Raw genomic sequence first — 69,940 nt, 5'->3', positions numbered from 1 at the left:
TACATTTGTTAGTCCATATTTGGATAAATGCAATGACCCTGGTCTGTTGATTGTGTGGCTGAGCTGGGATGCATTGAGTTTGTCGGCCTAATGTTAGAGTTTTATTCATAATGTAATCATTTGCATTACTGCTGTATTCTCACAGGGTATGTATATCAAATCAACGTATGATGGTTTGCATGTAATCACCGGGACGACAGAAGGAGTAAGTACAAGCTACACTGTATTCACCTTTGTAGATCGTCACATCACTGTTCTTTTACTTACAGTGTAATTTATAAAGTCAGTTGTACTTATATCGCAGTAATCTGTGTCATGCCAATTAATAAATCTTCCTCTGTCTCTTCGTCAGTCCCTGGCTGACCGTTGTAAGAAAATCCACGCTGGAGATGAAGTCATTCAGGTCAATCACCAGACAGTGGTAAGACCATATATTTTTTCTTTCTTTTTTTCCTTTCAGGTGTATTTTATGTGTTTTTCATTTTTGCAGTCTGATATTGCATATTCATTTTTATATGTGTTTTCCATTTTCATTTGCATATTGTTTATGCAAATGTATTTAATTTCTACATGCTCGTTTTGCATGCGCAGAACTCCCTGGCACAGATTGTGTGTATGGTCTGAATGTATGCAGTCTACATCTGTAGTGCCGTACATCCACAGCGAGCCACTGCATCGCTGCTGTTATTGGCTATAAGGGTAGTTTTTGAAACTCTGCATGTTTCTATTAATTGTCCTTATTTTAATATAGGTGTTTGGTGACCCCTCGTTGTTCTCAGGCGTGCCCAGCTTCACCCTGAACACTAATTAGCGGCAATAATTGTTCTTTCATTGTTTTTACCCTGTAAGACATAACAGCTCAAAGTGCCACTTGCTGAGGTGTACATACAGAGGCGCGGTATAAATTCAGTGGAAATGAGAGGGAAAAACGTCCTGTGGGGCAGAATTCAAAAATAGCACCCTTTGTTTAAAATAATTGCTACTTGTGTGTGCAACAGCAAGACGTATGATAATTACACAGCTCAAGTCGGGATCATTTCAGTCAGTCAACCTCACCCACAGAATCCTGCCATTTTTATAGAGAATAAGTGGAAATTCGGAGTTGATTTGGGCGTCAAGACTCTTTCATTTCACTGGAGTGTATATAATTTAATGGCTGCCGAAAGTGGGAGCAGAGAGGCATCCGAAGACACAGTTTAAGGCAGACATTTTATCCTGTCCTCCTTGTCATTAATGATCAGGCCGAGCATGCACACTGAAATGCCTAAATGGAACATAGAGAGGGTTTATGATAGAAATTGCACCAGTGCTTTTATGGTTGGATTTGCAGCAGCTTCTCCGAGATGCTGCTTGTTAATCATCTCATATTCTGTTTCATCTAATGTCAGCAGGAGCATAAACCAGTACATTTCTTTCTGAAAATCAAGATAGAGAAACAGTAATAATTAAGAGGATTGTGTTGTGTTTTATTTACTGTAAAGTTTTGGGATGTAGCACAGAAGTGAGGCACAGGTGTTCTCAGACGGAGGCTGCGGTTGGAGCGGTAAATGAATGATGAGTGAGTTTGACAGCTTAAGTGGGCGATAGCAGTATGTAAACACAGTTGACACGTCTGCTGATCCAGAACTGCACTGTCACTCAGAATGACTGCCATAACCGTCTTAAATACTGTTAAAGCATTTAATTTAATGTGGCTTACAGTTTAGAGCAAATTGATGATGGCTGATTGATCATGAACATCACTTTGAGGAGCCAAGAAATCTTTGGTATCAAACTAGATGTGTCTGCGGTGGCGCTGGCGACAAACCAGAAAGCAATCAAGTTTTTTTCGGACAGTGCATTGAACTTTAAAGTTTAGAAAAAAACACTGAGTAAAGAACACAAGGCTTCAAATAGTTTCTATTTTATTTATAATCAGATTTATAATCAAGGCGGTAGCGCGCCACAAACCAAAGTTCACAGAATCTGAGCATGCTTTTCCATATGAAACAGACATCAGAAAATCTGCTGAGGCAAATGAGTTACATCAACCAGAGGCAGCGAAAGAAGAAAAAAAATATCCTCTGAGGGGAAAAAAAGCTGCTTTGAGATTATCTTTGAAAACGCATGTAGATTACACTAATAAAAGGCTCATTTGGAGCTTATTTGGCAATGTTGAGCACAGGATTTGGCAGTGTCAGAAATAAATAACTCCAGGCAGCAATGATTGGGTGAAGTTGTGGTGCAAGAATCACAAATAAATGCTTCAAACTCTTAAACAACAGATAAATCTGAACACTAAGGAGTTTTACCAGGGAGATGAAACAAACCACTGACTTCATGTTTTATAAGGGACTTTAAAGGAGGAAAAGTCTTCACTAAGGAACAGATAGCTGAAAAAAGGCTGAAACTCCAGGATTTACCAATCTTCTATCATAGAATAAAGCAAGCTTTGGACTCTAAAAGTGTCTGTTTCTGTCTGTGTTTCCCTTTAATGCAATTTCTGTATGAAAAATGTCTGCGTCGTGGCTGTCAAGGTGAAAAATGGCTTGAAAGGGAACAAGGTGATTGCCAGGTCAGACCCTGAAAAATGCCCGGTTTCACAGGCCGCCTAGAATACAAGTAGGAAGTGAAATTCAGTGCAGTCAGCCAAGCGGGAGAGGATTTTTCTCCCCAAACTGGACCTGGCATATTTGGTTCAGCAGCAGACAGTGTTTCTCTGGACGGGATGTTTTTTTTGTGCCAAATATCATAAAAACTGGGTTAAAGACTATGTACGACGAGGCTTGCAACTGTCCACATCATCAGGCCTAACCACAACATGATAGGAGGAGCGCAAGATGCCCCTTTAAATGCAACTTCACTTTTAACATCAACTGAACCCCAGGAACTGCTGTGCGACAGTTCTCAACCATCAGAACCCACATGTATTATTAAAATAACACTTACTACAAAACCTCGGGTAAAATGGCTGTCCTCCAAACTGAACCCCATAAAGTGAATTAGGCATAAGGAGAAATCATCCAAATCATGTGCGGAAGACATTCAAAGATTAAGAAGTGCTAGTGGCTAAGTGGATGTCCACATTGAGCTTATTATTCCTGCAGTCTGAGTCATAGAGATGCCTGTGTGCGTGTTGAGGAAACCCGCATCATGCTATTCTTGTTTGCTAGGTGGGCTGGCAGCTGAAGAACCTGGTGAACTTGTTGCGTGGGGACCCGGCTGGTGTCACCCTAACGCTGAAGAAACGCCCACAGAGCACGCTCACATCAACCCCTGCTCTGTTAAAAAACATGCGATGGAAACCATTAGCTCTGCAAGTATGAATGCTGCTTAAATTCCTCCACAGATATGTTACGGCTCATCCCTGTTTCTGTGTGAACATTGATGTTATTTATATCTGTTTATTTCTGTGCCCCTGACCTGGATCGTGCTGAAAATAAGACAGCGTGGATCCTGACTAAACGCCACAATCCCAGATCAGACCATGAACTGGCCAAAACATAAAATAACATTAGCGCAGTAAAACTCATAATGTGTCTGGTAAAACAGTATTTAGGGTTCTTAGAGCTGTTTTGGTTGAAGGCTCCAGCATCGTCTATTCAAACGTTGACATTTCAGCCTTAAGTGGCATCTGTTGTCCTACTTTAGCCAAGGCAATTACATTATTAGGATCGTGTGCCTGAGCCAGAATGGGTGGAAGTGAGAGGGACGTGTATTAAAGTAGTCCAGCCTTTCTTTGAGTCCCATTCCAGAGAAAATGTTTTCCCCCCCGAGGCCTTGAAGCGCGGTCCTGCTCAGCCTCCTCCCCCTTCACGTCCTCACATTTTTCTCCTCCACCTCCTGCTGGCATTTTTCAGGACAGAAAAGGTGCAAAGGGAATATAGAAACGTCAACATTTTCTGATCTGAAATTAAGAATGTCAAGGTGGTCTATTAGGATATTAACAAGGGCATTTTTCTGTCAGAGCCCTGCAGTGGCTCTGACTAACACAGTGGTCTTATGACGGAGCACACAGAGCCACCAACAATACAGCTTTCTAATACTGGTCAGCTTTGAGTCATGCGGCCTATTAGCATAGTTAGAGCAATGGCTAGTTAGTATTCTGTTGTTGAAAAAGCTTTTTGGAAGCCCATGTTTTATCAGCTCAAACCGGGCCTTATGAGATTGGATTACATCTCTCTGTCTATTCAAGTTTAGTTGATGACTTTGCAGCTCCCTCTGTTGACACAGTCAATGTGACAGGAGGATTATACTGTGGTTGAAAACATTTTAAATACAGTTATTATGAACAAAGAAGGGACAATTTTTCTTTAACACACTATGTAGGCTATGACCATATTTTCCTTGACCTCAATGAGAGGGACGACTAGACTGCACGCCAACCTGCCTTCTTCTGTGCACCAGTTAGAACTGGAGCATCGGAAACGTACAGCATGCTGTTCATTTCACGGTTGAGATGCTCAGCGGCACGGACGGAACGGAACAATCGCTCCCCGTCTGACTAAGCCGCTGTAAACTCCAAATTTTCATTCTGTCAATCACTGTTAACTGTTTGTCTTCCTCTTCCTCTCTGTCCGCCCGTCTCTCTCTCTCTCTCTCTCTCTCTCTGTCTTTCGCACATGCTCACACATACACATGCACTCACTCACTCACTCACAGCCCATCTTCCCTCAGAGCCCCAGCAGCAGCGTCGCTACGCCCACCAGCACTTTAAGCACTCCATCCAGGAGAAGTAGCTGTGCCCTGCAGGACCTCTTCATTCCCCCTCCTCCAGCAGAGCCCTACACCCCCAGGTGAACCCAAGTGCATAAGTACATAACACATAATAAACGTAACACACATAAAAGTTCATATGCTGTTTTACCAAATATTAAAAGAACCCTGTTAATTTTTTGACCACTAGTAGCACTATGGAGCAGCAATGCAACAACAAAGTAAACATTTGAGTAAACTATGTATAAAAATATAAAAAAAAAAAAATATATATATAAAGGGAATTCATGACGATAGAAATACATTCTTCCTGACCTCATGGATGCATACAAAGTATTGAGGCTAGAAACAATGTAAACAAAAGCTTCACACAGTACCTTAAATATTTTGTGATGAACCTCCATTTCTTAGATGAGCCCATAACTTTGGAGCAGCATTAAATATCTAAATGTTTGCAGGATATTTTGCCATGAAATTTAATAAAGAGTTAATCGCCCCCAGAGGATGAATTCCACTGACTTTGGTTTTTCATTTTAACTAAATAACTGCAAAACTAGTGACATTCCTGTTAGCATCAGCTGTGCTTAATGCAAAGTTAGAAATGTTAGCGACCCAGCATGCTAAACTAAGCTGATGAGCATGGTAAAAAAAAGATACAAGCTAGAAATCGTCATGTTAGCGTCATCGTTGTGCACATCTTAGCATCACTAAGCTCAAAGCAGCAAAGATGGGGTTGAGAACGGCTGTTGGCTCCTGTTTTGTTGTAACGTAGATTTTGATTTGGCATTAATGCAAAGCCTTGTGATTTTCTGAATTTTTTATTTATAGACCAAAACCAACAATGAATATGACAAGAGTTGCCTAAGTAGAAACCATCTTATTGTCATCATCCTCTGTGACAGAGAGTACCACTGCTGTCAAGAAAAAACTATTACAAACACACAAATGAGTCACGGCTTGCACCGGGAGACTATTCACAGCTGAATATACTCCTATTTGAGCAGTGTTTGTCAGAAACTGGAGCACGCAGGATTTGTAGGAAGCAGTTTATCCATTTTAAAAAATGCAGGTGAGTACAAATATTTTATAGGAACAAATGTGCTTGAGTCTGAGAGCCACTGGCAGACTGGAAAAATGAGAAGATATTGAGTGCTGAATGGAGACATGGTTGGTTATGCTGACGACAAGTATTCCCGTCTTCATGCGTGAAACTGGTTTTGGCTGTTTACATGCTGAAAAGGTTTTCATTTTCACGGCGGTTTAGTTAGTCCTTTGCCAACATTAATTTTACCTCCTGCTTTCTGTCACCAAAGAGATGATAAAGGAAATCTGCCGGATGAGGATCCTCAATCAGACGTCCATGTCGCAGAGGGTTCTGAGTCACCAAACTCCTACCTGGACCAGGAGTGTCGGCGGCAATTTCCTCTGGTGGAGGAGGATGCTATACTGTACTGTTATGAGTACGACCAGAACCAAGAGGCATCCTCGGTCCGCAGGGGGAGCACTCCCACCTATGGTAAGACCTTATCTAAAGACTTGCTCCCGTAACTGTAACAGCCAAGTATTGAAGGCCATGCAGATGTGACGTCTGTATGTTTTTGGTGACTTTGAGATATCTGCAGCATTCTGACTTGTGTGTGTGTGTGTGTGTGTGTGGGCAGCTGTATAATATTGACGTTCCCCGCGTATTCTTGCATTAGGCAGGCTTAGGCCCATCTCAATGCCAGTGGAATACAACTGGGTGGGAGACAACGAAGACATGGCCAAGCTGAAGAGAGAGAGCAGGAGAGGTGAGTGGGAAGCAGTGGGAAAGAGAAAAAAAAAGGGAAGCAGAGAGGGACAGAGGGAGCAGAGGTGAGTGGGTGGATATCTCATAATATCCTCACCCTCTCAGATCTCCAAGCCAAAAAGTGAAAGGATGAGCTGGCCTGTCAAAACTGATAACATGCTGGATATCAGTTCCTGCCTCTATCTCCTCCATATGTTCATAATCCATCACTGCTCCCTTTTTTCCCTTCATCCCTCTCTCCCTGCTTCTCTCTTTCTTGCACTCCGCTTTGCTCTGTGTTTGGATATAAAAAGTACGCCGTTGCTTTGGCAACTGTATAAATATACTTTCTTGAGATTTTCACTTTTTACTGGTGTCTGTTGAGCTAGGTGGTAAACGGAGTGGGAGGAGACGGAATTGCTTTATTTCAGTTTCAAAGAAGAACTTGAGTGATGTGTTTGTTTCCTCTGGGGAGGGTGGTGAAATGTTGCTCCTTTGGGCTTTTCAGAAAAAAGGCGATGGCTCTATATTTATCTACAGGAGACAGTATTTGGAAGTTTTGAGGGCTTACTGCCTGACAACACATTCCTCTGTAGATGATTTCTTATTGTAGTGGAAGTCTTTTGAAACCTCAGCCTCCATTGATGAGAAACCGGTCAGTAGATTACTTAGATCCATTTGAAATACACTTTCATACCAACTAATCTGGGTTTAAGGTTCTGCACAAAGAGTATAAACCCTACACATCCAGTTTGCCTTGTTATAACCTGTTGTTTGGGTAAATCAAGCGTGTATTTCATAGGTTTATGATCACGTGATTTGCTTCTTTTGTGTCCCTGCAGAAAATTCCCTGCTACGTTTTGCGAGTGAGGACAAAACCCCAGGGGAGGACTTCCTGCTGGGCCGCAGCCTGAGTCAGAACAGGAGGAAGACTGAACGCGGAGGCAGCCCCACCCACTACACACTTGTCCCTGCTCTCCAAATGGAAGTCTCCCTCTCTACGTCCAGCTCTGACTCTGCATCTCTATATCATGTCAGTCCCTTATTCCTGTGATAAGTTGCTGTTATAACTCTCCTTGAAGTAGGAGCACGTGGCGGCCTTCTTCTGCTCCCTCTCATCATTCTTTTTTATTTGCAGGTGTTTGAGCGATCCTCACTGCTGTCTAGGTCTAAGAAGAAGAGTAAAGGTATAGGAGCAATTATTTACTTGAGTCCTCTCGTGTACTCAAAGCATGAGCAGGTGTTTCTTGAGGTCTGTTTTTTGACCCCCTCCTCTTTTCTGCCCCCCTGCTGCCACCTGCAGCTGGAAGTCCAATGTCTTCAATCAGCAAGCGGCGGATTTCCTGCAGGGACTTGGGTCAGGGGGACTGTCAGGGCTGGCTGTGGAAAAAGAAGGATGCAAAAACCTATTTTTCACAAAAGTGGAAGAAGTACTGGTTCATCCTGAAAGACACGTGCCTGTACTGGTACATGAACGAAGAGGTGAATATGATTTCCATAGAAGAGAAATTGGCACCACTAAGGCTTAATTCACGATGGGGATCTTTGGTTTAACTCTGCGTTTTCTTCTGTCAGGATGAGAAGGCAGAGGGCTTCGTCAGCCTTCCAGAGTTCAAGATTGATCGTGCCACTGAATGCAGAAGGAAGTTGTGAGTACCAGTTATCACCAAGGATCAAGGTTCTTGGATGTATCAATTTCATATTAAACAAAACTAGACACAAACACATTTATAGGATACAATTCCTAGAACTATAAGAAGAGATTTCATGTTGAATATCATGATACATTCCTGTAAATGTATCATTAGTACAGGGGCAATCTTGTTCAAGTTTGTGAAAAATGGTTTATGTCTGTGTCGCTGAAGAGACTTTATTTACTTATTTAGACTGAACATGGAAGATGGATGTAGCTATGGTGAAAGCATTTTTTTCCTCAACACAATTGCAATGTGATTGGCTAAAAACGACTTCTTCTTCTTTAATAAATGGTCATGTTTTTATATAACACTTACTGATACCTATTGATACTCAAAGCAAGGCGCGATCCACCCCTCCCTCCTCCCCAGCTCCTCCTGTTCATCCAAATATTGGCACTAGCCAAATGCCAAACTCAATTCCAAAAACGAATGAATGAATTAAAACATCACCTTTATTCCCTTTGAGTAGGCATTTCACTGTGCTGTAAATCATGAATGTAGATTTCGATGCCTTTAGTGATGGAGAGAATTTTGTAGGAGGGGTGAGGATGAAATGTAGCTGATGAGTTTGGCACCGATCATGAGCACCAAATTAAAATTTAAACATAAGGAGAGCAGGCAAACGTGTCACAAGACAACTTGTGGCCGTGGAGTTTTATCTTTTAAGCAAAGAATGGCAGACACAAACCTTTTTACTCCACAGAGAAAAGAGTACATGTGCAACTACTTACCCTTGCTGTACTGGAGCAATTCCAAAGTGGAATTAAAGTCAGTAGATATGAGCCTTTAGGGAAGAAACTAAATAGTCCTTCAGTAAGTAGTTTAATGCTTAAATTAACTCTTCACCTGTTCCCCTAAAGCATATATTTAAAGGAAACCTAAAGGTATTCTTGCAAGTCTAGACTCTGTGCTGCTGTTTACAGTGAGAGCACTTTTGAAGGTTGGTTGTTCATTATTGGGTTAAATGACAGGCAGCTACTATGAGTGTGCAGAGTTTCCTAATCATGGCTCATCTTTGTATATCTGTCTGAATCATGCCACTCATCTTCTGGGTGGAAGGTTGTGACTGCATGCACATCATTCAGTGAAACTCAGTCATATAGAGCGAGTTGATCTCATGATGCAAAGTCCTGCTCTGTTTGTCTCAGTGTGGCCTAGCTAGTTTTAATCATGCATCCATTTTTCTTGACAGTGTATTCATATAGTTCTTACATATGGCTAAACTGGTTCCCTTTCAGTGCTTTCAAGGCTTGCCATCCGAAGATAAAGACCTTCTACTTTGCTGCAGAAAATGTAGATGACATGTCCCGGTGAGTTAATGAGATTTTGATAGCCACGTTTCATACACCCCCAGTCCTGCATTTAAACCCACCACTGCTGTCCGGAAATTGAATCCCCCAACTGGACTGCCCACTCTCTTTGAAAAAAAAAAAAAGAGTTGTTTTATAAGGTGACACACACTAGCACAAGATGTTTTATTGAATGTCGTGCCGCTGTGCGTCATAACCGTTATTCTCCCCCACAGGTGGCTGAGTCGTCTCAGTATGGCAGTGGCAGGCTACTCCGAGCAGGAAAAAATGCGCCAGGACCAAGGTGAGATTAGTCACAGTCTCAGTTCGTCGTGCTGCAAAAAAAAAAAACTGTTTCTGGTCAACCATTTTATATATATGTGTATATATATTTTTATATATATATAAATCTGTGGACATTAAGCAACGGGACATGGCGCTGTTACTTTTAGGTTAAGGAATCGTATAGAATTCATTTCAAATTGAATTCAGCACTTTGACACTCAACGAACAGCAACTTATTAAACCTGAAGCTAAGAGAAGAATACTAGGCAATTACAGTAACAATAAAATAAACAGAAATTTGAATGGCTTGAAAATCATGAAATAAATTAGTAAAACAATACCCGATGTAGAATCTTTAATAACTAAACCTTATTTCTAGATCAGTTGCAGAGGTGTTCTTCTGCTTCACATGAGATTATCTCTGTGTCGTGCTTTATATAAATACTTATATTAGGAGTTGACTGGCATGCTTGTTATTTTCATATTTGTGTGTTCTTTTACGTCTTAAAAATGGACAGGAGGTACAGCAGCTATCTCTTGTGCTATTTAGAGGAGCCTACATAGAAAGCTTACTAAGGTGGGCGTGTGAGAGCAGATTTCTCACAGATTTTAAGAAGAGGGGACCTCTTCCTTTATAGACAAGTTTCTAAATTAGATCCATAACACCTCCGGAGGACTTAACAGGAAGCTCTCACGTCTTAGATTCATCCTTCTTCACAGTCACTCTGAACAGCAGACTTGGACTTCTACATCTCACCTACGCTGCACAGACACTGCTGTTACAGTTCCTCTGTTAGTGCACCTGTTCAGAAATTGATCTTTCTGACCCGATGCTGCAGTTCAGATAGGAAACTGTGTATGATGTGTGCGAGATTTAAACATGTACCTAGTCTCACTATAAAAAAGTTCTCATTACCACTGTTTAATTTGGCTCTGCTTAACGTATTAACACAGCATTCGCTTTGTGCAGATTACTGGAGTGAGAGTGATCATGAGGACATGGAGATGCCTTCAATGACCAAACAGGATAGTCCGCCACCACCGTATGACACATATCCCAGAGCATCCTCAGTGAGTCTGTTAACCTGTAGTTAAAGAATACAACAGATGTCACCTTATTTGGAACGCCTCTCTTTTTTACTTAGAGCCATCTGTTTGATTTAGGTAAGTCCCTACCTGGAACCGAAACGTGGCCATCTCTCCTCATCCGACACATTCCAGTCACGTTCGTCTCATGAGGAATTCCACTCTGAGCCGCAGGAAAGCAGCAGCAACAACGGCGTCTCCCCCGGGCAGAAGACGAGCAGCCACCGAAACTCATGGCAGGACCAGATGGAGAGCAACACAAGGATGCACTACCTCCAGACGTTTCCCGTGGAGGAATCCCTGCTACGCGAGGATAGAGACCAGCTGGCGATGGAGTACCGCAGGCAGTCCACCCTGCCGGCGCAGCGCAGCCTGCTGCAAGAACAGTACAGAGCGCTGCCTCTGCCCCTCAGGGCCAGTATCGATTCAGATGCAGGGGGGAAACCACGCAGCTTCACACTTCCCAGAGACAGTGGGCTCCACGCTATCCTGGCTGCCACCGCTGCCGCATCTGATCAGAGAGAACCGCAGCACTACCAGCTGGACCGGGCCAGAGACTCAGGTAAAACACGCTAGAGTTAGAGAATATTTGAGAAATAGATGCCACTCATTCACGGGCTCCACAATATACTTCTTATCTGTTTGAAATTATTGTGATTAATTATTGAAATCTTTCAGGTTTTCTATATTATAATGGACCTTTTTATGACTACACTGATCAATCCTGAAAATATCCAACAATTTCCAAATACTTATAAATTATGATTTGGTATAAAATTTATTCCCATCCCTGTAAAATATGATATATATGAACCAACTGCAAAGGACATACTTCCCCCAAACCTGAGTCACACTGCTGTTTTGAGACTATGCCCTGAAGTAAAAATAGATGGCTAGAAGAAACCGTTGATGGTAAAGTGATGGATGAATGATTAAAATGTCCAGATTCTGTCACTCTAACTGGCAGCCTATAAGTCTAAAATGTCTCTCAGTAGGCAGTTCAAGGATCATTGTATCTTTTATGCTTTTATTTAATCAAATATAATAATAGTACAAGTAGAAGGGCAATTCAGATGTACACATTTGGAAAATAACAGGCAGTTCTTGAAAGCACTGTTTGAGGCAATCTGGCGGGGGTGAAAAAAAAAGGTCAAAGCAGACCATTAGAGAAGATGACACTAAACAGTATCACAAAATCCATCCTGAATCATCCTGATGTACGGACCTCTCCTGCACAGGGTTAGATGCCGATCGGGGTATTCATCTCCACAGGGTTGAGCGAGCGCGCCTATTTGTCGTCCCTTATTTTATTTAAGCCGCTAACAGGCAGTCAGAGCCAGCAAATGTCAGAGGTTGAACACTCGCATTTATTGCTTTATTGGATTGGATTTGAAGCCAGCCCATTTGCCGTCCTTTATAGACCTCCGGGGCAGTTGTCTAAGTGAGATAAAATTTAGTGTCTTATTTGACACTGATTTATCTCGTCAGCCCCCTCCTCCCCCCCGACGCCCCCACACGTACAGACTTACACACATTCTTTTTTTCTCTTTTTTTCACTCTGTCTTGCCCGATCGAGACTGTCATCGTGCCTCTCGGCTGTGTTTGGATGGGGAAGCAAGGAGGAATCTATTCAGCCCATGTTAACGTTGACTTCTGAGCGGGATAAAGAAAGGCGCCCAGGGGCCCTTCCTTCTTGTCCTCATTTATCTCTCCACCACTTCCTGCGCAGATGAGGGAGAGACACAAAACAGGCGGCAAACAAAGCATGATAAATTTCAAAGCACAGCCTCAAAGCTTCAGAATTCCCCACCCGACCTCCAAAGCACAAAGCAGAGAGACAACTAACAGAATCAGCGTTTTGGTGTAGTGTTAGTGTCATGCCAGCAGAGAGCAGCGCAGGCAAACAGGAGACAAGAAGGAGTCCTAGTGGTTTATCAGAATGATGTATGAGCTGTTCAGTGCTGCAGGCCTGGGGACAAATGTACTGCTCACTCTGAAGAAAATACCATAATGAAGAGACACATTGCAGAATGATGTATTAAAATCATCTCAAATGTTCATCATGTGAGTCTCTGAACAAGACAATTTATTGCCTGAGTAAACGGGGGGAATTGCTTAGGTGTAGTGCAATCTGTCTCATATTTCTACACACGTGAAAGGAATATGCTCTCTGCATTTAACCTATTCAAGTGAGTGCAAGGTCCCTGCGAGCATTTTGGGAGGTTTTTGGTGTTTGTGAATAAGCCTAGTGACCTCATGGCTAAGCTACTTCACTAACCACCACAGTTCAAAGATGAATCGAACCCAGGTCAGCGTTTGGGAAGCAGCCATGCTAACCACTATAGCACCAAAGCCCTTTTCAGTGGAAAAGTATAGTACGCAGATGTTTCTTCAAATCACTGAAACCACCTAAGGATGAATTTAGTTTACTTTGTTGTGCTCACAGCATGAAATGTTCAAGATAGTCCATAGATCACCTGGAGTACTGTCACCAGACACTTGTTAGCTTCAGCTCTCTGCCATCTCACGCTGGGATTGTATGGACATGTGGGCAGACTGTAGCTTCATATGGTGGTGAGAAATTCACAGCTAAAACTGTTTGGTCTGTGATATGTGGGTTCAAGTTAAAAGGGTGAGCATTCATAAGATTGTGCTGTATACTTATGTTCTGCTGTGAAAAACAGAGAAATCTCATCCTACAGTTTAGTTTAATGTTAAATCTTTGCTGCTCTTCCTTCTTAACAGGTCACGGACGTGAGTGCCGGATGCAGGCGGACTCTCTGGTGGATTTGTACCGGGCTCTGGAGCAGACCAGCTTGTCCACCTCTGCCGACCACAGATCAGCTGGCCGCTTGGAGTACAAGCGCTCATTTGTCCGCAGAGTTAACGACCCCTTGCTAAATGACAAGCTTCACCGTCTGCGGATCCTCCACAGCTCGCTGAAGGTATAATAATGCATCTCAACCTTTATTTTAAAGCACGTGAGGTATTTACTGATTGCTAATAATGCTTTTGTTTTCTTGCAGAATGTCCCTCTTCAAGACACAAATCGGTCGTTGGGTTTCTTAGGGTAGCCTGTAGGACTGAGTGTGTCGTATCTCCCTGTGCCTCACACTGCCAGCACCCCACTGCTGGAGATAAAAGGCATCAAATATCATATTTTACCTGCTCGGGCTTTCCATCCCCTCTCCTTTTACCGCTCCCTAATCTTCTCTCACCCTGCAGAAGCACAAAGACTTGGTGTCCCTCATTGCCTCATCTCTCTCTGTTTTCCAATGAGGGCTGTGTCAGAAGGCAAAAAAAAAAAAAAAAAAAAGATGCGTGGTTTGACTAAACAGCTAATAGACTCACAGGGTTTAATAGCAATTAAGCACTTTGTGTCCATGTCAAAGATTCGTCACAGAGATTTTTAAATCATCGAACGCATGCATGGCCACCTCCTGTCGCTTCTGTCGAATCGTTTTGAACATTATGCTGGAGTTGTGTGCAGCCGCTCATGTTTTGGATGTGCACAACATCTCATTATGCATGTATGTTTGATTCCTGGGAGTATTTGTTCTATGACTGTACAGGTTGTTAAGCGTATATATATATAGTATATATATAGACATACATTATATATTTAATATTGCATCACGACAACAGTGACTACACAATGTTTTGGGGTACTTATACAATTGTAAATCCAGTGCTGTGCCTCAGTGATAGTGAATGTACGCTGTACTTTTCCAAGCGAGACAAGAGAAGCTATAGAAAGCAAGCTATTCCTCCAAACAGAGGCACAAAAATACAATGGTTGGCAATAATGAACTAGTGTAGTAAATTACAAAGGAATGATCAGAATAGTTGTCTATTTTTGTATGCATGCTGTCTACCTGATTGTTTGTAAAACAGTTTTGTATTTCTAAGTGAGTTTGTTCTGGAGAATACTGGTGTCACCCCTTCATCCACCCTCCGCTCCCAACTCCACATGCACACACGCGCAACCACCAATACAGTGTATTTTTAATTCTTCTTCAACAATCCGTTTTTTTTTTTTTTAAGTGTTCATTATAAAAAGAGGAATAACTGTATTTATTAAGTGTTTAATGTACCAGCATGCTTTGTAAGACTAAAACACATTACCCTGCCATTTGAAACTGACTCACATTGCACATCTGTGCCATATTGTAGCGATATTACTTTTTTTTTTTTTTATTAAATAAAGTATGGATGGGCACAGGTATGAGACGCTGTTTTTTTTTTTCACGTTCAAAATAATACACAGGTATACCACAGGTGTCAAACATACGGCCCGTGGGCCAAAAGCGGCCCGCCAGAGGGTCTAATCTGGCCCGTGGAATGAATTTGCAAAGTGCAAAAATTACATCGAAGACATTAACTGCAATTTTTCCAATAAAAGTAGCTGCTGTTCCAAGGGTTCACACAGATTTAATAAGAGTTGTGGACATAACGCAACACTGAGACCTAGAACTATACAGAAATTGCACTTCTTTTTCTTATGAAATGTCCGGTTCATTAAATGTAAACATTTTCATAGTGAACTTCTTTGCAGTAAAACAAAGGGAAACATTTGGAGTTGTCGTTATTTATAGGTTAATAGGCTATTGTGTTCCTGGTCTGGTCCCCTTGAGATCAAACTGGGCTGTATGTGGCCCCAGAGCTTAAATGAGTTAGACACCCCTGGTGTATATGAAGCGCCCTATTTGCTAAATCTTGTAATTCACAAACAATAACAAAGGAAGATGACCCACAGATAAATAGTGCATTCTCGTGATTGTTTTACGATGCTGCAGCTTCCGTTTATAGATCACAGGTATCATATCCTATAATCTGTGTAGCAAGTGCTTTTCATTATTAAATTTCAAAAGGGGCGTCTTTAATGTTTTGGCTGAGCTTTCATCTTTATGCAGAGTTTTGTACAGCAGAATACAGAGAGTGAGGAACACAGTCATACCACCACAGTCAGTCATGCCTCTCTGTCACGCTCTACTACCACCTTGCCTTATAATGAAATACTCTGCATAATAAATAACGCGACTTGCAAAGATTTAGTTTCTTTCTGTTAACACACACGATTAGCACATACATATTTGCGTTTCACCGAAGATTATTTGTTCAAATTTCAGCAACCTATTGCTTGCATCATACAGTCTGACTATGCAACACATCATTGGCAAACACTAATCTTTTCCATGACATGTTTGACAAGTAATGCACGAATAAAGATGTTCATATCATGAGTTATGTACTTTTAAGTCCAATGAACGATAATAAGGAAAATCTCAAGCAGCAACGAGAATATTTAGTCTTTATTAAGTGTCACAAATAATGCAAAATAAAAGGACTCCTGCAGGCTAGAGTCTGCACAATCACATTACATGTACAGCCTTCGGTCATAGCAAAAAAACAAACAAATGAAAAATAAGACCTTGGGTGAAGATTAATTCATGTTCTCAGCACTCGAAGTACTAAATGAGCAGAAGGAGTATGCATTAATCCTGCCAATAGTCAGGGAGGATAAAATACACTTAACCAAAACACTGCACAATAAATATGTTGATTAGGATATAAACTGTAATTAAAGACAAACATTCAGTTATTATTATCATGCAATAATTTTGGTGATTTAAATGAGTAAAAACTCAGGCAGGCAGTAGAGTAGAACAGTGATCATGCAGGACACACTTTTAACGCACACAAACATCATGCCTCTTTGATACATTAACAATATTCGGTTGCATTTTTCTGCAGAGAAGCTTCAGTAGCCGTGCCCTTATGAGCTGAATGCTCAAGCCATAGATAGCTGGATTAAGGAGAGGGGGAAATATCAAAAAGTACAATGATAAAATCAGCTTGGTGTGGTAAGACATGTGACTGCTGTTGAATCGACCTTGTACTGTTTCAAAAACGCACCCAAAAGTGTAGTTAATAACTGCCAACAAGTGGGGGGTGCATGTCCGAAAAGCTTTGAATTTAGAATTACGGAATGACAACACACATATCTTCAGGATGTGCGCATATGAATAAAAGATCATGATGAGCTGTGGAAGTGCAAAAGCAACTACAGAGAGAAGACCGACTACGTTAACGACAAATGTGTTTGTGCATGCCAGTTTGACCAGTAGGTAGTTAACACAGTACACCTTTTCTAGGACTCTGTCACACAATGGCAGCTGAAGAGTTAAAATGAAAACACTGAGAAACGTCAGCATAGGGTACAGCCACGTGAAAACAATTAGTTTAACACCTCTCTGAGACATGATTGCATGATAAGACAGCGGATAACAAATGGCCACATACCTGTCATAGCTCATCACTGCTAGAATTGTGAATTCAGCTATGGCATATGTGTGTATGGCATAGGTCTGTATCAGACAAAACGACAGAGATATCTCATATGTGTGTGACAGCATGTTGACCAGTAAAGCTGGCAGTAATGCAGTGCTGCCCAACAACTCATTCACAGCCAGGTTACACACCAACAAATACATGGGCTCGTGCAGAGTTTTTTCACAGTAAATCACTCCGATCAACACAATGTTTTCAGCAATGATGGTTATGTATATGATGAGGAAAATGCAGAAGTACACCGGCTTCTGGTCTTCCATTCCATGGTATTCAGACAGATAAACAGATGACAATTTAGAGAAATTTTTCATGCTGTTACAAAATTTTCTAAACAGACGACGTGAAATAGTCTTTACCTGCGTGTGCAGCCCCCCTCCCGCCTTCACTTAACAGAGCTGAGTGGCTTTAATACTTTCCATTTCTTGTGCTGTGAAATGAGGTCATGTGGTCTTACAGTGCAACCAATGATTTAACAAGGCTCACATGTCAAGTCCTCCAATCTTCTCGTTGTTATTTGACACTTGAAAAGGTAGATTTAGTTTTATTAAGTCACCTGTTGCATCAGGTTGTCATTTTAGGCTGAGAATTTAATCTTTTCCATGTTATAAGCTCCAAATATCTGAATACTGAAGTTTAACAGTGTGGGTTAAATATTCTCATTCAGTTAAAGGATATGGTGTCATGATTTGGGGTTTTAATTGTAGTTGTTTCCTTTTTTTATTTCGAAATATCTTTCATCATGTAGGCTATCTGGTGTTTTTTTTTTTTTTTTAACTTCCTGCCTTTATTTTTGTCACCAGGTTTCTGTGTCACCTATAATCAATGCATTAATTGTTGAAGAAATTCTTTTTTCAGTAGTTAAATTTTTCAAATTCAAGTTACTCAACAAGACACCATACATAATATATAACAAAAAGCTAAAATCAACAATAAAAACAATAGTGAACTAAAAAACCAAAAATCTATACACAATATTTACAAGAATTATAAGATAACTGAATATTAAAAATTTAATTGCAATGAAATGTAATGAATTTACAACCAATAACCAAACAACCATGTACAAATGTGCAAGAAAAACAAAAGTCCAGACTGTCATCTGTCACGCACAGATAAGGAGTTGTACAGACTGATGGCTTGAGGCAGGAAAGATTTCCTGTAGCGTTCTTTGAGACAATGAAGTTGTCTGAGCCTTCTGGAGGAGGTGCTCCCTTGTCTGTCTATTGTGTGGTGGAGAGGGTGGTCAGGGTTATCCATGATTGATAACACTTTGTTCAGAGTCTTCCTCTCCACCACTGATTTAATGTTTTGTATATAGTATATATATATAGACATACATTATATATTTAATATTGCATCATGACAACAGTGACTACACAATGTTTTGGGGTACTTATACAATTGTAAATCCAGTGCTGTGCCTCAGTTATAGTGAATGTACGCTGTACTTTTCCAAGCAAGACGAGAGAAGCTATAGAAAGCAAGCTATTCCTCCAAACAGAGGCACAAAAATACAATGGTTGGCAATAATGAACTAGTGTAGTAAATTACAAAGGAATGATCAGAATAGTTGTCTATTTTCGTATGCATGCTGTCTAGTTTTGTATTTCTACGTGAGTTTGTTCTGGAGAATACTGGTGTCACCCCTTCATCCACCCACCGCTCCCAACTCCACATACACACACCCGCAACCACCAATACAGTGTATTTTTAATTCTTCTTCAACAAACGTTTTTTTTTTTTTAAGTGTTCATTATAAAAAGAGGAACAACTGTATTTATTAAGTGTTTAATGTACCAGCATCCTTTGTAAGACTAAAACACATTATCCTGCCATTTGAAACAGACTCACATTGCACATCTGTGCCATATTGTAGCGATATTACTTTTTTTTTTAATTAAATAAAGTATGGATGGGCACAGGTATGAGACACTGTTTTTTTTCCCTCACAACACACATTTTAGAATTTTCTCACTGCTCCTACAATATTAATAACTAGAAAATTCCCACAGGAAATTTTGAGAGTGACTCGAAGGCTGCTGCCGGGGTTATTAAAAAAAGAAAAGGAAAAAGATGTTAGCATTACCATTACTAATGTTGGCATTACCATTTGCCACGCTAACGCGCGGCGCTGACGCACTAAACTAGGCTAAGGCTAGAGATTAGTACAGTCACGCACACACACAATAGAAAACATTCAGCTCAGATGTACACACAGAGCAAGCAGAGTGACAGTCACCTCAAAAAATGTCTTGCTTTACCTCTCTGTTACTGCCTGTCTGTCTTTTACCCTCTCTCTGTCTCTTTCTTTGTTATTTACTTAAATAAACTGAAATTAACTGCCAAGGACTACAAAAATGGCTGCAGCTGTGGCCCTGGCCTGAGGCCTTTGCTGCTGCCATGGTGACTTTGCTGGTTGCCATGACTACTCACAGACACAGGAGAGGAGAAGGAAGAAATTTTGATTTTTTGCCCTCTGACAGTCCTCGCATTTGGGCTCACTGAGGCAAAACCAAAGCTCACATCAGAAAAAAAAAACAGACAGTGATTGGCAGGAGAAGTTCCCGAACACACTGATGTAATTTTGGTGTCTCTGGAGTAAATATTGTGGAAACTGTGGCAAGTATAAGAAGAGGGTGGATTCAGCTTTCCTCGAAAATCAGCTTCAAATTTTGAATGGGAGTTCATGGGCAGTTGGAGCGGGACACTCCTCACTCTGGGGCACGCCATTCAAATTCAGAAAATGTCTCGTCTCAGGCGAGCACATTGTATGAATCAGGACAAGTTCCTCTACAAAAGTGGAAAAAATCTAATGTCTACGATGTAAGATGTGCCCAGGAGCAGTGTGGAAAGAGAAAAATCTCAGTGAATTTCAGACAGCCTCTCTCACTCTAGCCTGTGAGGTCCCCCACTCTAGGCCGAACATTCCACGCAATACACACCCATTATAAACTCAGAAATTTCACATGATTGATCATGATGATTGACGAGTGATTGATCGAAAAGTATAAAAGATATCAAAAATCTGAATGGTATTTTTATAGAGGACAAATTTACCTACATTTTAAAGTTTAAATGAAGTCTCCAGGTGAAATTTTGCGGGAGGAGTTAGCTTTTGAAAAAACCCCTCAAAAGTGTCAGTTTTTCCTTTTTTTTTCCGTTTTTTCGCAGTTTCCCATTCATTTCAATGGGACGATTTTCGCAGTTTTTCGCGAATAAATTCGCGAAAAATTCGTGGATTCCTTATAAAAGTAATAGCACACCGATCCCGATAAAGGCGCACGTTTTGATGTAATTTTTGTCGGTGTCGCCCCAAAATTGCGGGGCGAGTTTGAAATCGAAAAAAGGTACGGAAGATGAATAATAATATAGAAGAAACACGCAGAAGAACAATAGTGTCTCGTGCGTAGCCTCCAGTCACTAATAATATAGAAGAAACACGCAGAAGAACAATAGTGTCTCGTGCGTAGCCTCGAGTCACTAATAATAATGTGCATATATAATACACAGGCCATTCAGTGTATACCAGGTGTCAAACATACGGCCCACGGGCCAAAAGCGGCCGGCCAGAGGGTCTAATCTGGCCCGTGGAATGAATCTGCAAAGTGCAAAAATTACATCAAAGACATTGACTGCAATTTTTCCAATAAAAGTAGCTGCTGTTCCAAGGGTTCACACAGATTTAATAAAGGTTGTGGACATAACGCAACACTGAGACCTAGAACTATACAGAAATTGCACTTCTTTTTCTTAGAGATAGAGAGGAACACAGTCATACCACCACAGTCAGTCATGCCTCTCTGTTACGCTCTACTACCACCTTGCCTTATAATGAAATATGTTGCATAATAAATAATGCGACTTGTTATTATCATTATGCAATCATTTTGATGATTTAAATGAGTAAAAACTCAGGCAGGCAGTAGAGTAGAACAGTGATCATGCAGGACACACTTTTAACGCACACAAACGTCATGCCTCTTTGATACATTAACAATATTCGGTTGCATTTTTCTCCAGAGAAGCTTCAGTAGCCGTGCCCTTATGAGCTGAATGCTCAAGCCATAGATAGCTGGATTAAGGAGAGGGGGAAATATCAAAAAGTACAATGATAAAATCAGCTTGGTGTGGTAAGACATGTGACTGCTGTCGAATCGACCTTGTACTATTTCAAAAACGCACCCAAAAGTGTAGTTAATAACTGCCAACAAGTGGGGGGTGCATGTCCGAAAAGCTTTGAATTTAGAATTACGGAATGACAACACACATATCTTCAGGATGTGCGCATATGAATAAAAGATCATGATGAGTTGTGGAAGTACAAAAGCAACTACAGAGAGAAGACCGACTACGTTAACGACAAATGTGTTTGTGCATGCCAGTTTGACTAGTAAGTAGTTAGCACAGTACAGCTTTTCTAGGACTCTGTCACACAATGGCAGCTGAAGAGTTAAAATGAAAACACTGAGAAACGCCAGCATAGGGTACAGCCACATGAAAACAATTAGTTTAACACCTCTCTGAGACATGATTGCATGATAAGACAGCGGATAACAAATGGCCACATACCTGTCATAGCTCATCACTGCTAGAATTGTGAATTCAGCTGTGGCATATGTGTGTATGGCATAGGTCTGTATCAGACAAAACGACAGAGATATCTCATATGTGTGTGACAGCATGTTGACCAGTAAAGCTGGCAGTAATGCAGTGCTGCCACACAACTCATTCACAGCCAGGTTACACACCAACAAATACATGGGCTCGTGCAGAGTTTTTTCACAGTAAATCACTCCGATCAACACAATGTTTTCAGCAACGATGATTATGTATATGATGAGGAAAATGCAGAAGTACACCGGCTTCTGGTCTTCCATTCCATGGTATTCAGACAGATAAACAGATGACACTTTGGAGAAATTTTTCATGCTGCTACAAAATTTTCTAAACAGACGACGTGAAATAGTCTTTACCTGCGTGTGCAACCCCCCTCCCGCCTTCACTTAACAGAGCTGAGTGGCTTTAATACTTTCCATTTCTTGTGCTGTGAAATGAGGTCATGTGGTCTTACAGTGCAACCAATGATTTAACAAGGCTCAGGGTTTTAATTGTAGTTGTTTCCTTTTTTTATTTTGAAATCTCTTTCATCATGTGTCTGTGTTTTTTTTTTAACTTCCTGCCTTTATTTTTGCCACCAGTTTTTTGTGTCACCTATAATGAATGTGTTGATTGTTGAAGAACTTATGTTTTCAGTCGTTAGATTTTCAAATTGAAGTTACTCAACAATCTCCAGATTTAGATTATCACTTATCCCCAGCCAAAGGAGCCTCTATCAGCTCAGTCTGCAAGGTGTCCAGCAGCCCTCTGAATGTTCTGCGTCCCGAGTATTGCAAATTACATGCTGCACATTTTCTACAGTAACTAATAGAACCGCGGGTGGCACAGTGGCGAGGTGGTTAGCCCATATGCCTTACAGCGAGTGAATCCAGGTTCGAATCCATGGGCCGACTGGGCCTTTCTGTGTGGAGTCCAAGACATGCTGGTTATGTTCATTGGTGATTCTAAATTGGCTGTAGGTGTGAGTGTGAATGGTTGTCTGTCTCTCTGTGTTAGCCCTGTGATAGACTGGTGAGCTGTCCAGGGTGTACCCCGCCTGTATGCCGCCTCTTGCCCAATGACAGCTGGGATAGGCTCCAGCAGACCCCGCGACCCTTCAGTGGAATAAGCGGTTACAGAAGATGAATGAATGAGTGAATAATAGAACAGCATGTATTTTATCTTTGTTACCCAATTTCACTTTCTGTTTAAACTCCACTCCACCACTCTGAATGGGCACGTGGGCATTTGTCAGCAACAAATGTCACCAATATGGCGCGACAAATCAAATGTGAAACTGGGGTGATAATATATTCCAACGTTCTGTTTTTTACTGAACACCTGGAAGTCTTCACTAATTACTAACTTTCTGCCTTTGTTAAAGGTGTAAACTTTTCCAATACATCATTTTAATGGCTTGACTTTAATTGGCTGACACGGGATGAAATGAGTGTGGGCATGATTCTCCTGAACATTTTGTTTCCCACAGCATATTACTGAAGGCATCCACATCCTCAGAAGAAAGTTCTCACAATGCATTCTAAAGTTTAATATGTGAACATTTAACGTATTTATACAGATAGATGCAAATCAAAGTCGACGTTTAGCTGATAGTAAAAACCAAAAAGGCACAAAAATACAATGGTTGGCAATAATGAACTAGTGTAGTAAATTACAAAGGAATGATCAGAATAGTTGTGTATTTTTGTATCCATGCTGTCTACCTGATTGTTTGTAAAACAGTTTTGTATTTCTAAGTGAGTTTGTTCTGGAGAATACTGGTGTCACCCCTTCATCCACCCACCGCTCAACCACCAATACAGTGTATTTTTAATTTTTCTTCAACAAACTTTTTTGTTTTTTGTTTTTTTTTAAGTGTTCATTATAAAAAGAGGAATAACTGTATTTATTAAGTGTTTAATGTACCAGCATGCTTTGTAAGACTAAAACACATTACCCTGCACGTCTGTGCCATATTGTAGCAATATTACTTTTTTTTATTAAATAAAATATGGATGAGCACAGGTATGAGACACTGCTTTTTTTCCCCTCACATCACACATTTTAGAATTTTCTCACTGCTCCTACACTATTAATAATAATAATGTGCAAATATAATACACAGGCCATTCAGTGTATACCACAGGTGTCAAACATATGGCCCGTGGGCTAAAAGCAGCCCGCTAGAGGGTCTAATCTGGCCCGTGGAACGAATTTGCAAAGTGCAAAAATTACATCAAAGACATTTACTACAATTTTGCCAATAAAAGTAGCTGCTGTTCCAAGGGTTTACACAGATTTAATAAGAGTTGTGGACATAACGCAACACTGAGACCTAGAACTATACAGAAATTGCACTTCTTTTTCTTATGAAATGTCCGGTTGTTCATTACAAGTTTTGTAATTAGAGCGGTTCATTAAATGTAAACATTTTCATAATGGATGGGCACAGGTATGAGACACTGTTTTTTTTTCTCACAACACACATTTTAGAATTTTCTCACTGCTCCTACACTATTAATAATGAGCAAAAATAATACACAGGCCATTCAGTGTATACGAAGCATCCTATTTGGTAAATCTTGTAATTCACAAACAATAACAAAGGAAAAGGATCCACAGATAAATAGGGCATTCTTGTGATTGTTTTACGATGCTGCAGCTTCCCTTCATAGATCACAGGTATCATATCCTATAATCTGTGTAGCAAGGGCTTTTTATTATTAAATTTCAAAAGGGGCGTCTTTAATGTTTTGGCTGAGCTTTCATCTTTATGCAGAGTCTTGCACAGCAGAATACACAGAGAGAGAGGAACACAGTCATACCACCACAGTCAGTCATGCCTCTCTGTTACGCTCTACTACCACCTTGCCTTATAATGAAATATGTTGCATAATAAATAATGCGACTTGTTATTATCATTATGCAATCATTTTGATGATTTAAATGAGTAAAAACTCAGGCAGGCAGTAGAGTAGAACAGTGAACATGCAGGACACACTTTTAACACACAATAACATCATGCCTCTTTGAAACATTAACAGTATTCGGTTGCATTTTTCTGCAGAGAAACTTCAGTAGCCGTGCCCTTATGAGCTGAATGCTCAAGCCATAGATAGCTGGATTAAGGAGAGGGGGAAATATCAAAAAGTACAATGACAAAATCAGCTTGGTGTGGTAAGACATGTGACTGCTGTCGAATCGACCTTGTACTATTTCAAAAACGCACCCAAAAGTGTAGTTAATAACTGCCAACAAGTGGGGGGTGCATGTCCGAAAAGCTTTGAATTTAGAATTACGGAAAGACAACACACATATCTTCAGGATGTGCGCATATGAATAAAAGATCATGATGAGTTGTGGAAGTACAAAAGCAACTACAGAGAGAAGACCGACTACGTTAACGACAAATGTGTTTGTGCATGCCAGTTTGACCAGTAGGTAGTTAACACAGTACACCTTTTCTAGGACTCTGTCACACAATGGCAGCTGAAGAGTTAAAATGAAAACACTGAGAAACGTCAGCATAGGGTACAGCCACATGAAAACAATTAGTTTAACACCTCTCTGAGACATGATTGCATGATAAGACAGCGGATAACAAATGGCCACATACCTGTCATAGCTCATCACTGCTAGAATTGTGAATTCAGCTATGGCATATGTGTGTATGGCATAGGTCTGTATCAGACAAAACGACAGAGATATCTCATATGTGTGTGACAGCATGTTGACCAGTAAAGCTGGCAGTAATGCAGTGCTGCCACACAACTCATTCACAGCCAGGTTACACACCAACAAATACATGGGCTCGTGCAGAGTTTTTTCACAGTAAATCACTCCGATCAACACAATGTTTTCAGCAATGATGGTTATGTATATGATGAGGAAAATGCAGAAGTACACCGGCTTCTGGTCTTCCATTCCATGGTATTCAGACAGATAAACAGATGACACTTTGGAGAAATTTTTCATGCTGTTACAAAATTTTCTAAACAGACAACATGAAATGGTTTTTACCTGTGTGTGCAGCCCCCCTCCCGCCTTCACTTAACAGAGCTGAGTGGCTTTAATACTTTCCATTTCTTGTGCTGTGAAATGAGGTCATGTGGTCTTACAGTGCAACCAATGATTTAACAAGGCTCAGGGTTTTAATTGTAGTTGTTTCCTTTTTTTTTTTTTTGAAATATCTTTCATCATGTATCTGTGTTTTTTTAACTTCCTGCCTTTTTTTTTTTTTTGCCACCAGTTTTCTGTGTCACCTATAATAAACCTGTTAACCCTCCTGCTGTCTTCGCGTTTACTGCACACCTTTTGTCCTCCCGGGTCAATTTGACTGCTTATAAAACATGATGTATAATTTTTTAAAATATTTTTTCACCTTTTTGTTGAGCTTGTTTCCAACACATTAACATTAATTTCATATTTAGTTTTGTAATTTATGGTATGATACACCTAATTTACAAAAAAGTACAAATCGTTTTTGAGTAAAAAATAAAAAAAACAGAAATTCTGAATTATTTTCACTATGCTTATGATCAGAGGCATATGTGTTGATCCATTATGACAGGCTGGTATATGTCAATGTTCAGGCAGGATATTGTTTTGAAACCTTTTTGATTTTTTTAATGGCAGCAAATAGTCACACCTGTTGTCCTCCCGGGTCAATTTGCCCCGGGCTGTTTCAATTGGTTTCAGTGTAAATGTGTAAAATGATCACACCATTCCGTGTTACATATTTTTGGCCTACTTCATGACAAGTCATTACCACACATTTTAAACTTCTTTTAGACCTGTATTTATGAAAATAAACCTAATTTACACGATATTATTAGTTATTTGAAATAACTACTGATTGGTATATGTCAAGCAGTAGTCAGGGTACCCCAAGGTCAAAACTGACTGATGCACTTGTTTTCATAAATAAGAGAACAAAGAAATATGAGTGGATGGGTGGGTGTGTGTGGGTGGTTGTACGTGTGTGTGTGTGTTCACAGCGAGAAGGTCCCGGGTTCGAATCCACTGGCCGACTGGGCCTTTCTGTGTGGAGTTTGCATGTTCTCCCTGTGTCTGCGTGGGTTCTCTCCGGGTACTCCGGCTTCCTCCCACTGTCCAAAGACATGCTGATTAGGTTCATTGGGGATTCTAAATTGGCCGTAGGTGTGCATGTGAGTGTGAATGGTTGTCTGTCTCTCTGTGTTAGCCCTGAGATAGACTGGAGACCTGTCCAGGCTGTATCCCGCCTTTCGCCCGATGACAGCTGGGATAGGCTCCAGCAGACCCCTCGGCCCTTAACAGGAATAAGCGGTTACAGAAGATGAATGAATGAATGAATGAATAATAGAACAGCATGTATTTTATCTTTGTTACCCAATTTAACTCTCTGTTTAAACTCCACTCCACCACTCTGAATGGACATGTGGGCATTTGTCCACAACAAATTTCACCAATATGGCGTGACAAATCAGATGTGAAACTGGGCTGTGATGTGAAACGTTGGTATGTGTGATTCCAAAGTTATTTTTTTCTGAACACCTGGAAGTCTTCACTAATTACTAACTTTGCCTGACACAGAATGAAATGAGTGTGTGGCATGATCCTCCTGAACATTTTGTTTCCCACAGCATTTTACTGAAGGCATCCACATCCTCAGAAGAAAGTTCTCACAATGCATCCTAAAGTTTAATATGTGAAGTTAAACATTTAACGTATTTATACAGATAGATGCAAATCAAAATCGACGTTTAGCTGATAAAAATCAAACAAAAATCACCCTGTCTTACTGATAAATATGAATATATTCATATTTTGTAATCCCGTACACTTAGCCTCACATATTGTACTGTATATACGTCCTTGTTTCCATAAATACATAAAAATAACACAACAAAAATTTAGATTCAGCAATAGCACTGCATATTCATGTGCATTTTGTTTTCCATTTCCAAACTTGAATCGTAGCATTGCAACACAGGACCCGCAAGTCACAATTATTGTCAGCATGGCTGAACATAAAGACGACAGGAAAAACAAGCAGCAAAGGTTGAAGAAACTCCGCTTGCTTTGTGAGAGCAACGCCTTAAAAAAGCAACAGAAATAAAAAGATAATAAGCATTTAGCTTAATACTATCCTACATGATTAGAGTACAATCACTAAATCTCTAGTAAACATTGTCACTTCAATTCATAATAGTACCTAAGCTGTAGCTGCAACCTTTGCTAACTTTGTTGGTAGGATCTTGTATCTAATAATCATCTTTACAATGCAAACTCTTACAATCTGAGTGCCAAGTCCATACAGCATTGGGTTTGCAAGTGACGGTATAATGATAAAGTATAAAGACAGGAAGATCCGAGCGCCCCGCGGCACATGACTCATATTAAATCTAATTTGGATAATTTCATACAAGGCACCAACAGCGTAGTTCACCAGTGATAACAAATGAGGGAAGCATGTTTTAAGAGCATTAGTTTGAGATTGTCTTGGTAATTTCCTACATACCCTTGCAATCTGCGCATAAGAGAAAATGATCAACGACATCTGGGGGACAATTAAAGGTAAAATAAATACAAGTCCCACAATACTTATGTAGGGTGCGCTTGTACATGAATTTTTGACCAGCTCCATGTTCACGCAGTACAGCTTTGGTATGACTTTTCCACAGAAGCGCAGCTGTAAGGTTAGTGAGAACAAACATGTAAATACGATCAGCGGGTACAGAATTGCCAGTGCAATAAGCTTGATAATCTTTGAAGTGGTCATGATGTTGTGGTAATGAAGTGGGAAACAGATGGCAACATATCTGTCATATCCCATAAGTGCTAAAATACAAAACTCCAAACTCCCATACGTGTGGAGGAAAAAGACTTGTGCAATACACCACTTCACGGTTACTTTGTGTGTCTCGGATATGAGCACAGCCATAACTGCAGGTAACAAAACACTACTGCCGTATATCTCATTGACGGATAACATGCACGTGAAGATATTCATAGCTTGATGCAACTCCTTGTTGTGGTAAACAACAGAAATGAGCAGTGAATTCAAAATGATAGTTACGAGATACAGCAGGAGGAATGCACTAAATATCTCATATTTGTTGTTTTCCATAGCAGAGTATGCAGTCATTTTGAAAGTCACAGCTGTCACGTTGTCCATGTTTCAGGTTAATTCTGTAAATGGAGAAAAAAAAAGAAGAAAAGAAGAAAAAAGAAAGCATTTGAATTCTGAAACTGTTTCCTTTTACAAAAGATGAATGAACATCATACTAAGACATACTTTAGGAATATTGTCAGTAAAACTACGAACAAACGATGGTTTTCCAGCAATATGAAATGAAAAATTTTAAAGGATTAACAGTTATGTAACTTGAACATAGTTGCATTGTATTGAATACAACCTAGAATTTAAACCACCCATTATAGTCTAAGATTACTGATAAATCTGCAGAAATATACATTTAGAACCTCTTACTGAATATACAATACCTGATTGTCTTCCCCAGCAGAAGAGTATACGGCTTAACCTTGGCCAGCCTTTTAATGGAGCTCAGATTCTCTTGTTCCCATAGTTACCAAAGCACCTTCATCCCAAACTCCTTTTCTTCTTTTCCTCCCATGCTTGTATTGATTTAAAGAAGAGTTTTTACACATCTTTTCACATATGAGATATATGACTCATGCATACATTTATAACTGCAGTTCAGAGTGTGCATTTCCAACCAGCTTTTATTTCGCAGTATTCGGTAACGAATGGATCATATTAATTCTGACACGACCGTTAAAAAAGAATGGATTGTGCAGCTTTCAGGAGTCTAAGGTCTTATCTGTCTTGTTCAAATGTCCACTATAAATCTTTTGGAACTCTGTGTAGCCTTAGTTTGTGAATGCGTGTGTGTCATTCTTTATCCCACTGTGGGGTAAATTAAAGGATTATCTTATCTTATTAGTGGCATATTGCTTATACTGTATGTGTGTGTAGTGTTGTTTTTATTGAAGTTGTGGAGGCCTGTTTTTCATGCAATGCTAACGTTGTGGGGCCATTTTGTTGACTTGAATCTGTAACACCCAGCAGGAGAATTACAGAAATGCTCTAAGTCCTCAGCATTCAAAACGAGCAGAACCAGAGCCAGCACAAGGCTCAAAGGTGGCTGTTGCAGCAGCAATACTCAGAGTTTAGTGTAACGGTGTGAAAAACTGCTGAATGCATGGCGGATGGTGTTAAAAGTGATGCGAGATGCGTTCCCAGAACTCATACACAGCTGAGCTGCCTGTCCATCTTTTAGATAAGGCCTCCCATATATAGATGCCAGATCAGTGTAGTTGTATGAACTAACACACATCATGATGTGTTTATAGGAATAGAAACTAGAAAAAATGACTTCTAGACATTTTCGTCTGGCTCTCTGGAGCAGAAAGTGTGATAAAATAAAGTGCTGAGAAGGGTGATTGTGCATTTCATTTTGTCAATCGTAACAGGACATTTTGATTTTAATTAAAGGCTACAGTTTTAAACTTGTGTGATGATTAAAGTCAGTAGTTTTTTATTTAAATATATTTGGATGTCAGGGTACAGTTTGCGGTTATCAGCAAGAAGCGCTACTGATCACATGTAATGTAAAAATGTGATGCCATGAACTTGTAAACACATTAGAGGTCATTAGTCCACTTTGTCATGCCATTTCTCTAGAAAGCAATTAGACACTGGTGTTTTGCCACTGGTGGGGCCTCTTTGGACAGCACCTGGAGGATAGAGAGGAGAGCTGAGTGGAAAACAGTAATGACTTCCCTTTGGAAAACACTGATGCAACACTGATCAAACTGTGTCTAAAGTGTTAAGACCTTTGATGTAATGCAAAATTCAGTTAGGGTACTTCTAGTTATACCATTTCATGAGGTTTATACCACTTTCCCAAGTCATAGTCACACTCTGTGTGGAGTTTGCATGTTCTCCCCATGTTTGCGTGGGTTTACTCCAGTTTCCATCACCATCATCATCATAAAAAAAAAAAAAACATGTGTGTTAGGCCCACATGGGTGCCCGCAGTGGTGGCTCGGTCGCAATGGCTCAGCGCTAACCCTCCATCTGACCATGCAATTTCGTTGTAGAATGCATAATCTACCAGTCAAACCTTCTGTAAAGATATGATCTTATTATTCTTTCTGGGTAAAGTTCAGTTTGCTGGCATGCAAAAAAAGAAAGAAAGAAGGACTTTTAATCCCAATGTTGTTTACGAGTTGCTCCCTTCTACAAATGTGCTCTCCTCTACAGAAATAGATGCGTTAGTGGCAGCTTATGACAGAAAGCCTTCTCATACATTTAACATGGAAAAAGAGTGGGCTTTGTGCTTTTTCAGCCTCAATTTCAGAAATCAGTGAGGGTTGACATCGTGCATGTGTTTTAAATCAGACGAAAAAGGCGGATTCTTGGGAATGTTTGTGTCTCGTCTCATGACAGCTCCTGGTCACAAGTTGGGCACAGTAATGTAGTTTTCTTAAATGTGATTAGGAGAAGCATGTTCTCTTATGGATGCTTATAAAGCTAGTGACTGGTATGCTGCTCCATATTATCTTCACTCCTCCCCTCTGACAAAAATTCTAAGAGACCCAGACCCAGCCCTCATTTTGGAGCAACTCTTGCCAGACGCAAACATGTTCTGCTATCGTCTGGCTGTTTTGGCACTCTTGGTTGTCTTACTGGTGAATGGTAAGTCTCGTCGGGGTCTCTTGCAGCATCTATCTGCCCATTTGTAAACTTACACACAAACTATATTCAATCTTAAATTTAAAAGATCTTCTTTAACACAGCTTTCCTTGTGTGATTACAGTTGTTGAAAATGAGGCTGCATCATTTCCTTGGTCTTGTCCCAGTCTAAGTGGAGTATGTAGAAAGGTTTGCCTCCCAACAGAACTCTTCTTTGGACCTCTGGGCTGTGGGAAAGGCTTCTTGTAAGTGTTAATGGTCACGTGCAGTATGTCAATACACTGTGTTTACATAGTTGTTGATGAAATGTAGTAACATATCGTGTATTTTTTTAAGGTGCTGCGTGTCTCATTTTCTTTGAGGGATTCTTGTCTGGTCTGTCACTGCAAGTCAGAAGTCGTTCAGTCATGCAGACAGACAGTCAGCAGAAGATGAGACGAACAGGAAACACTGTCGTCCACGATGCTTTCTAACTCTCATGTAACATGGTGGACTGTGAAATCTTGAATTAAATTTTTTGCCAATTTTAACACAGCTTTAATGGTTTGAGTAAAATATTACAAAAATTTCTTCGCTTGTTTGCATTTATTTACATAATTATGGTTTGCTCAACAGAATACAATTTCAGATTTGGATCTGAAACCAAATATCTTCTACAACTTGACATCCTTCAGTGTATCATGCATTTTGTGCGACATTCATCCGTGCTGTTTCTCTACGAGTCTGTATTTAGTTTTCATTCTTTTTGCTTCTTGTCCATGAACACTATCATGGTCTATATGGACTAGTGTAAACTAAAGGGACCGTTTAAGATGCACAAGCATCATAGGACAGACTATCAATATAAAATATGATAAAATATCACATTACTTATTCAGAGTCAAGTGAAAAAAGAAATACCTCAACTTGTATGGTTGTTCTAATTCATTCATTCGTCTTCTGTAACCGCTTGTCCTGTGAAGGGTCGCAGGGGGGTTGGAGCCTATTCCAGCTGTCATAGGGCGAGAGGCGCTTTGTTCTAATTCAATAAACAGAATGTTTTAACTAGAAGAGGAACACAATCCCATTGCATACTAGTATGTGTGATGAAAAATACATTGACAGCTACAGCAGAGCAGTGTGCCTTATAGACCCTGTGCAGAGTCCATGTCCATGTGTGGAAAGTCTAGGCTTTAGTTCTAATATGTTTGTGAAACCTTTGTTGCATGTCTTGATGATGCATGTAACAGCAGATTAATTTCTTGATTACATGAAGCTCTCGATCAGACTTTAAAAAAAACAATACTGCTTCTCCATATAGCCTCCATTTATCGGTGTCATACACGCTACATTGTTGTGACTTCATTTGCAAGAGGGCCGTTAAGTGCTGCAGACAAAATCTACAGGAAGGAAGAAAAGTGGACATGACATTTCTATCAGTATAGTTTGAATATATTATAATTGAACTTAAACATATGTTTGTAATACACATATTTAAGTATTTTTGAGTTTAATCTTTCTTTATAGATTTTTTTTAGACATTGTGGAACGTGTTTCTCTGTTAACTGTTTGCATTATTTCATAAATCCAACTTGTTACATGTCTTTCATTATGTTAAACACAGTCATTCTGGCAACATCTGCTAACACAAATATGAGATGATGCAATTGGAAAGTGGCGTCATTTAGCAAAACACTTCAATTATCTGTCTCTAATCACCTGTGGGTCCGGTCTGTACAGACAGCTCTGGGAGCCAGAGACATTGGCAAGTGTGGACTGACTCTCAGATGATGTAATTATGACTCCCAAAGGAAAGCAGCTTTGTGCAAGGGAAGTTTAGAAGTATGGGAATGGTATGTTTTTCTTGATCACATTATTATCCTTCAGACTTTAAAAATACACAGTAAGGCAGTATTAAAACTCAGATGTCACTCACATGTATAGTCCTTGATCTTCTGATAAAGCATGCAAGAAAAAAAAGATGCTGTGCCAACACATGTATAAGGGTATCTTGATGTTTGAGCAATTTAGAAACACTCATTCATTCATTTTCCATCCATTTCCCCATTCAGGGATATTGAGGGGTTTCACGTTATGTAAGAGTAGGCAGAGAGAAGCAAGGCACTTTAGAGAGGTTGTGACCAAATGTTTTGTCTGCCTCAATTCCCCAAAGTTTAGGGCCCAGCTGCAAGAGCTGGAATAGTATATTTGGTTGCTCGCTAAGACTTTGGTTCAAAAACTACACAGCCAGGACAAAAAAAATAAATAATCGCCACCAAAATAAAGGTCACACACTCTAATATTTTGTTGGACCGCCTTTAGCTTTGATTATAGCACAAGTTTGTTTCAGTAAACTTCTGCAATGTCACCAGATTTATTTCCATCCAGTGTTGCATTCATTTTTCACCAAGATCTTGTATTGATGATGGGAGAGTCTGACCACTGAACAAAGCCTTCTCCAGCACATCCCAAAGATTCTCAGTGGGGTTAAGGTCTGGACTCTGTGGTGGCCAATCCATGTGTGATGATGTCTCATGCTCCCTGAACCACTCTTTCACTATATGAGCCCCATGAATCCTGGCATTGTCATCTTGGAATATGCCTGTGAACATCAGGGAAGAAAAAATCCACTGTTGGAATAACCTGGTCATTCAGTATATTCAGGTAGTCAGCTGACCTCATTCTTTGGGCACATAATGTTGCTGAACCTAGACCTGACCAACTGCAGCAACCCCAGATCATAGCACTGCCCCCACAGGCTTGTACAGTAGACACTAGGCATGATGGGTGCATCACTTCATCTGCCTCTCTTCTTACCCTGATGCCCCCATCACTCTGGGACAGGGTAAATCTGGACTCATCAGACCACATGACCTTCTTCCATTGCTCCAGAGTCCAATCTTTATGCTCCCTAGCAAACTGAAGCCTTTTTTTCCAGTTAGCCTCACTGATTAGTGGTTTTCTTAAGGCTACACAGCTGTTCAGTCCCAATCCCTTGAGTTCCCATCACATTGTACGTGTGAAAATGCTCCTACTTTCACCATTAAACATAGCCCTGAGTTCTACTGTTGTTTTTCTTCGATTTGATTTCACCAAACGTTTAAGTGATCACCAATCTCGATCAATCAGGATTTTTTTTCCGACCACATTTCTTCCTCAAAGATGATGGTTCCCCACTATCCTTCCAGTGTTTAATAATGTGTTGGACAGTTCTCAACCCAATTTTAGTAGTTTCTTTAATCTCCTTAGATGTTTTCTCTGCTTGATGCATGCCAATGATTTGACCCTTCTCAAACAGACTAACATCTTTTCCACGACCACAGGATGTGTCTTTAGACGTGGTTGTTTAAGAAATGAGAAGCTACTCATTGCATCAGTTGGGGTTAAATAACTTGTTGTCAGCTGAAAGATAATCGCCCATGTAATTATCCAATAGGAGGCTCGTACCTACTTGCTTAGTTAAATCCGGATCTGTTTTGTCCAGGCAGTGTATTATCTAAACTGACCTCACATTTCATGCTGTTGATTTCCACTTGTAAGCATGTGATTTCAAATACTAAATAAGAGACTACCATAAAATGTAGTATATTAATGTTTCCTGGATAAGGACTGATCTGATGCACACATTCGTGCCTACAAGTGGCTTCAATAGCCTTTTCTGGCTTCTCTTTAAATATAAACCTTACATTATTAGCCCCACTAAAGATTAACGTGAAAAAGAGAAAACATGATATTGTTGTGTGTTCAAATCCACCGGCCGACTGGGCCTTTCTGTGTGGAGTTTACATGTTAGGTTAGGTTAATTGGTGATTTTAAATTAGCCGTAGGTGTGAGTGTGAGTGTGAATGGTTGTCTGTCTCTCTGTGTTAGCCCTGTGACAGACTGGAGACCAGTCCAGGGTGTACTCCTCCTCTCACCCAATGACAGCTGGGATAGGCTCCAGCCTCCTCGTGACCTTCCAGAGACCAAGTGGTTACAGGAAATGAATGAATGAATGAATGAATGACATTGTTGTCTGAACCCGTCCCATAGTGCCACATTATGGTATGTTATGGTCATTGCAATCTCATGATTTATTTTAAAAAAAAGTTTGTCATGTTTTCTTGCACATCAAGAGCACATCGGGTAGCAATAACCTAATAACTGGTTCATTCTCCCTGAAAATCCTCTTTGATGCAGTCAGTAAGAATGTGCAGGGAATCATAAAAGCATTGGGATACAGGTTCATTTTATAGAGCTGTAGCCACAGCTGCATGCATCACTAATGCCGTGCATGAGATTTAAGTTTTGACATTAGCAGCTACCTGACTCCAATTACAAGATACAGAGATTAGCGTGCGATGACGTCACAGGAAATAATGCAATCGAGTCAGTGTCCTCAACTTCCATTTGCTTTGGTCAAAAACATCATTGCTCCTCTGTTCATCATCTTACAAGGTAGCACGCTGAAAAATTGAAGGAAACTGAAAAATCATACAGCTGCTGACTAATTTACAAGACTGTTGTAGATTTTTATCTAAATGCTTTTCCATTGTTTCGTGAATCTTTTAACAGGCTGAGAGAGGAATGGTTTCATATTCTGATGACTCCTGACACCACATGACCATTATTTAACTGTGATTATGGAACATGGTGTACTAGTCACAATTTGCATATGTATATTTGTTGATGTGTGTGCTTGAACATTTGTATGAGAGTCTGCCCACTGAAGAATCTTTTCTTTGAATGCCTGGTGATCATCTACCCCATCTAATTACATATCTGAGTATATTTTATTTATTTATTTGTACTGCATATACAGTTGAAACCAGATGTTTACATAAACTGTGTTAAAAGACACATAAACATTTTTTCCATCCATGTGTTTGGCCATAATGACCATCGTTACATTTGAAGGAAAAAAGGGAAGCTTGTAAGCCTGAGAACACCATCCCGGCTGTGAAGTATGGGGGTGGTAGCATCATGTTGTGGGGCTGTTTTGCCGCAGGAGGAACTGGTGCACCTCATAAAATAGACGGCATCATGAGGAAAGAACATTATATGGAAATATTGAAGCAACATCTCAAGACATGAGCCAGGAAGTTAAAGCTTGGGCACAAATGGGTCTTCCAAATGGACAATGACCCTGACTCAGTTACACAAGTTCTGTCAGGAGGAATGGACCAGAATTCCAGCAGACTATTGCGAGCAGCTTGTGGAAGGATACCCAAAGCATTTTGACCCAAGTCATACAGTTTAAAGACAATGCTACCAAATACTAAGGAAATGTATGTAAACTTCTGACTTTGGAGAAAGTAATAAAAAATTCTCCAAGAAATTCTCTCTCTCATTATTGTGGCATTTAGCAAATAGAAATAATAGGTAATCCTAACTGACCTAGAACAGGAGAGGTTTAGTCTGATTTAATTTCAGACAGTGAGGAAAAAAGGTTTATGTGTCTTTTAACACAGTGTATGTAAACATCTGGTTTCAACTGTATATATATATTTTATTATTCAGGCAATCAGAAAGACCAAGTCATAGCAACAGACTGACAATAGTGAAAACTGTGTTTGTGACATTAGAAAGATCCTGCCACCTGAGGGCAGCACTGAAGAAGCTGTCTGCAGTCTGTCTTTTTGCACAGTGTTGCCCTCTGATGGTTGCTCTGCAGTCTTTCTAAAACCGGTTACATTTCAAGTTCATTTCCTCATACCCACATGATTTCATGACAGATGAGAGGGGGGAAACGGGTTTACAAGAGTAAGTTGGAGAACCAGTTCCAGCAGTACAACATCAGCAGAGTCTGGAAGGGCCTTAAAACTATCTCTGGCCATAATAGAAACAACAAGTAACCAGAGGGAAATCAGAAAAGGGTGAATGTTCTGAATATTTTCTTTAGCAGATCTGAACAGTCGTCTTCCCCTCCCATCACTCCCTCAACCTCCAGAACAAAAACCAGCTGCAGAGCACATACACGACCAACAGTCACTCAGGTCAGCAGCTAAGATGACCAAAGAACCCTCCACTCAGTATTTGAATGGCTCGCCTCTGGACATCATGTCATGTTTTCATTCCTCCATAGACGGTTTGGAAAGTTTCAACATTTATAGCAGCATTTGTGTATATATTGTGTATTATTCTATTTTTTGTTTCTTTAAAAGTGTCTTATTTTCCACATCATGCTGCTCACATAGTGCCTTAAACTGTCCAAACGAAGTTTTCTGAATCTGAATCCCCACAGTGTCTCTTTTGCTGCAACCACCACCCTTGACACCTACTGTGACCTGCTCCACCCCCTCCTCCAGCCCTCCTCAAACAACACACAGCGCATAACCACCCTGCACCTCCACTGCTCCCCCGTCCACATCCTCAGACCCACCATTAACCCCCCACCGGTGACCACCAGCCCTCAACTCCCCGGCACCAAGCTGTGCCTCCCTAAACATCAGGTGACGAGAGAGCTTGGAAGGATTAAGGCCGGGAAAGCTGCGGGTCCAGATGGTGTCAGTGCCGGGCTCCTGAAGTCGTGTGCTCCCATCAACTGGCTGGGATCTTAGGCCATATCTTCAACTTTAGCCTGAGGTTGTGGAAGGTGACATGGCTGTCCAAAATATCCTGTGCGGTACCTGTACCTAAAATCCCACATCCCAGAGATCTGAACAGCTACAGACCAGTGGCACTGACGTCTCACCCTATGAAGACACTGGAGACTGAACCTTACCCATTTGCGCCCTCTGGTGAGCACATCGACAGACCCACTTTAGTTGGCCTACCAGCCCAGCATCAGAGTGGATGGCACCATTACCTACCTCCTGGAAAGAGTTCTCTCTCACCTGGAGAAGACTGGGAGCAATGTGAGAATCGCATTCTTTGATTTCTCCAGTGTTTTCTACACCGTTCACCCTGTCATACTGAGGGACAAGCTGGTGCACGCAGGAGTGAACCACTACCTCACATCCTGGATAGATACTGGACTACCTGACCAATAGATCATAGTATGTGAGGACTATGATCTGGTCGTCTGCAGTACTGGAGCCCCTCGGGGAACGGTCCCTTCCTTTTCTCCCTCTACACTGCTGACTTGAGGCACCTCTCAAGCAGCTGTCATATGCAGAAATTCTTAGATGACTCTGCAGTCGTCGACCTCATCCAGGATGGGGAAGATGGAAAATATAGGACTCATCTGAGACTTTGTAGTTTGGTGCCAAGAAAACTGTCTCCAGCTGAATGTGGGTAAAACCAAGGAGCTGGTTGTGAATTTTCACAGAGACAAACACACACCACACTCGCCGGTGAACATGCTGGGAAATGGACATAGAGATAATGGACTCTTGTAAGTATCTGGGTGTTCACCTGAAAAAAGAATAAAAAAAAAAAGACTGTAGCTACTGACCGTGCTAGGGCAATTTATAAGCAAGGCCAGAGCAGACTCTACTTGCTAAGAACACTTCCTTCTGAGTGCAGGGATCACTGAGGTCCTTTTATGACTGTGGTGACATCAGGGAGCTGCAGGGAGCAGCAGCATCTCAGTGGCAGAAAAAAATTAGACTAAATAGACTGGTGAAAAAGGCCAGTTCTGTTCTGGGCTGCCCACTTGGGCCTTATGGAGGTGGTGGGTGATCAGAGGATGGATACAAAACTGTCATCCTTGATCGAAAACCGACCCCACCACGTTTGTGGTGCCACAACAGCATTGGGCGGCGCCTTCCAGCAGCCGGCCTGCTCCCACAGATCATACTACTATTGTATTTAATTTGCTTTTATTTAGGCTATTTAATGTTTACTTTTCATTCTCTTGTGTGCTTGTGTTCCCTCTGGCCGCTGGTGGCGCTGTGGATCAGTGTGTGTTTGAGAAGTCACCCATCAGTGCGAAGAAGAAGCGGGGAGCAAGAAGCAATAACAAACAATCCTAGCTGAAGCAAGCTAATGTAACTTGGGGAAACTTATTTCATGGGGCGTCGTGTTTCTCTAACGCGGACACCTTATTGATTTATATTTCGCTAACTGTGTCTAAAAAGATGTACCCGGATTACAAAAAAGACGTACAGTAATCTGTCACGGGGAGTAAGCGTTACCTAACGTCTGCTAACACTAGCCAAACGTCAGCTAAATTAATCCTTCCCGTCGTTGTTGTTTTCCTGTTGAATGAGTAACTGTCCAGGAAACAAAACAAGACGTTGTAGTAATAAAACAATTCGTACATACGAGACATCGGGGTGGGACTACTGGAATAATTTAGATTGCAATCGTCACGGTGCTATACTAGCAGGACACGGAGGTATGTATCACAATAACACTACCTCGGTGACTTTGAAAACATTGTGTACCTATATTTAAACAAAGTTACGTCCAGATGCTGACCGCAGTCCAACAAGCTACTTTAACCTGAAATGACAAATCGTCTGCTAACGTCCATATAAAGTTGTTTTTCAGGGCGTGCTGAGGAAGCATTAGCTACATAGTTAACGTGTTTAGCATTGCGACAGAAGCAACTCCAAACCGCAGATTATTCCTGTACTCACTTCCTGGATTTAGCTACTAGAGTAAAATGTGTATTTTTTGCAAGTTTTATGTTTGTCAAACGGTATATTGTGTTAGTAGCTAACTAGCGGGGCCTCATAATGCAGTTTATAATGTGAATGTATTTTAAATCTGCATTGTTTATATGGATAAATAAATTATAAACATATATGAGAAATCAAAGGAAGTGGCCACTTAGTTTTGCACATTTAGCCATGTGGATGGTTTCTGAATCTGGTCCATTCAAACTCATGACTTTACACAGGATTAGAGTAGTCGCTGAAATGTATACACTGACTACTGACTGATTTTGTCCGTAAAAATACCCGATAAGGTTAGCTGCTGTAGCACAACTTGACAGTAACTTGCTAAATTACTGCTCTGGATTACAGTTACATTGTATGTGTAAAGTGTTTACACTACTATTGGAGCAAGGGGCACAACATTTTTATCATAGCTAACCTGTGCTGACTAGAGGTAAATATAGTCAATAGCCAATACAGTGCACTTAGTTTCTTATGCATTCTTGTCCTTTTATATGTAAAAAGAGAAGTTGTGAGAAGTAATTTGCATTCTTGCAAAGTAATAGACTCACAACACTTCCCCAAAAGTACCTATGCTTAGTTATGCTTTACTTGAATCTAATCTAATCTAATCCATGCCAATATAGTTTGTGTTTGTTTATGCATGCCGATGAGCCTCTTCACAGTCCCTTGTTTGCATATCTATGTGCATATTTACACAGGATTATCCCATGAATTGGCATTGTGCATTAGTATGTTAATGCCGACTGCAATTAAACTACAAGAACAGCTTCAGCCTGAAAACTGATTCACCTTCTGATAAATATTGACAGCCTGCTCTCTTCCACCTATTTTTCAGATTAGTGGAACTGTAAGCAGCCGAGGATGGTGCTCCTTAATGTGTGGTGTGTGGGAACTCGATTGAGTGTCCTTATACTGGTTTTCTGCAGCATACTGGTTTCCTCACCCACACACGCCTATATATATGCTGTAAGTAATCTTGGTGCTTTAGATCTATAAATATTATTCATCAGATTTCCCTGAAACCTACCTCTGTTGTTCTATTGTTTTGGCAGCATTATAGCAACATGACCTCCATGACGTTTGAAGACCTGCCTGCCGTGTTTGGATCTCCACTCCCTAAGGATGGATTAATGGTGAGTGTATTGGTGAGTTCATTTAGAAAATCAAAGGTTAAATTGCTTATAATGACGTTTGTTACTATGTATGACAGGGAGTTTTGGTCATGTCCCGTCCTCTTAATGGCTGTGCAGCCATAGAACCTCCTCCTCCATTGCCACCATCTTTTGATGCCAACACCACCAAATTTGTCGTTCTCATCAGACGCTATGATTGCAATTTCGACATTAAGGTCAGTAGTGTTCGATGTTGAATCATTTTAGGTGTCTGTGAAGGAAACTGGTCTAATGTGCCGAACTGGTTTCAGGTTTGGCATGCACAGCAAGCTGGATACAGTGCCGCAATCATTCACAACATGTATTCAGACATCATTCTCAATATGAACTACAGCAATGGTAATTACTTAACATATGTTACAGCTTCAAGCGTAATATTTTGGCACACACAAAGATGATAAAGATTCAAATCTGGGTTTGTTTTTTTCCTTTTCTAGCCACTCTTGCAGACCAGATTGAGATCCCCTCTGTATTTACCAGTTTCTATGCATCCGAAATTCTCAAGAAATTCATCATTCCAGAACCAGGGTAAGGGGGAAATTTTTATTTTTTTTAAACTAAACGATAGATAAATCAGTCAGTATTAGATTTGCTCAAACCAGTTCATACTAATATTTTTATCTGATGTATTATTTGTTTTCCTGGTCTGCAGGGCTTTTGTGATCCTCAATCCGGAGTTTGCATTGCCGCTATCGTACTACCTTATTCCCTTCACCGGAGTTGTTGGCATGATTATTCTTGTGATGTGTATCATTATGGTGAGTGAAGTGCTTTATTTTTTCACTTTTATTTACTTATTTAGTTTAGGACCTGGAGAACCTATTTTAGAAATAATTATCTTAGCATAAATGGTGGAGTCCTACATGATTACAGAGAACAAACCCATCAGTTGGTTGAATGTCAGTTTTTGTTTGATAAAAGTCTTGCCATCAGTGTTTTTGCCTTTTGGACTGTTCAGGGTGTACGATGCGTGCAGTACAGAAAAAGACTGAGGAAGAATCGTTTGTCCAAGGAACAACTGAAGCGCATTCCAATACACAAGTTCAGAAAAGGTAACAAGTTTGTATTGTAAGAATGCATCACTGTTAATTAGGGGTTATACTGACTAGTAGATTTTACTGCTGTGACATGACGCTTTAAGCAGGAAGTCGACTTGTCACCAATCACATGACAATAACAACACAGATGCCTCCTAGAGGACAGATGAAGAGTCCAGTGGGCCATTGCAGCAAACTAGCAGCGTTCTATTAATTGTGTGGAAATACTTCACTAAAGATGATGCCCATACTACCTGTGAATTTGAGATTGAGTTGTTCCTAAAGCGTTTTTGTGCGCGTGCCTGTGTCAGTCTGCATCCTGCTGGGGATGGCTCCAGCTATCAAGGAGTGTCATTGCTATGGGGTGGGGGTGCCTGGTCTGGTCTAGGTGGGCGCTACATGTCTAAGTAACATCCACACGAATGCCAGGTCCAGAATTTTCCCAGCTGAATATTGTACTGTCACAAGATGGTCGATGTTATTCACTTCTCCTGTCAGTGGCTTTAATGTTATGGCTGTTAACAAGAAAGTGTCTTTAAATCCATTGAATTCTACATCTTTCACATTTAGTTCACAAATCCGAATGATTTAAGTTACTAACTTTAATTCTGTATTTTAGGGGATGACTACGATGTGTGTGCTATCTGCCTGGATGAGTATGAAGAAGGAGACAAGCTGCGCGTTTTACCTTGTTCACATGGTAAATGTTTTTATTTATATGCTATAATGTGCACATCCTCAAACACGGCAATGGAATGTCATCGTTACTGGAACTAAAAAGATAATTTGAGTATCTGATGCATATGATTTGCCACTTGACCAAAACACCTATTACAGTGCTCTACAGTAGGATCTGTGTTAGCTTTTGAACACATGTTTATTCACTCATGTATTACAATCGGTAAAAGACTTTAGTTATCCTTCTTCTTCCTTTGCAGCCTACCACTGCAAGTGTGTAGACCCGTGGCTCACGCAGACCAAGAAGACGTGTCCTGTATGCAAGCAGCGCGTCACTCGGAACAACCAAGAGCCCTCTGAGTCTGAGTCCGAGGAGGAAAGTGGAGGCCGTGGAGAGGAAGAAGGAACAGAGGGTGATTCGGAGCGCACTCCTCTTCTTCGGCCTTCCAACCCAGGGTCGCCTTCAGGGAACCCAGGGGCCTATTCAGCCACCACCATCACCACTGCCCAGTGCCTCGCCTCCCCTGCCCACTGCGACTCACCCATTGTGGCCTATGAAGGTTACTACTCCCCACAGGTGGACACAGACTCAGAAAGTGATGACACAGGAGAAGACCGGCACCACACTGACGACGACACTGCTCAGCTCATTGGTAGGGATCGGGTTGGAGATCTGATATAGCTGCGATGAGATTACCTAGTTTTACCTAACAAGGATCTTTCTATCATCAGGCGTGCTGTTGTTGCAGGTTACTTTAAAATAGTTTGCAGATTTGTGGTTAGCTAGACTTTTAGAATACCTTCCCCATTTGTTGATTGTAAGAGAATCTTTTACCCATGAACCAGAGGAAGTCTACTTGTCAGTGTCAAAGCACATGTAGCACTTGCATTGATGGTTTTTATCAAAATCCAAATTCTGTTTTCACTCGTACTCTTGTGGGCAACCGCACTTTTTTTGACGCATGTTGTAATTTAGAACTTCATCACATCACGTGACCTAACCACTAATGCTGCACAAAATGAATGGGCCACTTAAGACTTTTTAAGCAAGAGTATAACTCCTAAATTGAACGTGTATAGCCAAATTTATCACGCTCAAAGTAGATCTTCAAGGTCCTCCAAGTAAGGTTAGTGCAGTTTGAAGGCTCTGTGTTTTTGTCTTAATAATTGTCTTTTTATATGTGGGTCCTTTTCCCGACCTTAGTCATCTCCTCACAAGGATGTATAAGTGGAAGGAAAACATCTTTGTTTTATTTTTTTTTTTTAAAACTATCTTTTACTTAACTTTTCACACATTTTAAATTACATTTGAGTTTTTTGAGTTTTTTCCATCTCAAATTTAACAGTAAGTAACGCTATGGTGGAATATTGCAAAGATCTCACATGATTCTGCTGCTTTAACATTGTTATATTGTTAATGCTGAGTGTACAGCTACAGAAAAAAAGATTTTTAGCTTTATCAAGTTTGTCAAGCTGAACAAACTCAGGTTTATAGCCCAAAAAAATAAAAAAATAAAATAATTAAAGGTTAGTTGTAAGCAGATAATACAGTGAGAAAACAATGGCTTTTGGTCTTGTAAATTGTTTTAGCTTTTAGTTTTTCTTGGAATCTATAAAATGTAGACAGAAATATTTAAATGATTTTTCCATTTTTATATATAAAAGAATGATATGAAGATAAATTGTGGAGCCCTGGTGGTGTTTTTAGGACAAGGCATTGCCTTACATTGGCCTTGAGTACATGTGTTTGTTAAATGTCTGGAAACTGAAGGGACAAGACTGACACTCCTGTTTTACCCATCCTGTCAAGCTGTACCGTCTACCTAACGGTTCGGCAGCTTTTATCTTGGATTTCTGGAAACTTACTTCACCTTTGTCTATGCTTTGAGCAAGAAGCAGAAAGCCAGTCATTCTGCTGGTTTTATGCTAGTAACGAAACAAATAGCCCGCATAGTCATGCTTGATTTGCACATGAAAATTGACAAGCTCAGCAGCGGTCGCACAAGTTACTGTTTGCTTCTCTACTTTATAAGATTGATGCTGTTTAAAGAGCAGTGCTAATAGAAAACTCAAACGGTGTGTTGGCCAAAATGTTTCAGTGCTCCAAAGCAAATGCACAATTTTAAGGACACTAACTTCACAGGGTGGGGGATTAAGTACTGTTAGAAAGGTGTTTCCTCTCTGGTAATGTTAAAATTCTGTTACTAAGGATTAGTTTTTGGAAATTTGCATTGCTACAGGCTAAAAAATAAGGAGGGCTGTGAAATCACAACATTCCACCTTTACATTTTCTTGCTGATTGACAAAGACTCCACACTGTTACGATTTGATCGGGGCTTGTGTTTATTGTAAAATAAGAACAGATGTTTTCCTATTTACGGCACGCTTCATTTATCTTTTTGTACTGTACCCGGTTTGGGAAAATATCATTCCCAAATTTTAAATTTTTCCTCCTTCTTTTAGAATGTGCCTAGATTGTCACACTTAAATAATAAATGTACAGTGTCAAGTGTAATTTTCATGTATATATATCAGGATTGAGAATCTTTAGGATGTCCAAACATGGTCTGTGGAAAGCTGCGTTTGTTACGGGCTTTGTGGAAAATGAAGTGATATTGAAATGGGACTGAGCTGCCATTTATTTAGATGAGAAAATTACATGATCATTCTTAATAATAAAGCCACTATGGAAAATATTGTTATTGAATGTGTATGTTTTTAGCATATGTGTTTTTTAAGTGACATTAGCTGAGGCCAGTATTATAATGATATAGAATAAATCACGTACTAGTCAAAAATGATATATTGTATTTCAAACTATTTAAGGGCTTTCAGAATCACATTAAGAACATTTGCTGGAGTGTACACTCACCTATCAGTTCATTACATACATTCTAATATAACAGTCCTGCACTAAATCCTCCTTTATGACTGTTCTAATGTTCACTTTATGCCGAACCAGTGTAAGAAATTCAACTGGATGATCATTTTGGAGGATGTAGTTTGTGGTGCTGTAAAAACTGTATAGAACTGAAAAACACAAAAAGCATTTCTGCTGTTAGTCTAGCCCTATTTAGTTTTCACCCTCGGCTGGCTCAACTGCGCTGAGCCATGACAGGTGTCAACAAATGAAAAGTTCCTGTGAAAAGGCTTCTCAACTAATAAAATGTTAAATAAGATATGGTCTTTAATCCTATTGGCATAAACTAATTAGAGCCAGGAAAGCCTGCTGAATTCACAGTCTTTTATGTTCCATCACTTTCAACAATGAATGCTGGCACACTTGCAGCACACTGTGTATGCACATACTCTGACAACCTGTAAGACTGCAGTTTGTTAACTTTTCCTTGTGCAGATTGATGATAATATAATTATTCTTGTTCACATCCTTTGAAATGGGGGTTGTATAAGCTCACCATGGCATAGTTTAGAAATGACTTAATGAAGTATATTTAAATATAGTTGTACAATGGTCCGCATATTACTAATAAGCAGTCAACTGCCTTTGGGTGTAAAAGTTATTCATTAAGACTTCCTGGATTATATGAATGAATTTATTTCATTCCTTTTAATTTCACAGTTTTGTGTGCCTTTAATAATGTTACCTGCTGGGTTGAAGAAAAGACCATTATGTTTGAGCTGAATAAACCAGATACAGGGTGTACATAGGTAAGCCATTGGCTGGATTGTGGCGTGTGTGTGTGTGTGAATGAAGGCAGCTGTGTTTCTTTATGTTGAACTGAGAAATAAATAATGGCACAGTGGCATTAATTTCACATTTCAGTGTTTCACACTAAAGCAAAAGAACGTATAAATGGCCTTTATAGGAAACCTTGGAAGCTTGTGACTGGTGTGCTGCATTTGGAAAACATCGCAGATTTGCAGATTTTGCTGGAGTCCGACCAGCTCTAAGGAAAAGATGCCATCACACTCCTCTATGCTGAGATCTTCGTCCTTGCTGTTCTTCATTCTAACTTTACTTGTGCTGGAGTCCAGAGAGATCCCTCAAGACCATGAGGTAAAGAGCAAAATTATATTTACGTGTGTGTTTTTGTTGTGTCTGTTTATTTTATCATGATTGAAATTTCACATTAATTGCTTTCACATTAATTTTACATTAATTAAATTTAACAATGGGGTTACATTATATTTTGCCTTTTTTTTGTTGTAAGTTTCATGTTAATGCCATCTTTCATTTTTTAAGTCGATGTGAAAACAAACACAAAATGGATCATTTAAAATGCAAAATAGCGAAATTCATTCAAACTGATAATTAAATCAGAGTATAACAAATTTGTAAACAGCTTTCTGAATGTCAAATGAAAATGTTTTTAGATAGATTAGTAGTACACAATGATAACACGCAGTTCAAGGATAATGAGCACTGGAATAAGATAAGATAATGGGGACATTTGCAGTGTTGCAGCAGCACACAGTCCAAAGGACAGTGTACACAAGAGATAAAAATGTAAAACAAAATAGAAAATCAAATACAACAGTAGTTCCACTATGTGGTCTACTGGGAGCAGGCTTGGTTGTACAGGATCACACCTGCAGGAAGGAAGCTAACCGGTAACGCTCTTTCACACTGCACGGGCGAAGCAGTCGGCTGCTGAAGGTGCTGCTGCTATAGTGCCATGGAGGGGATGGGATTGGTTTTCCATCAGGGATGACCGCTTTGCATCCATCCCCCGATCACCCACCACCTCCACAGACTCAAGAGGCCAGCCCAGAACAGAGCCGGCCTTCTTCACCAGTCTGTTCAGTCTCTTTTTCTCTGCATCTGAGATGCTGCTCCTCTAGAAATATAAAGAATTCAGTTAATTCCTTATATTTAATTATTATTTATATTTAATTATTAGAATTCTTTATATTTTTGACACTTCTATAGCAGCCAAAAGTTTATTTTGAGAGCACAAATATTCAAGCCATTTAATGTATCACTGTCAGTGGATATCATTACAATAGCACGTGCAGTTACCATTTTCTTTTTTGTCAGTTATTGTAACACACTGGTCTTTGCTGTTTCTGAGCTTAATAATACACTATAACAATATTGTGCAATGTAAAGATGAGATGACACTGTACTCCATGGTTGGTTCCCATTTTCATAGGGTTTTTTGGATAGTCCTTATGGGCCCATCATCTCCACTCCACTGGAAGCCAATGCTGGAGCCGGAGAAGACTTTGCGTTCAGATCCAGAGAGGGCCATGCCTTTCCACAAGTGGAGTCGGCGTTTATCATGGAGGATGAAGCACAGGCTACTCAAGTGTGGCCACGCGTTATCCTGGATTACATGAGGCACCAGTTAAGGTTCAGAGGAAGGACAAAGAAAAGCAAAAAGAAAGGATATATTCGTCAATTTACTGTAAAGTAAGAAGTAGAATAAAGCAAGATATCAGTCTATTAAAGTATAGTTTGAATGCCAAAGCCTTTCACTGTGAGTTCTTTTTTACACATGTTCTATATGCTGTTAAAATGTGGCCATGAAGATATTTAAAAACAAAATGAAATAACATCAAACCTGTATAAAACACATTTTAGACAGAAACACTCTATAGAGTGGATAAAAACATTTAAATGCCCACAGTGTAAAAATAATTTTATTTAAAAAAGCTAAATAAGAAGTCGGAAAAGTGTTATTCTTATTATTAAAATAAAAGGCCCCTTTTAATATTCATTAACCCTTTTATTTATGGGTAAATGTGTAATTATTTTCCCTCCATGTTGCAGGTTAGGCTTGTGAATTCCACATGCGGTTGAATTAGCTTTTAGTGTTCATTATTTACTGATCCTATTATTTAAAGCCCTAACGGGGGGAATGAAAAAGAGCTTTAAGATTGAGATTGTGAGTTACACTCCAGACCAGTTGGTGGCGGTAGCGTCCCATTCCGTCGATGGTAGCTGTACAACCTCAAGAAGAAGACACGGCGACGAGGAAGGGAAGAAGAGGCACACGGCGAACACGAACATTGTTCGTGGAAGTAATTTTAAAGGTATCACATCGTCTGTATTTTAAAAAGTGTTGCCAGCCGAAGTTAAACTGGCAAGTGAGCATGTATTCTGTTATTCAGAAAGAGACTTATCTGTAGCATTGAAGCCGACTGCAGAGTTAATTTTTAGCTAGCTCGCACAGCTAACATATTAGCTAGCCGCCGTGATTAGCTATCCCGCACACAATAACGGACTACGTTTGTTTTGGCTGAGAACTTACTGTTTTTGTGTAATATGGCTATTAAAGCGTCGACGCAGATATTAACTGTTGTTGTGCAAAGAAAATATCTGCCCTACGTTAATTTACAGGCGTTGTATCTCTCAGGCCAGTGTATCTGCAGGATATTTCCCTTATGTTTTTACTGTTTTAGTTTGTGTTTTAATTCCTCCCACCACAGTCGCTTAAAGTGCTAAAAATTCTTTTTGTTTGTACCACTCGTTTGTTTTAAAGTACTGTTGCAGTCTCATTGTTTGCATATGCAAATCCTACGGCATTGATAGCAGCAGATTCTGCCTTAGTCACAGTGACTAAGCTTACTATCAGGCCGTCATCGATCCATCCACAACATTTCAACCTTATTTTTCTCCATAGAGACATGGGAGACAGTGATGATGAGTATGATCGCAGAAGAAGAGACAAATTCAGGCGGGAGAGAAGTGACTATGACCGTTCAAGGGAGAGAGAGGACAGGCGCAGAGATGACTGGAATGACCGGTAAGAAAGCATGATATGGAAAACCGCCAATTTTTAAAACGGTTTCGTTTAACCCCAAACAGCATCCTCATCTCCTGGGGTAAAAAAATAGCGTAATCCAGCTGAGTGGTGTTTATTGAAGTGCTTGATTTCACTTTCTGTGTACATTTAATTTTCATGTTTGTTAAATTTGTTTCCTGTTTATTGTTTGCTCTTGTTTCTCTGAAATCAATATTCCCAGGGAGTGGGACAGGGGCAGGGAACGACGCAGTCGAGGAGAGTACCGGGATTATGACAGAGGTCGTAGGGAGAGATTTACCCCACCCAGACACGACATGAGTCCCCAGCAGAAACGCATGAGAAGAGACTGGTGAGATTAGCAGGAACAGTGTTCTACAATCTTTGCAACTGCCATTTCCTTTTACTTAAGCTCTTTTATCTCCCCCTGTAAGGGATGACCATGGTGGGGACCCATACCGGGGTGTGGGGTATGACCTGGGTTATGGTGGTGGAGGAGGGCCCAGCTATGGCCCACCACAACACTGGGGCCATCCTGATCTGCACCTCATGCAGCCTCATCATGGCATACCCATTCAAGCAAGGTGAGAGATGGAGTCAGTTAAATGTTGTTTTTCACCTCTTATTACTAACAATGTATATCTGTTTTCTTGCTTATGTAATATATTTTCATCAAAAACACAACGTTAAAAAGAAAGCTGTCATTTGACTTTCCACCTGACCGTTGGAATGTAGTTGCATGAGAAGATGTGTGCTTTACAGATGTTCACATAAACAATAGTGAAAGAAAAAAACGAGGCAGAATATACACAAAGCAAAGTCACATGTTGTTCATTGTTGTGTCTGACTATCTGGTGACATCCAGCATTTATGATTACACATCCAAACTTGTCTCTCTTCCGCTAGGCTTGGTAACATCCATGACATGGACTTGGGTCCTCCTCCTCCAATAATGAAGACCTTTAAGGAGTTTCTGCTGTCCTTAGACGATTCTGTGGATGAAACCGAAGCAGTCAAACGCTACAATGAGTACAAGATTGACTTCCGCCGACAACAGATGCAGGACTTCTTCTTGGCACATAAAGATGAAGAGTGGTACGATCTCAGTTGACTTTACTACATAATCCCTAATTATGATTATTATTAGGTAATCTTTATAGTCAGTCTGTGATTTTTCATCATCAGATGTTCACATTTCCTCTTGTTTGGCTTATTGACTTCATTATTTTAGATATAACTTCTTTTTTTTAGAGAGAATGTAATAGTTTGGGCCTGGTCCTATTGTGGGTTTATTTATTATTTATACAGTGTAGCGTACTGTTTACAGTAAGAAAATCAACCCAAATCTGAGCCTTAGTCCTCATGCCATTATTAGTTTGATGATACATCTCTTATTTGAGAAAATTCCATTAAGTAGCACTTTAAGTCAACCAAGGAGTATTTTTACAGTCGAGTAACTTTTGCATTACACTGTGCCATAAATCATTGATTATTTAGTCTAGTATTAGTGTATGAATTCTGTTCACAATCATTCAACTGAATGCTAGAGTGAACTTTTGTTCAGTTAAATGTAGCTTGGAACAAAAAGCCATCCTCTTTCTTTGGAATAATTTTCCTATGGATTGATTTACCGTTGTATATTGTCTGTTAATGCTTATTACACTTATTTCACAGGTTTCGTGCAAATTGTTCTGTTTTGACATAACCCGCTTTTCTTCCCTTCATTTCTACTACTACGTTGGCAACGATTTTTTCCAAGATGAGAAAAAGTGGAACTCATCCGCAAGAATCGGTCTTAGACAGAAAGGGTATGCACTGCGCACAATGCAGTTGCTCTTAGACACACAGTACCAGGGATTTTAGATAGATAGCCAAGTAGTTTTCCGCACATGGAGATTTTTTTTTCTTGTTTTATGGTTTTTCTACGCGCTTTTGTTTTTATATTTGGATCAAATCGAATCCCAAAACCGAATTTGTGTGTATTCAGACACACCATTGGGGTGAAGTGGAGCGCACTTTCACAGAAGAGACCCCCCTCTCTGTATTTATTTGTTATTAAACTGGCAGAACAAAAGGTAACTGTAGTCCACTCAATGATAAACATTTTTAATGTGACATTTTGAATATGTTAAATGCTTAAATATATCTCTCTGTTATGTTTTTTCCTTATTTGTGGTGAGTTAATCCCAAACTTTTTAATTTGGAATAATTAGCTATCAAACATGCATACACTGAAACACCTAACATATGAACAAGGAAAACAAATTATAAGATTGTAATTTGGTTTCTTTATAATTTTCCCAATAAATCATTCAGCAATCTGGACTTCAAACCCACATTATTTGTTTAATATCTGGTTACAAGAAATTGTAATAATACAAATCAGTTTAATGATTTCACAGGTATTTTATATGGATATATAATATGTATTTGTTCTCTAACTTTTGCAACCCGTTCATCCCAACCCCCGTCATTCCCTCCCCACTCTTTTGCGGACGCTAACTCCGGACACAGGTTTAGGTCCAGGTACCACCCAGATGAGGCCAGTCGACTTAAGGCAGAGGCCCAGAGTGCCCTGCTCAACCGTCTGAACGTCTTTATGTTCCTGATGGAGAATGCCTGGTTTGATAATGTCTCCCTGGACATTGAACAGACTCCAGCCATCATCAAGGTTCTGGACGCAGGTGAGGTCTCAAAGACAATATTAAGAATGGGCTGCGTGTGTCGTGTTGAGCTACTATTTTTATAGAAAAATAGAAAAATGTGAACAAAATACTCAATACTTAATTAAAGAAAAGACACCATTATTTGTTGCCTGAACCGTGCACCCTCTTGTTTCCCTTCAGCTGTGATAAAAATGGAGGGTGGGACAGATCATGATCTTCGCATCCTGGACATGCCATCTGAAGAAGAAGAAGAGAGGGAGAAGTCGGCATCTGTTCCAGGTGGCGCTGAGCCTCCCAAGAGAGAGGATCTCAAATCACTGGGCAGTGACCGCAAACCCTCAGCAGAACAAGACAAAAATGAAAAGGTGTGTGTTTTTCCTCTGTTACTCAGACAGTAGAGGTTGTATAGTGCTGTGTGCTGATTACAGTGAACTGTGGCACAGGAGGAGAGCGACTCTGCCAGCACTGAAAGGGCTGCCACAGCAGAAGGGGAGGATGTGAAAGAGGAGGCTGAGAAAGAAGCTGCCAAGGTAGACACGCCTGAACCTAAGAAGGTTAGTGTTTAAATTATTGAAATGACTTGCTGACAAGAGACAGAAATAAACCAACGAGCCTTGATTGTTGTCATTTTTATTTGCTAGCCAAGAAGAAAGAGGAAGCGCAGTGGAGACAGCGATGACGAAGCCAGCGCCTCAGAGAGTGAGTCTGACTCTGACTCAGACTCCAACTCCAACTGTTCTGACAAACCTGTGAAGAAGGAGGAGGTGGAAGACAAGGATGAGGAGGAAGAGGAGGGCGAAGGTGAGAATTCAAATTCCAGATTTTATTTTCAGAATAAATATAATAGTTTATATGCTTTTGTAATTTTTGACTCACGTCGTCTTTTTCTCATTGAATGGCTCAGAGGAGAAACCAAAGGAGAACTCTGAGGAGGACAAGAAAGAAGAGAAGAAGCCTAAAGATGACTCTCCCAGACCACGGCCTCTCCACAAGACTTGCTCTTTGTTTATGAGAAACATAGCGCCCACCATTTCCAGGGCTGAGATTATTGCTGTGAGTTGAACACACTAGGTAGTGTTAAGGGTTCCAGAGCTTAGTGCACTCAAGTGCTTGTGTCCTGAACATCAATATCTGTTTGTTGCTCTCAGCTGTGTCGACGATACCCGGGGTTTCTGCGAGTTTGCTTGTCTGACCCACATCCTGAGCGCAGGTTGGTAACAAAACAAAAAAAAACAAAAAACTACCAACTAAATCCTTCTAATTTCTAGTCTAATAATTCATTAATTTAGTCAAATACTGTCTGAATCAAGAAACTAGACACATACATCCTGTGCTATGTCAGGTTTTTCAGACGTTGCTGGGTGACGTTTGACCGCAGCGTGAACATCAAAGAAGTCTGTTGGAACCTTCAGAACATCCGAGTAAGTCTGTTAACAAGTCACATTTATGTTTTTACATCATAGTGTTACAGATGGTTCTAGACAAGAAGAACCTCTTAGTGCCACAAAGTTGTTTTGTGTCAAAGTGATACAGTTCTTTGTTTTGTTTTGTATGTCTTGAGTTTTTTATATTATTGATTTACAAATCTGAGAAAAGGAAATGTTGGAAAAGAGCATGTTGCTGGAATAAGCTTTTCTGTTCTCATTTCAAATTCATGCGCTGATGATCATTTTTGTCAGTGTGTGGGAGCTGCAGTGAAAGCTGTTGTTAGGGGAGACAGGCGTTCGTTTAGAGTACTTGTGTGATCTCTCAAATAAAAATTGAGCCTATTAAACTGCTTACTCTCTACCTTTGACAGCTGCGGGACTGTGAACTGGCACCAGGGGTGAACAGGGACCTGGCTCGGAGGGTGCGTCACGTTAATGGCATCACTCAGCACAAGCAGGTACTCCGCAATGACATCAAGCTGGCTGCCAAGCTCATACATGCCTTGGATGAAAAGGGAGCCCTGTGGAGCATTAAGTCTCAGGAACAGGGGCAGAGCACTGAGGTATTAAAGTAAATCTCTTTGGTTTACATGTTTGCGTACACGGCTTGCTTCTCCGATGATTAAATGAAGTGTGTGATTTCAAAAGTTGCAGGCTCAGAACCCCATCTTGAAGAATATTACCGATTACCTAATAGAGGAGGTGAGTGCTGAGGAGGAGGAGCTCCTTGGTTCAGGGAGTGGCATGGATCCTGAGGAGAGCACTAAGGAAGGAAACCCTGCTGAGACCACTGTGGAGAGGGATGACAAGCTGGCCAAGGTATGACTTTAGCAACTTTGGGGGATGTGTTCTGAATTTATGAGACATTATGAAACATTGTATTTTTCAACTTGATATTTTGACATAAAGTTTTTACATTACATATGTTTTTTTCAGGTTTTGGACCGTTTGATCTTGTATCTGCGTATTGTGCATTCCATTGACTACTACAACACATGTGAATACCCCAGTGAGGATGAAATGCCCAATCGCTGTGGCATGATCCATGTGCGTGGACCCATTCCTCCGAACCGCATCACACATGGAGAAGGTCAGTGTGTTTCCCTTGTTTGTTTAACACAATCGAGTGCACTTGGAAGAGAAACAAAAGTAAACGTGTCGATTGTAAAATAAGTTTGACCACTTAGCTTTACATGCCGAAGTGGAAATGCTTTTGAACTACTGTCTTTGCTAGTTAAACATTAGCTGGTATTTGACTTGTTTTCCTTCACATTCTTAACTAAAAATGTATCTGGAATGTCTGTTGAAAAAAAAGGTAGCATTATGTCACACCTGTTGACATCTCACATTTTCTTGTTAACTTTAAACAGTGCAACAATGGCAGAAGATGATCGAGGAGAAGTTAATTCCCTTGTTTAGTTTGAAAGAAGTCTTGTCTGAGGAAGAGGCATCAAAAATGGGCCGCAAGGATCCAGAAGATGAGGTGGAAAAGTTTGTGTCTGCCAACACTCAAGAGCTGGGAAAGGACAAATGGCTCTGCCCTCTAAGTGGCAAGAAATTCAAGGTTAGTTCTTGTAAAGCAAAGGATTCAGGACTCTACACCTCAGCGAGATGCTGTGATTTTTACAAAATTTCTTCCAACATTTGAAGAGTTTTAATCATTTTTATTTGTGCTGGAAAATTATTAAGACGTGTACGTTATCTCTATTTCCAACTTGATTTCAAGGGTCCAGAGTTTGTGCGGAAGCACATCCTGAACAAGCACGGGGACAAGATTGAAGAAGTGAAAAAGGAGGTGACATTCTTTAACAATTTTCTGATGGATGCCAAGAGACCGTCACTGCCAGAGATGAAACTCCCTCCTCTTCCAGGTCCAGGTCAAGGTCAGCACAACGCATCTATCTAATCAGCTCATATGTACATAATATAATTACTCCTTCAGGATAAATAAACTAGTGCACTGGAACTTAAAAATTGAAATAGTGAGATTATTTTTTTTTTTGTTCACAGGTTTGCTTTCTCCCACTATGCCATTTCCTCCTCAAGGCCCACAGGGTCCAATGGGTTTTGCACAACCTCGTCCACCACTGATGGGCTATGGTGGTATGTTCTGACTGCGCTTTTCTAATATTCTCAAAGCTGGAATATATCATTTTAAATATTTGACTCCTTCTTTACAGCAGGTGGACCTCCTTACCCCCCCAACCAATATGGAGGAGGTAGAGGCAACTATGACAACTTCCGTGGACAGGGTGGCTACCTAGGAAAGCCGCGCAACATCAGGTGAGACCGCTGTACGTGCAGTCTTCATTCTGCCATGAGGAGTATCTGTTTTTGGCTGTTGGAGAATTTTGAAACTCAATTTAAGATTTTTTTCTGTTCTGGCTCTTTGTTGTCCTCCTTGCTCCCTCACCCATCTCAGAATGTCACGAGGTGATCCACGCAACATCATTGAGTACCGTGACCTGGATGCGCCAGACGACATGGACTTCTTTTAGAAGGATCACTTAGCCCTTCCAGTCGTCACTCTTCACCAGTGTTGTTTTGCCCGCTTTTCGTAGTATTGTAGATTATTTCCTTATTGAATATCTGATTTTGTAATTATTGTGCAAGTAGAACAAGCTTCTGTATTGCTGTTAACTGCTTCCTCAATAAAGTTGTGATCAAACTACATTAATATGTACGTTGTGGATTTTTTTTTTTTAAAGGAAAAATTGGGTTGTGTGTGACTTCAGACAGATCAGAGCAACCAGTCAGACTTAAAGGACAAGTTACAGTAGAAGAAAGCCATTGAGAAGTCCATCCCAGACACCTAATATCCATCTGTGATTAGTCTGTGAAGGTTCTCAGTCATCCAGTACATGGTATAAATGACATCTGTGATTAGGACATTAAATACCTTGAACTTACACCATGCTGTACATAGGGGTTATTGAGCAGGGCTGCTGTATAAATATAGAAAGTTTTCTGTTCATTCTAAATTTCAATAAGATGCACTGATTTATGCAGTTCATGAAAATGTACCAGATGGGTATTTATTTTATAAAAAGAGGCATCACCCATTTGGACAAACTAATAATTTATTATTTCAAGCATTTTTCTTTCCAAGAATCTAGATCTTTTATGAACTTGTATGAAAAATACATGTTTTAATGAATGCCAATACATCTCCACTACTTTCATGCCTTTGCCAATGCAGCACTCACATCATTGTCATTATTCAAACCACCTCAAGCTTACAGCCATGAAGTGATCGAGATCAACTCCATCACATCATATACACTTCCAGAAGACCTTGTTATGAGCGACAGTGCAACTCATGTTTATAACGTCTAAATGATCTGAAGCTTGTGACTTTCAGACAGTCCACAGCTGACTTTGTGTTCGTGGAATAATTTGCTCAAAGCCTCCATGTAAAGTCCATGATAGTGATCAACCTCCTCTTCGGTAAATGTGGTACGCTTCGGCACTGAGATCGGACTTCCCACTGAAAGAGGTACGAGGATGAAATGGTCTCAGTACACCAAATTAGAGTCTGTTTTTATTTAAAGAATAATTAAATACTCACCAACAGTAGTGACAGGGGTCCTGTAGGGCAGGAATGCAAAGCGCTCGCCGACAAATAGACAAGGGGCAAAACCCATGATCTTTTTAAACAAGTCCTGTAACTGACGACTGAGACTGCCCTCTGAGAAAATCACCTGCTTAAAGAGTTCATTTTCTCCAAACGAGTAAACAGGAACCAGATCAGCCCTGTGGAGAACCATCAGAGGTTATATGAGTGGGTTAGAGGTGAGTACAACAACATTCACTGATTACTGCTATTTCACATGTGCCCTCACCCAAACTCAAGCGCCATCCTGACAAATCCTTTTCTTTGCTTTACAACCACTGTGTTGAGTCCAGGAGAGGAAGCCAGAGACTCAGCAGCACCCCCTATCACAATCACCACTGCATTGCCTTTACCACTTTTTGAAAGGAGGTGGACAAGGCTTGGCTTGCTGACAGGATGAATACCTTATCAGACAGAGAAAGTAAGAGCATCAACAGGTCAGCTGTTTATGGACAAGAACAAAACAGAGGACTTGTCCAGTTGTGCAAAGATTGCTGTCACTAGGATTAGTCTACTCCATTAAAGGGTTTAAATTCCTACTTGTGCAGAAAATGGATTGTGTTTGATGTAATCGTGACGGTAAAAGCTGGTCATAGACTTTGTCACTGACTGTATCAGTCATGCATAGATATGGATGGCTTCAATTTATGACTTAAAGTAAAATGGCATCTTTTTAATGTCAAGCACTTTTACGGTATATTCCAAAAGTGTTAGACATGGTTTCTGCAGTGTCATCATCATGCTTTGATGTAATGATTGTTGAACATAATGTAAGAAATACCTGCACTCATTGCATATTCCCTGAAGAGTGGTATCCTGAAAAGGCCTGCCAGTATCGCCAAGCATGGTCGCACCCCAGGAAATGCCTCGGTGAAGCCACAGCTGTCTGTGCCGAAGCAGCTGAAGGCCCCGACACTCATGATTCCATGCGGATGACATCCTAAGATGTAGTTTTTGTTTGGATTCAGCTCAGCTGTCTTCACCAACTGAGCAAGAAATTTGACACAAAAGGAAAGCTGATCACAGTTCGTCTCTTGCTCTTGATCATAAAAACCTAACCCGGTTGCATCATATATTATCTGATTAAATGGGAGACTGAGAAAAGACTTTGATGTTAACCGATTCTTGTGGGCTGGCCGCAATAAAAGGCTCAATACAAAGACTTTTATCTCACAGCTGCATTGCCATATTTGCATTAATGAAGCATCACAGCAGATAATACAAGACGGAATACAGAATTAGATTTATTCACATTTATAGGAATTGTTCCGAGAGAACTGTATGTGATGCGTAGTATTTTTTGGAGATCCAGCCACGTCTTACAACAAAATATAAATAAAGCAGATTATGAGAAGAACAGATGCAAAGCGAAACTTACTTTAACTGGAAAAAAATCTCTGAAGTGGTTCCATACCCTCCACTTCCTCACAAATCTGTTTTTCCTGCCCCCTGATGGAGACATTAACAATCTTAGAGACAGTGGGTATGTCCCAGTTATGCTGCATACTAACTGTAAATGCTCTGTGTTCTCATAGTATACTGTTTTTGCTTCCTACTTCCAAAGTATACAACTTAGCGGGTGTATTAATAGTGGAACAGTCAGTATACATAATAAAAAACACTGGTTTTAGACTCCTATAATGCCATGTGCAAAGAAAATGCAGGAGCTGGTTTTCCTCCTGTGGGCATCTGCTCCATTTAATTTGTCCAGTGTATCATGGGAAATGAGAACTGAACTTCTTGTGTAAACCTTATTGTGTCCCCCTAACACTCATTCAATGTAAACACACTAGTACCTATTAAAATGATCATATTAATAGTGACACAGAGAATGCTGCTATTTTTCTGGATGTGTGAATGTCATGTTCTTTACCTCTTTCAGGGGTTTCCCAGTCCATCACCAGCCATGCGAAGCACAGAGCGGGCAGCGGCCACAGAGAGGTAAACATAAGATACACCAGCACGACAATACAACTTAGTCCTGAAGTTGGATGTTTGTCGTACCGCGTCGGGCATCATGAGAGTCCATATGTTAGGGGTACAAGGCATGTCTTGCGTAAGTTCAGATATTAATACTTCACCATGTTTTTTGCAAATGCAGGATGTGGTAAAAACAAGTGTGGTTGCATCTTACCTAAGAACAGAAATGATAGCACCCACTGCAGAACACTGATTACCTCCAAAAACTCCTTCAGCTGGCTTTTTTCTTCAGCCATTCTTGGAACCTGGAACCACACCAATCATTTGCATGTGCGCTGTGATTTAGTATATAGTATTCAATATAATGTTTCCCTACAGAAATTAAAAAAGCTGCTTTATTGATGATGATAAAATGTATGATAGATGTCATTATCATAGAGATCACATTGCACTGGCAATAGGCACAGCAGCTTGTACTCTTAATCTTCCTTTAGGGAAGAAAGACTTAAAAACTTGTAAAACATGCAGCAGCCCGATCAAATGACTTTCTCATGAACAGGCTCACAGGCAAACTGAGACACAAGATTTTTTAAATTGCCACAAATAAAACCGTTATCAGTCAGGCTAGTATGACCATGAAACACCGTTGGCTATGAATCATTAAGAAAATGTGAAACAGCTTCTTTGATCACACTGCTAAAAATTAAACACAGTACTTTACCTGACTAGAGTTTATTCCCAAGTTAATTTGGATGGATGCAGATTCTCAGCTTGTCCACAGCACAGCAGTATGCACTTTGACCAGATCATGGAAAGCTGCTGATAACAAATCCACTCCCCTGATACTTTGACACACAAACAAGCTATATCATTGATAAATAATGACAACATTTTATAGTGGGATACTTTGCATTTGATCTAGATATATGACAAGGTGAGTTCATGATCAGATTGGCGTTACTCTATATGTGGCGTTTTTTTTTTTTTTAGTTAATCTTGTGGTCAACAAGATTACGCGCCACTCAGTTTACTTAGTATTATTTCATTTAAAGGAATGTCACACAACTTTACAGGCACAGCCACTGTTCGTCCCCCTGATGTTGGATATTTGATTTGTAAAATGCTAAATGCTAACCTTCCCTACTAAAGTCTTCTTGACCAGACTAAGGTGTTTCTTGAAGCTGTGGTAGCATAACACACAAAAAGAAACGGCTCAAGTTTCTCCCTTACCAGAAATACTGAATTGGTGTCATAAATCAACATATTGTTCAGACTCACTGGTTAATCCCAATCAATTCCACGTGCTCCACAGTTAGTGACGCTCAGCACTTCCTGACAGTGTGTCACAAAACAAGAGTTTCAGGAAGTGGAGGATTTCTGCCTCGCGCAGCGTTGGAGGACTTTTAAGGCAGAGGAATGAGGAAGCACGGCAAACAGCGGCAACAGCAAAATAACACAGCACACTGGATGGGATTATGAAATGAGAAATTTGGACAGTGCAGGTCTTTCTGCCCTGTTACCTCATATTTGCTCCTGTGGATCAAAGATCTTATGAGGCAGACTCTTGTATCATAGAGATAGTGACAGCGGCCATGGCCATAAAAATAAATCCTGTACATGTCACAGAGGAAAGAATTTGAAACAATGTCAACATAATGCTCCACTTAAACAAAACTGACCTGCGTGCACCACTGAGCTCCTCTGATCCCCACACCATACTGAATTAAAGTCCTGCCTCCCCTCTGGGTGAGCTTCTGTATGTATCTCTGTCAAGAGATTTCTTTCATCACTGTTTCTGAAAAAGTACAATTTAGTTGAGTTTTCTGTCTATAACATAACTAAAATGGTCACCTGCTCCTGAACTGGTCAGCCAAATTTATACTGCCCTCAAATGGGCATGTGTTTACAAGAAAATACTTGTGGTATTCATGACTAAATTTACCGTAAATACTTTTGTACACAGCTTTCTGTGCGGTAACCACAGCCTGATCACATACCACTTATCACATTTTAACGCAGATAAACGTACAGTCATTTCAGTGAATGCCCTGCACACTCTGCAGTGTTTCCCTTAGCCTCCTCAAGTGGGTCAGACCAAAACCTTCTGCACTGATACTGAATAATCAGCTATCATAATGGTTGACGTCAAACATGCTGATGCAGCGGGTTATCATATGTGTGAATTCACTGATAAATTAGATTGTGTTGTAGTGTGTCTATCTTAGCTTTGGCCAAGGATGTTCTCTTTAGGCTCCAGCTGCTGGATACCACACCAGCAGCAATATGAACACATATGGCTCATGTATGCGCTAAACTACTTTGTCTGGAGAAAGGTCAATCAAAATTAAATGTGAACTTTGGATTTCCATGCGGCAGTGGCGGTCCAAAGATAATCACAGATACACACGATTAGAGGCCAGTGTTTCTCAACAGGCAGGGAGCGATCCTAATCTCTTACCTGGTTGCTGAAACTTCTTACAGTTTGTCTTTGGCTGTGCTCACCTTTCTAATCTCCCCTTGACTTTAGGGGGCGTGTCAGCCTCCCACAGGCCATGTGCACTACGTGGTCATGTGATACTCCCACCCCACCCCCTAAAATCCACCATATTTGTGTTCTTAATTATAGGAAAAGCTGGAGGGAAATGCATTGTTTAGATGATGTTTCCTTGTATGTGGACCGCTCACTCACTCAAATCTTATTTTCTAGTAATCTAAACAGCTGCTTCTCATTGGCTGAAACGAGTTTTGCAGTTTTAAATGGCATACAGTTATTCTATGATGGCTTAGCCTACTTTGTGGGCGAGCTTAGTTTATATTTAATAGTGTTTTTATCCCTTGTTACATCACTGACATAGTATTTTCATATATGGCAGGTTTACTTTGTTTTTAGTGTATCATGACACATTTGTAGTATAATTTTAGTCTAGATTTACTGAGGTTGGGAAAAAATGTTCTCTATTTAGTCAAGAATCAGTTTTATGAGTTGAATTTTTGGTTATTTTTGTGCAGTGGATTTTATTTGAGTCTATTGATAACAGTCGCAGTTGGACTCAATGACACCTCGGCTTTTTTTTTTTTTTTTTTTCGGAAAACAGCCACTAGTCTGCTCTCAGGAAGTACTGTATGAATATTAATATGGATGCAAATGCTCAGCGAGGATGCCCAGCGCTTGAACCAACGCGGCGCGCTGATATCTGCGCATTTTTGTTTTGACGTTTTTTTCTTCCTCCTCATGCGTTCACGCCTGAGCTGGAAGCATGTTTCCATGTTGCGGACGTCGTCCGGCGGTGTTTGCAGAGGAGCATTTTGTAACGTCGCATTGAATTGCATCATGGTTTTCAATCAGATCTCACGCCGGTCAGTCTACGCCGAGGCTCGGTAGTACAGTGCGCTGTTTATCATAAAAATGGAAGACCTTTCACGTCAAGAAAAGGCGTCAGTCCGGTGATATGCGTCTGAATATCTGATTGTTCATCTCCGCGTCAATTGACACATCTGGGGAAGGATTTATTTTTTTCCCCTTCCCTCCTGTCTACCAAGACAGCTGTGTCATCAACAACCGGCGTGGTTTTGTTGTTGTCTGATTTTTACGAGTCTGGGCAACTGGATCGGCTCAGTCTACCTCTGCGCCAGCCATAGGCTTCACATTGATCAAGGTAGGTATCACACCTTCTTTAAAGCTACGTTTTGCTCCGTAAACAATCTCCTCGCCTGCTTGTATTCTCCAGCCCGTACAGCCAGCTGTCACAGTCGAAACGCACCGTCTGCCTAATTAGCAGGAGAAAATATGATGCTGTATTGCGGAGGGACGTCGGGCCTAATGGCATTTTTACGCGTAAATTTCGTGCAATGGAAAGGTTGACAGCAAGCCGCCGTGCGCTCACAAGCCAAATTATTCACCCTTGAAGGCTCACATCCCATGTCGGTGGATATGAGGCCCGTGTTTTGCCCTCCAAACACAAAAGAGGTAAAAAGATATGACCACATCTCCGCGCGTTGCAACCCACAGCCCGCGTTTAAGTTCAGTCGTGACAAGCCCTTATAAATATTTCACTAAAAAACAAGCCCCCCCATCATCAGCTGACTGGTGATGCCGGAGCATGCACGGCGTTATTAAGCAAACATCTCCACCACAGCAGTGACAGGGGTGTCACTATTAGGAGCCTTAATCTGGATGGGAGACATCTGCATGTTTACGAATAAAATAAGAGTCCGTAAATACAGCAGGACTGTGTGTGTGTGAGAGAGTGAATGGACGGTATTACACTGATTATTTATATATATGATGTGTGTGTGTGTGTGTGTGTGTGTGTTTGTGCAGGGCCAGGTGAGGATGTGTTGGCGCGTCTTCGAGGTGCGGGAGAGGCTCCTCAAAGACATTAGATGTCTTTTAAAAGGGGAAAGCCTTCTGGTGATTAATACCCCATCGACTGCCGCAGTATCCCGCCTCAGATCCTTTATAAGACGATTCAAAAGCGTCGAGGAGTTGTGAATCAAACGTGAAATTAAGGCTAGTCAGCACTGTTTTCTCAACACCCCCCCTCCTCCTCCTCCTCCTCCTCCCCCTTTCCGGGCGTGACAGCCACTCCAAGTGGCCATCACACCTGCTGATAGATTTCTTCTTCACCAGCTCACCACCACCACCGCCACCACAAGAAGAAGAGTGTTATTAGACTGATCAAATAAATATATTTATTGTGCTTATTTCTCAACCTACACATGGGCTACCAGGCTGGTTTTATTCTGTCTTTTTTCAAATTCAAGGAAAAATCAGGCTAGGTTGCCTGGCTTGGCAACAGAAGGATCCATCCATACTGAATATGCATGTTATTCTGACATAAGCAGTCATGTGAGTCAGTCCGCTGTCTGTCACAAAATAAATACAACCAGATCATCTGAAAGGACACCGCAAAATACAGACCTGCTGTTCAAATGTAGACATAACACAGCGTTTTATCTTTAAATGTGGCGCACCAGCATGTTGGATCTGCTGGAAAATCACAATTGAATGTAATTACTAGCCGGTCTCAATTGACCTTGGAGCTGAATATGACAAAAATCTTCTCATACATGCCTTTTAAGCTTCCCTGTTCCAGAAGATACACAGGATCGGGATCTGATAATGTCTCTTGTGCTGTTTGGTTTAAACGCTGTGAGGTATAGAAGAGAGCAGGGATGGGTGAGAGCAGCTGTGACTTTGGGGTCATTGAGTGCAGGCTGTGAGCTACACATACTGTGCAGTGTGTCTTGAATGCAGAAGCAAACTGGGGCTCGCACCACCTGTCGTTGACTGTTGTGCTCTCCCGGTGATCCCAAAATTCAGTCGAGATGTGTGATTAAATCAGGAAATAGCGACTCTGTGTTGCAGCTCAGTCAGCTAGTGCGGTGCAGTATGAAAGTAAATGGAATATGTTTCATTCCAATCCTTTTGTCCTGAAGGATTTCCACCCCTAAACTGGAACATGGAGCTTTTAAAATTCATGAAAAATAGCTGCTTTGACTAAATGAAATGGAACAGAGGTCATGGTTCTCGTGCAATGAATAAAAATAAAGACACTTTTATTTCTAATAAAAAAGAAAGGCTTCTGACTGCATTTGAGCTGGAAACGGATGAAGCTCTGCCCGATAGTGTGCATCATGTCTGATTCCGAGAAGGATGAGAAATTCAGGCTGGAAGTCTGAGAATAGTGGATGCGGAGAGGTCGAGGGATGGGCCACACATGGCCAGAAAGGAGAAGGACTTATAGGAAGGGTGGAGAGTGAGGGGACTGATGGATGTGAGACAGACATGGCAGATGCTGACATTTTAAGCCCGTTTCTCTAGTCGAGTGGATACCCCTGTCTGGATGAGCACTAATGGATTTTTCTTTTCTGTGGATATCTCAGAACACCCAGACAGGATGTTTGCATGTAGAGTTTAATAAAAAGGGGCAGGTCAATAGGTTAGTAAAAATAATACAATTGTCTACTGCTGGCCAGTCGCACAGGTATTTCAAAATCAATACAGCTGCTGTCATGTTATTTCGTTCTGGGTAGAGTACAGGGTTCTTTCTACTGTGGCTCAACTCTTTTCATAAGACATCAGAAAGGAGGAGGATGGTTCTACTGCAGCAAGAATGACTGCAGTCAGTTTAAAAACACAGATCCATAAACTTTTCTTCTGTCTTTGTGAATCTTCATCTATATACATCTGGCTACTTGTTCCTGAATTCAGTTGTTCCACATCTCCTCTCACTCTGCTTTTGAGCATATAAGTGCTTGACCATGTACAGAATATAGAACTAGATGATTAAAGGGCCAGTGTGAAGGATTTAGGTAGATTATTTATGGTATTCATTATTAGATTTTTATTAGTATACAATCACTTGTAACTTCAAATCATTGTGTTTTGTTTTGTTTAGAATGAACCCTTTAGTTCTACATAGGGAGCAGGCCATGTTGCCCCAAGCTGTTGAGCCACTGTGTTTCTCCAGAAACTAAAGATTTTACATTAAAGTGGTGGCCACTCTGGGAGGGTATTCAGACGGTTGCAATCTGAAGTCTCACCATAGGTGTCACTAAATCTTACACACTACTACTTTAAACTGTTGGTTGAAAGAAAATATAATCTACTTTTTTTTTTTTTTTTTTTTTTAACCGGCAATTAAATTAAATAATGCTACACATTCTCTACTCAAATGGGAGCATTTTCTTCTTTGTCACATTTAACAGTGAACTGAATAACTCAGGCCTGAAGAGTTTTTGGTCAGACAAACATTTGAAGATAGTGTATAATTACAGATTCTGCAAGGTCATGTCTGGGATATTTCAATGGATTTCAGTCTGTGCAATCAATTGTTGCAGCCTTTTTAAAAACGTGATATATTTTAGACTTTCCAAAGACACTCCAGCATGTTTTTTTACATTGCCATATGCCAAGAAATGATGGGGATGTTTCAAGATGAGGCTTTGAGTTTAGGCAAAGTTTTTGAAATGACCTGACCCTGTGTTATGGGTATGTTTGTTGAGTACTATCTTAAATGCTGACAAATGGTTTTTTTACATCATGTTATTACATTTCTGGTGTACTACTAACAGTACAGGAATTCAGATATTTAGATTGAAGTGAGTGAGGCTGATATTTGGAGAATAATTAATTGTAAAGACTGTCATAGACATTCATCTCCCTCCAGCGTTTTTGCACTGTGCTTCCACAACACTGAGAGACTTGTGAGACTTAGAGTAGAATGGTAAAGCAAATAAACTACGATTTCCATTCTTTTAGTCCCTAGAGAAACTCACTACACATCCTAAAATTCATCGCTCCTCCCTGGTAAACTTTATTCTCCTGGTATGAAACACAGTCTTTCTGTAAATAACTTGTAGTTTCCATGACCAGCCTGAAACAAAAAAGTTACTTGCACAAACTTGATTCAGCTTGAAGGAGCCACAGGAGACATTACTCAGTTGTTATCACAGACTGAGAAACAGTGGAAGGTCAAATTATTTTAATAGTACTGTATTTGTTCTTGGTATTATATTGCCACTTCCCATCAACTTCACTCTTAAACCCTTTGTTTCTTTTAAATTAAAGCCACTTCTTCATGTACATGAGTCGGTTACAGCGCTGCATTATAAATAGGTCTAAAAGTAAAGGTTCTCTCTGGTGGCTTCTTGATTAAAGGGCATGCCATTTACCAGCGATGTGTACAAATCCAGCCTTGGAGATAGATGCCTGCCGCCTTTGTCTTCTGTCCAGCAATAGAATGAATCTCATTAGACTTCTTCAGTCCACTCTGAATCACTTCTTGCTCAATAGATATCATGAAGACAGATACACTGGCCACTCTCCGGTTAAAATTACTGTTAATCCTTATTTTGTAGCTTTGGTAATTTGTTTTTCTGTGATGGACTCGATGCAGAGTCTGAAGGAATAAAAAAAAGTCCAGGTAAAATTGAAATGGGCAGACAGCCCCAGTATCCGCTGGGTCAAGAGGAGGTGGAGGGATTATTTTGTTCCACAAATGACCACTGACTTCTCAGTGGTACTCCTGGGAGCACCCTCTGCAGCCACATTGTTGGATATTGTTGCTCCTCACATTAAAAGCTCATGGATATCTCCTGTCTGACCCGAGGAGGACTAGCATCTATCTGGCCAAATTAACCAATGAAACTTTAAATCTTTCCTTTCTTTCTGGACTGTAAGTATCTTACAGCATCCCGTTTTCACTGCAGTGTGTAGTCAAGAGTAATGATGTGTGGTAATGATTTCCTTGAGGCAACTCATCTTTGTTCATTTCCCCTCTGTTTTCTTCTCATTAAACCTTTCAAAGTCATTTGCATGGTAGCATGCAAAATAAATAAAGTTGGGAGCCAACAGTTCCTCCTCTCTTGTTGGCACAGAGGTCCCAGTCTCAAGCCATGTTAATCACCATCTATTTATCTGTATCATGGCAGTGTCTTCTGCTAACGTGCAACTATTTGGGACAGAAAACAAATATATTTACATACAGCGTGTTTGTGTGTCATTAAATGTATCTTTTTTTTTTCTCAAGAAGCCTTTAGCAAAGTCATTTTAGTGTTATTATGTGGGAACGGTAATTGCAAGATCTGAAATTACAGAAGGCGCTCATTGCAGTTTTTTTTTTAATTATACATGTTTAGGCATGTATAAATGGACCATAGTGGTCCAGATTGTTGTGTTAATGTCCCTGCCCTTATTAATGTGCTACATTTATGCAGAGAACCTTCAGAAGACCTTGAATAATGTTCACTACATCATTAGGAGGCAGCAACGTGTTAATTGTGCAAATTGTGCGTGACAAACAGTGAAAAGTAGATTATGTTCCACAAACGTGGCTGCCCTCACATGTCTCACTGTATCCTGTTATAACTTTCTTCTCAAACTGATGGGGAGCATAGCGGTCTTAGAAGTATCCCACAGTGATAATTTATTGTCTGCAACACAGCTAAAGGTCACCGTAAACCAGCAAAAACTCAGAGGACAGCAACAGCTTGTGAAATAGGTGATTGTGCACGGTGACTTCAGAAATGTAAATCTGAATTGCAGTATGTCTTAAGTGTGCTTTGTAAATGTCAGAGCAATCTTCCTTCGTGCTGAAAAGAATCCCAGCTGCTCGGCTGGTCGGCATCAAAAGGAACTCCAACTCACTGATTTCAAACACAAACAAGGTTAAGAAGAACCGAGGCCTTGGTTGTGGCATTTGCCCAGTTATCTTAATGCAGGTAATGTAGATCAGTAAGGGATTTTATAATTAGCCCTGTAATATTTCAATATGTATTGTTCTAAATGTCAGTTTTTGAGACACAAATATTAGCAGTTTAAAAGTCTCAGATCAACGTGCTGAGAACAAGACACAAGCAGTTTTATAGCCGATACAGGAGAGATGCTAGCCTCTTGTCTCTTTGTCATTTTGTTAAAGTCAGTGATATTTTTCCCCCTGCTATTTTGGCCATGTGTCCAGCGCAACCACCAAAGTACAGTGTAAGAAAACACTGCATGGATCAGACGCCATGCTGTGTGTAATCTGCTATCACCTGCCATTTGCCCCAGTTAGTGCCTTTTCATTTCATCACTGTCAGTGCAGTGAACAGCGGGAATGACAAGAATAAGAATTGCTCAAGTGAGACCCTGAGCAGAAAACCTGCCAGTCACCCCTGTATGGCCAATAAACCTGTATATTTTACTACTTCTCAAGCATCTCAGCTTGCAGCACAGACATGTTTGATTATCAGCAGCTTTCAAAAGTGCAGGTAATGTAGCCGTTACCAGCTAATTACATCCCCGTACAGGCTTTTGTATGTTAATGTTAAAATGTCCTCAAACATCTTTTCTATTGAGATGCCATCATGCTGGTGAACACTGTGGGGTTCACATAACCGGGCCGCAAGATACGTGATCTGTATGTAATGAGGTGAATGAGTGGGAGATGAACCGTGTGTGGGTATGTGTGTGGTTATTCTGCGCAACCTACGCTAGGACTCACTTGTCGGGGGCTTTTGAGCATGAGGAGTAGGCTGATTCAAATGTTGGCAGACCACTTGTGGCCTACCTGGCTTTGCTGATCACACCAACGCTGCCGCGGCTGCTGCTGCTTCATCTTTCAATCAAAGGGAAGCTCATCAAGTGCATCAGCGTTGTTAATGTTTTCTCGATGTGGTGATGTTTTGATATGAGTTTTCCATAATTTGTGGGTTTTGTTACCACGGTTTCCATTGATCACTAAAGAATGCTCTTTTTATTTTTATTTTTTTGTTTGCGCGCACTAGCTCTTGGAAAATGTGAGTCAAGCCCACTATGAACTGCTGTGAGGCGAATCATATGTCTAGCTTACAGTGATGTTCAGCTGATCCCTGTTTTGCTTTGGGCTATTGGACTTTGCTTAATTGTTGCTGAATACTTTATGAGGTTTGTCATGTTGGAGCAGGGACAACCTACAGTGCTGCAGGCTGTTGTGTTTTGGGCTCCTTTTATAGGTGAATCAAACAAATGCACTGTGAAACACCCGTTAATAGTGCTTCATAGCATCATCAGTTTTATCTGTCTGGATTGTTTTTCACGATCATTTTCAGATGAATATGTAAAATAAACCTTTAAATCAGACAAGCTAACAGGCAAAGCCACGATTTTAAAGAGGTAATCCGCATCTTAAAACAGCCCGATCTCGGTTAGGGAAGGATGCTGGCTCAGTCAAGCGTGTGCAGCTGCAGAGTGGAGCTCTT

General features: G+C 40.5%; 8 protein-coding genes across 10 annotated transcripts in view; 3 read left to right on the top strand and 5 right to left on the bottom strand.

The window, feature by feature from the left end:
- LOC311502515 (connector enhancer of kinase suppressor of ras 2-like) overlaps positions 1-13,894 on the top strand; it is a gene marked incomplete at both ends in the record, with an annotated part of 25,800 nt that extends 11,906 nt beyond the window's left edge. Inside the window, 16 exons of the mRNA XM_084564773.1 lie at positions 146-205; positions 353-421; positions 3,153-3,299; positions 4,642-4,775; positions 6,009-6,211; positions 6,396-6,485; positions 7,306-7,496; positions 7,602-7,650; positions 7,767-7,945; positions 8,039-8,112; positions 9,399-9,470; positions 9,686-9,753; positions 10,705-10,805; positions 10,899-11,382; positions 13,566-13,765; positions 13,847-13,894. Coding sequence (XP_084420899.1) covers positions 146-205; positions 353-421; positions 3,153-3,299; positions 4,642-4,775; positions 6,009-6,211; positions 6,396-6,485; positions 7,306-7,496; positions 7,602-7,650; positions 7,767-7,945; positions 8,039-8,112; positions 9,399-9,470; positions 9,686-9,753; positions 10,705-10,805; positions 10,899-11,382; positions 13,566-13,765; positions 13,847-13,894 — 2,169 coding nt within the window. The remainder of the gene's footprint in view (positions 1-145; positions 206-352; positions 422-3,152; positions 3,300-4,641; positions 4,776-6,008; positions 6,212-6,395; positions 6,486-7,305; positions 7,497-7,601; positions 7,651-7,766; positions 7,946-8,038; positions 8,113-9,398; positions 9,471-9,685; positions 9,754-10,704; positions 10,806-10,898; positions 11,383-13,565; positions 13,766-13,846) is intronic.
- Positions 13,895-16,510: 2,616 nt separating this feature from the next.
- Positions 16,511-17,989, bottom strand: LOC311502127 (olfactory receptor 52Z1P-like; the record flags this gene model as incomplete). Its single annotated transcript, XM_084564261.1, has 1 exon — positions 16,511-17,989. Exon 1 carries the CDS (start codon positions 17,480-17,482, stop codon positions 16,511-16,513), a length of 972 nt encoding a protein of 323 aa, XP_084420387.1. The 5' UTR covers positions 17,483-17,989.
- A 2,952-nt stretch (positions 17,990-20,941) lies between these two features.
- Positions 20,942-22,384, bottom strand: LOC311502223 (olfactory receptor 2A12-like). Its single transcript, XM_084564349.1, has one exon. The coding sequence runs from the start codon at positions 22,097-22,099 to the stop codon at positions 21,128-21,130; it is 972 nt and encodes a 323-aa protein (XP_084420475.1). The 5' UTR covers positions 22,100-22,384; the 3' UTR covers positions 20,942-21,127.
- Positions 22,385-24,747: 2,363 nt separating this feature from the next.
- On the bottom strand, positions 24,748-26,098 carry LOC311502032 (olfactory receptor 1E16-like). The gene has a single exon (XM_084564145.1). The coding sequence runs from the start codon at positions 25,740-25,742 to the stop codon at positions 24,771-24,773; it is 972 nt and encodes a 323-aa protein (XP_084420271.1). The 5' UTR covers positions 25,743-26,098; the 3' UTR covers positions 24,748-24,770.
- A 1,793-nt stretch (positions 26,099-27,891) lies between these two features.
- On the bottom strand, positions 27,892-30,086 carry LOC311503064 (olfactory receptor 52D1-like). The gene has a single exon (XM_084565579.1). It carries the CDS (start codon positions 28,924-28,926, stop codon positions 27,964-27,966), a length of 963 nt encoding a protein of 320 aa, XP_084421705.1. The 5' UTR covers positions 28,927-30,086; the 3' UTR covers positions 27,892-27,963.
- A 9,206-nt stretch (positions 30,087-39,292) lies between these two features.
- Positions 39,293-46,227, top strand: rnf167 (ring finger protein 167). The gene is made up of 10 exons (XM_084565196.1): positions 39,293-39,709; positions 40,834-40,964; positions 41,051-41,131; positions 41,209-41,346; positions 41,422-41,509; positions 41,608-41,698; positions 41,823-41,928; positions 42,129-42,222; positions 42,827-42,907; positions 43,146-46,227. Exons 2-10 carry the CDS (start codon positions 40,860-40,862, stop codon positions 43,565-43,567), a joined length of 1,206 nt encoding a protein of 401 aa, XP_084421322.1. The 5' UTR covers positions 39,293-39,709; positions 40,834-40,859; the 3' UTR covers positions 43,568-46,227.
- Positions 46,228-48,795: 2,568 nt separating this feature from the next.
- Positions 48,796-56,358, top strand: srrt (serrate RNA effector molecule homolog (Arabidopsis)). Of its 2 annotated transcripts, none has more exons than XM_084564765.1 (20): positions 48,796-48,882; positions 49,473-49,595; positions 49,816-49,944; positions 50,027-50,176; positions 50,499-50,687; positions 52,107-52,276; positions 52,439-52,623; positions 52,702-52,812; positions 52,900-53,059; positions 53,163-53,311; positions 53,407-53,468; positions 53,601-53,679; positions 54,057-54,248; positions 54,334-54,504; positions 54,622-54,775; positions 55,056-55,249; positions 55,412-55,568; positions 55,696-55,788; positions 55,866-55,968; positions 56,108-56,358. In XM_084564765.1, the coding sequence occupies exons 2-20, from the start codon at positions 49,477-49,479 to the stop codon at positions 56,181-56,183; spliced, it is 2,643 nt and encodes an 880-aa protein (XP_084420891.1). In that variant the 5' UTR covers positions 48,796-48,882; positions 49,473-49,476; the 3' UTR covers positions 56,184-56,358. The 2 variants fall into 2 exon arrangements, with proteins under 2 accessions (XP_084420891.1, XP_084420892.1); XM_084564766.1 differs by having other exon boundaries at positions 55,866-55,979.
- Positions 56,359-56,455: 97 nt separating this feature from the next.
- mogat3b (monoacylglycerol O-acyltransferase 3b) lies at positions 56,456-60,795 on the bottom strand. 2 transcript variants are annotated; one of them, XM_084564767.1, is made up of 9 exons: positions 60,497-60,795; positions 59,940-60,063; positions 59,433-59,523; positions 59,172-59,279; positions 58,677-58,747; positions 58,080-58,284; positions 57,528-57,702; positions 57,254-57,438; positions 56,456-57,172 (listed from the first exon to the last, which is right to left on the bottom strand). In XM_084564767.1, exons 3-9 carry the CDS (start codon positions 59,512-59,514, stop codon positions 57,018-57,020), a joined length of 981 nt encoding a protein of 326 aa, XP_084420893.1. In that variant the 5' UTR covers positions 59,515-59,523; positions 59,940-60,063; positions 60,497-60,795; the 3' UTR covers positions 56,456-57,017. The 2 variants fall into 2 exon arrangements, with proteins under 2 accessions (XP_084420893.1, XP_084420894.1); XM_084564768.1 differs by lacking the exon at positions 60,497-60,795 and adding an exon at positions 60,449-60,480.
- Between the last annotated feature and the right edge of the window lie 9,145 nt (positions 60,796-69,940).

This window comes from Chelon labrosus (assembly GCF_963514085.1).
Source record: "Chelon labrosus genome assembly, chromosome: 17".
In the NCBI taxonomy this organism is placed as follows: Eukaryota; Metazoa; Chordata; class Actinopteri; order Mugiliformes; family Mugilidae; genus Chelon; species Chelon labrosus.
The sequence above is the reverse complement of the archived record's forward strand: the minus strand, read 5'-3'. Positions and strand labels throughout refer to the sequence as shown.

Excerpts from the sequence above, each read along its gene's own strand:
- LOC311502223 (XM_084564349.1), bottom strand. The coding sequence starts at position 22,099 with ATGAAAAATTTCTCCAAAGTGTCATCTGTTTATCTGTCTGAATACCAT.
- srrt (XM_084564765.1), top strand. The coding sequence starts at position 49,477 with ATGGGAGACAGTGATGATGAGTATGATCGCAGAAGAAGAGACAAATTC. Across the intron at positions 49,945-50,026 it reads AAACGCATGAGAAGAGACTG|GGATGACCATGGTGGGGACC; the intron begins GTGAGATTAGCA and ends TCCCCCTGTAAG. Across the intron at positions 53,312-53,406 it reads CCAGGGCTGAGATTATTGCT|CTGTGTCGACGATACCCGGG; the intron begins GTGAGTTGAACA and ends TGTTGCTCTCAG.
- mogat3b (XM_084564767.1), bottom strand. The coding sequence starts at position 59,514 with ATGGCTGAAGAAAAAAGCCAGCTGAAGGAGTTTTTGGAGGTAATCAGT. Across the intron at positions 59,280-59,432 it reads GCTATCATTTCTGTTCTTAG|GACTAAGTTGTATTGTCGTG; the intron begins GTAAGATGCAAC and ends ATCCAACTTCAG. Across the intron at positions 58,748-59,171 it reads CTGGGAAACCCCTGAAAGAG|GGGGCAGGAAAAACAGATTT; the intron begins GTAAAGAACATG and ends TGTCTCCATCAG.
- LOC311502032 (XM_084564145.1), bottom strand. The coding sequence starts at position 25,742 with ATGAAAAATTTCTCCAAAGTGTCATCTGTTTATCTGTCTGAATACCAT.
- LOC311503064 (XM_084565579.1), bottom strand. The coding sequence starts at position 28,926 with ATGGACAACGTGACAGCTGTGACTTTCAAAATGACTGCATACTCTGCT.
- rnf167 (XM_084565196.1), top strand. The coding sequence starts at position 40,860 with ATGGTGCTCCTTAATGTGTGGTGTGTGGGAACTCGATTGAGTGTCCTT. Across the intron at positions 41,347-41,421 it reads ATTGCAATTTCGACATTAAG|GTTTGGCATGCACAGCAAGC; the intron begins GTCAGTAGTGTT and ends AACTGGTTTCAG. Across the intron at positions 42,223-42,826 it reads AATACACAAGTTCAGAAAAG|GGGATGACTACGATGTGTGT; the intron begins GTAACAAGTTTG and ends TCTGTATTTTAG.